The 70,471-nt window shown below is 51.0% G+C and overlaps 2 protein-coding genes across 2 annotated transcripts; both read right to left on the reverse strand.

Annotated features, from left to right (window-relative positions):
- Positions 1-18,821: 18,821 nt before the first annotated feature.
- Wnt10a (Wnt family member 10A) lies at positions 18,822-31,662 on the reverse strand. Its single transcript, XM_052192677.1, has 4 exons — positions 31,462-31,662; positions 30,192-30,454; positions 21,925-22,304; positions 18,822-19,861 (listed from the first exon to the last, which is right to left on the reverse strand). Exons 1-4 carry the CDS (start codon positions 31,572-31,574, stop codon positions 19,364-19,366), a joined length of 1,254 nt encoding a protein of 417 aa, XP_052048637.1. The 5' UTR covers positions 31,575-31,662; the 3' UTR covers positions 18,822-19,363.
- A 7,999-nt stretch (positions 31,663-39,661) lies between these two features.
- On the reverse strand, positions 39,662-52,702 carry Wnt6 (Wnt family member 6). Its single transcript, XM_052193432.1, has 4 exons — positions 52,384-52,702; positions 42,324-42,544; positions 41,769-42,103; positions 39,662-40,430 (listed from the first exon to the last, which is right to left on the reverse strand). The coding sequence occupies exons 1-4, from the start codon at positions 52,461-52,463 to the stop codon at positions 39,969-39,971; spliced, it is 1,098 nt and encodes a 365-aa protein (XP_052049392.1). The 5' UTR covers positions 52,464-52,702; the 3' UTR covers positions 39,662-39,968.
- Between the last annotated feature and the right edge of the window lie 17,769 nt (positions 52,703-70,471).

The raw sequence follows: 70,471 nt of genomic DNA on the forward strand, positions 1-70,471 counted from the left end.
AGAGAGATGGTCTCAAAAGAAAACAAGAAAATCCAAAAAACAAAACATATAAAAAGAAAAAAAATCGCTAAAAAGAAAATTAATTTTTAAAAAAGCTAAGATGGGGGTTAGGGCAATACGAGTCTCTAATTAATGGTTTTTACACCCTTCCCTGGCATTTCAGTTGTCTTGGGCAAAAGACTCTCCTCCAAGCAGTGCCGCTGACTGTCTGCATCCCAGCACCAGCCACTCCCTAGCAACCTTAAGGAGCTGCACACAGCCACAGCTGCTTGCTGCTGACAGGCAGTGCAGGTCTAGAAGGCACTATGCGGTTTGTGCCGCTTCAGAACAGCTTGCACCAGACGTTTCACCTTCAGACCTCGGGGGAGCTCTAAAGACTCTACAGCCACTTCCACTCAGGCCGGAAGAGGTCACCTGCCCTGTGGTGTAGGGAGGGCCGGGCTGGTGTAAGTGCGTCCTCTGCCTTTATTAGGGGCTGCTGTGACTGGTGCCAGCGGGGCTCGGGGTCTGAAGGAAGGACTGTCATGTTTAGCAGATGGCCTTGACCTGCTCCCTTATGGCTTGAATCTGAAATGTCCCCCAGAGCTCCATGTTTTTTTAATACCTTGTCACAGATGCCAGCACTGTTTTGTGAGGTTGTAGACTCTTTAGGAATTGGGGCTGGCTGGTAGATGTGGGTCACAGATAGGCGAGTCTTTGGGACTTACAGACCAGCTTGACTTCCAGTTATCGCTCCTGCTTTCTGCTTGGTAACCGTGTGAACAAGCCTACACCACAACCTGTCACAGAAGAGCCACTCTGCCATGCCTTCCTAGTTGTGACCCAGCTCCTCTGTTTCTACTAGGTGTTTAGTCACAAAGGGGAGGACAAACCTCTTTCTAGCTACATGAGCAGGCCTTAGGTAACTTTGTGAGTCACTAGGTAGACACCTCCCTGAGCAGACCCCTTCGCCAGGCTGTAACATCAGGCCCAATAAGCGGCTTCCCTCCAGTGGCCTTTCCTTGCCTACTTTTGACCTTCACAATTAATAGAATAAGTGGAGTTCGTAACACAAAGAGAGGGTGACAGACACGGCAGCAGAGCGGTGTCAGTGGGCACAGCAGTTGTGGGAGCTGTAGCTTCTCAAGTCGCCTTGAGAAAACAGCTAGAGTTCTAGACAGTGGTCAGGCCTGAAACAACAGGAAACAGGTGTTGAGAGCTGAGAGAAGCTTAAAGACAGAGTCGCAGGCCCTGGTCACTGGGGAGAAGCCAAGTTTTAAGGGTCAAGGGTCTCAGTACCCTGGTTCCAGAGATGCAATACTTGTTGCTGTAGAGCTGATGAGTGCAGCGTGTACGTAAAGTCGCCTCAAGAACAGAAGCCGCGGCCTCTCATCGCTGCTCAGTCAACAGTGTGCATCGCCTGCCAAGTGCCAGCGCTTAAAAGCCAGGACATTAAGCCCTCAAGATGTGCCCATAAATTTCTGGATTCTAATTCTGTAGCATAGGCCCCTAACTCTCAGGGCTTAATGGAGTCCCAACCCCTAGACCTTGAGTGCTTAAAGGCCAGGACTGCCAGCACTGAGCTAATGTTTCCTCACTGACTCACAATTGATCCTTGTATTTTTCTTTTCTCTTCCTCTTCTTCCTTCTCCACCTCCTCCCTTCTTAAAATAAGTTTCATGTAGCCCAGGCTGACCTCAAATTACTTTGTAGCCTTGAATCCTCCTGCCTCTATCTCTAAGCACTGGAATTACAGGCATAGGCCATCATAGATTTTTAACTATAACTTCTATATGCGTAGAATAAAAGAACCCTAGCCAACAGATTAGTATCATCAACAAGATACTAACAACTAATAATAAACCCAGGAAGAGTTATTTGAAACTACAGATTTCCCAACCAGGTGGTGGTGCACGCCATTAACCCAGCAGAGGCAGGCAGATCTCCAAGTTAGAGGCCAGCATGGTCTACAGAACAAGTTCCAGGACAGCCAGGGCTACACAAAGAAAACCTGCCTCATAAAACCAACCAACAAAACAGAACTATACGGATCACCCACTGGTAAATTAGTGGCATGAGCATGTGGGATAATTAACTACTGTCCAATTGGACTTGAGGCTCCCTCAACCGGGGAAAATACATGCTTGGTACCGTAAACCTAGTTAAGTCCAAGGCTAGGACGTCATAGTCCCCAGAAGGGAAACTACTATTGTTTTGTGGAAAGACACTTCAAACTACCTTCTAAATGTTAGATTATATTCGTTTATATCCATGTCTTAGGCAGGATTTATTGTTGCTATGAAACACCATGACCAAGGCATGGAGAGGAAAGGGTTTATTTGTCTTATATTTCCATATCACTGTTCATCACACGAAGAAAGTCAGAACAGGGCAGGAACACGGAGGTAGGAGCGGATGCAAAGGCCATGGAGGGGTACTGCTTAGCTTGCTCCTCGTGGGTTAGTGCTTTCTTATAAAACCCAGGACCACCAGCCAACCCATAATGGGCTGGGTCTTCATCAGTCACTAATTAAGAACATGCCTTACAGCTGGATCTCATGGAGGCATTTTCTCAGTTGAGGCTCCCTCCTCTCTGGTGACTCTAGCTTGTCAAATTGATGTAAAACTATCCAGCACACATAGGTTGGTACTACTTATTGCCTTGGTCATAGATGCTTCTTTCTATAGTGGGCAGTTAATGCAAGATTCATAAAGTGGTCAAGGCCCTGAGAAGAGATTGTTAAGTGCTAAGAAGACATCTATATTACCACCCCCAAAAACTTAGGGCTCGCTGCGAAAGAGGACTCTGGGAGAATGTTGTAGACCGGGGGAGTGCTGGGAGATGCTGTCTTCTGGACATGTCATGGTTCTGTCACTCATTAAGTCACAGCAGCTGTGGCCACCTGCACACAGTGGGACCCATCAACATTCTAGCACACACAGATGAGTAGCACATGAGCGCCCCCCTCCACTCCTGAGGAAATCCTTGTAGCTGATGGCTACTAGGGGTAGGGGGACATTTCTTTTGGGGTGTGGGTATGTGCTGATGAAGCAGCCTCCATCTTAGGCTTTACAGCCATCTGACAGTAAAGACGAAGTGGGCTTGTTCTTGTTTGATTAAACCTGTTTCTCAAGAACAGGCTATGAGTCGGGCGGTGGTGGCGCACACCTGTAATCCCAGCACTCTGGGAGGCAGAGGCAGGCGGATTTCTGAGTTCAAGGCCAGCCTGGTTTACAGAGTGAATTCCAGGACAGCCAGGGCTATACAGAGAAACCCTATCTCAAAAAAAAAAAAAAAAAAAAAAAAAAAAACTAAATCCAAAAAAGCAAAGCAAAACAAAACAAAACAAACAAAAAAAACAGGCTATGCCCCATCTGTAAGCTTAACTACACTGCCTGTTCCAGGAAACAGCACCCATGTCTTTGTTTTTAAAAGTTGTTATGACCATTTTCTTAGTTTCTACTGCTGTAAAGAGACACCACGACTGTGGCAACTCTTATAAGGAAACATTTAACTAGGGCTGGCTTACAGTTCCGAAGTTTAGGCCATTATCACTGTGGTGGGAAGAATGCTGGCATGTAGGCAGACGCTGCTGGAGAAGGAGCTGAGAATTTTACATCTGGATCTATGGACAGCAGGAGAGAGACAGACAGAGACAGAGACAGAGACAGAGAGACAAAGACAGACAGACAGACAGACAGGCACTGGGCCTGGCTTGAGCATATGAGACCTCAAAGACCACCCCCAGTGACACACTTCCTCCAACATAGCCACACCCACTTCAACAAAGCCACACCCCCTAATAGTGCCCATTGGCCTATGGGAGGCATTTTCATTCAAACCACTACAAGCATCCTGGCTATTATGACTGCCTGTTGTTATGACTACCTCATTATGCTCTGTTTCTGAAACCCCACCTGATTTTCCATCAAATTCCCCTTTTGGAAGCCCCTTACCCTGAGCTATAGAAATCTTCTCTTCCCCACATCCAATGCTGACCTCTCAAACCCTGCCTTAGGGAGAAGCAACTTATGTACACAAATTTAAAAAAAAAAAAAAAAAGCTTGCTTTACTTAAGTTCTTGCCTTAATTAATTTGGCCATGATGATTTAGGTTGGCGGTCATCTAATCTTTGGTAACCGTGACCCATACCATGCATATGTCTGTATGCCCATTAGGTTATTTTTTTAAAAGCCAGGAAAGTGAGGGGGGGGGTGGTGAAAGGAGATAAGAGAGGAAAACAGGGTGTGGGTTACAAAAATACATTACATTCATGACTGTTAGTATTTCTATTACTGTGATAAACTCCCAAGAGAAAGGCATCTTGGAGAGGAAAGGGTTTATCTCATCTTACAGTCTGTAGTTCATCATCAGGGAAAAGTCAAGGGAAGAACCTGAAGATAGGAACTGAGGCAGAGGCAGTGGAGTTGCTACTTGAATTTGTTCCTGTGGTTTGCTCAGCCTACTTTCTTACAGCATCTAGAACCATGAAGCCCAGAAGCTGGACCCTCCAGCATCAATCAACAATTGAGAAAATGCACCATAAGCCAAGCCCACGGGGACATTTTCTCACTTGAGGTTCCCTCTTCCAAAATGATTCTAGCTTGTGTCGTTAACATAAAACCCAGCCAGCACATGTATAAAGTTGTCAAAGAATTAAAAACAAAAACAAAAACTTAGACGATAAATTATTTCTGGAAATTTTCTGGAATTTCCTAAATTTAGGACCCTGGAATTTCCTAAATTTAGGACCGCAGTCTCCCTTGTTAAAAACAAACAAACAAAAAAAAAAAAAAAAACAACAGTGAAGTGGGAATTTATGGAATTGCTAGCTTGAATTATTATTTCAGGACAGTTGTTAATGTGGGGGGAAATTCTTCTCAAGCTTTTCTCTATGATCAATGACGTCAAGGATTTTCAGATTATTATGTGCAATATCTTTTATATTTCCCAATTCTGACGCTGGGCACCCTAGGTACAAAAGATCTCTGGCACATTCACATCAGGTTTATAATTCAGTGCAGTGTGGAAGCGAGGCTGACCCTCGGGGCCATTTCTCCCCTGGAAACACTAGTAACAATACCCATGCATTCAAGTTATGTTAATACATCCTCCTAGACTCAAGTTCTTCTTCGAAATGCCCGCCAGCCACTTCAGGGTCCCCAGATCCCCGATTCTGCGGTTGCAATATCAGACCATCTACATTTTACCAGTTGTATACAAATACGACCGTTTGAGTGTGGCTACGGCTCCTTCCATGGCCACTTAAGCCGCCTGGGTGAAGGGAGTCCGGAAGACCAGTCACCCGCACCCCGCACCGGCTCTCGGTGGGCAGGAGCCCAACCCCACGCCCGGGTCTCCGCGGGCCCAGCTCCCCTCCCGCAGAGGAGCCAGACTTCCGCCGACCTGCGGAGAGGTCCGGTCGGCTTAAAAGGCACCGGCTCCGGTGAGCTCGCCTCTCACTTCCGCTCTGGGAGCCGGAGATCTCGCGAGATCTCGCGACAGCGAGCGTTCTCGCCCCGCCGGGGTCAGCCCGGGTCAGGGCCGCCCCCCTTCCTCCGCCACCGCCTGCTGTTTGTGCTGGGTCCTGGGGTCGCTGCTTTTCCATGGACTGTTTTGCATTAGCACAAACAAGGCTACGTAAGCCGCTGGTTCTTTCTGAAGTACGGCTAGCCCTAAAGATTCGGGCCGGGAGGCGGTGACCTGAGAGGCCAGGTCACCCGAGCGCTTTGGGTGCGTCACCCTGGTCTCTCTCCGTGTAATCGGGTCCTCCACAGCCTCGGGAACTCATGAAAATCCATGTTTTTGCTGTGCAGCTGTGAACAGCTTGCTTAACCATTCTGAGATTCCTTCTTCAGCCGATACATGGATAATAGTAATTTATCATAGATATATTGGGTTAGAGGAACACTCCCTGTTTATTTCACAGTACGCTCTCAGTAAATGGGAACTACAGCTATTAATTCTTCTCTGTCCCCTTATGCGTCCTACTTCGTGTGGGAGGTGCTGAAGCCACACGTGAATGAACGGAGGAAGAAATCAAATAAATCTGGCCAGACACCAGCTGGCCACCACCTCCAGCCCACTCAGCTGTTTCCTCTCAGATCCGGTGTCACTCCAAAGGGCTCGAAGAGGGGCATGACTGTTTGTCGTCTTTTCCCCAAACATTATGTATTAGTGTCACTAAAATCGCATACAAAAAAAGGTGTGCAAATCTTAAAGGTGCCTGAAGTTTTCACAAAATGAACACACTATGTAGAGTAATACCAGTTCCTAGTGCCACGGCCCCATCTAGCCAGTCCTCGCCCCTGCAAGGGTGACCACTGTCCTGCCTTTTGATATGAATTTGTTCTGCCTGCTTTTGTAGGATTTAACTGGATCCTATAGTCTGTATTCTACTGTGACCTCCGAGATCTCCTTGTGTGTTCTGCCTTCAGGGGGAAGGGGCCCCAGGGAGTCACCCTTCCTGTGGGCAGGCCTGCTACCCACCTCAGTGTCTCCTGCCTCTCTGAGGCAGGCCTGAGTTCTAGGCTCCTCTTCTGCCTGACCCTCTCCATTGGAGGTGACAAAGCACTTGAAACATTTTCAACGCATCCGCTGGGGATGTACTTACTGAATGATAGGATGGCCATGCCCAGCTAGCTCCGTGGGCTCCCATCTGGGGTGCTAACCCTCCCCCAGCGAGCCCCCATTCTCCCGTTGCTTAGCTGGTATGTGTGGTGGGGTGCCGTTCCTGCCAGCAGTCTGGAGTTCACCTCACTCTCCCACCCCACTACACTTGGCTACTCAATCCAAGACCCTAAACAGAGACATCCAAAAGATTCCTGGGACCACACAGCTTAAAGCACACGGCTCAGGAATCCGGAAGTCCCACCAGGAGGAGGCAGTGTTGTCTGACAAAACTAAGTAGCTCTGTCAAGAAATCCCATTACATAGATGCTATTAAAACCCATGCAACACTGATAAAAACAGAGCTCCCAAAAATGGAAATATGTAAATCTCGCTCTTCACAAATGTGAAGTCCTTAGGAGTCCCACTCAATACAGACATGAATGTCTGTCTCAGTATGACCATTCGGGAGCTGAACAAAGACCTTTTGGCATAATATCTCCAGAGTAATTGTAAGTTACGTATGATGGCATAGGCCTGTAATTCCAGTTCCCAGAAAACACAGGCAGGAGAATTAGAGTTTGTGGCCATCCTGGAGTACACAGGACCTTGCCTTTAAAAAGAATTCTGGGGGAAATGGGCAGGATGACGAGGTGGCTTAGGTTGAGGGCACTGGCTGCTCTGGCAGAACACTCAGGTTCAACTCCCAGCACACACATCATCACTTGCAATGTCTATACCTCCAGTTCTAGGGGGTCTTGTGCCCCCTTCAGGCCTATACTGGGATCAGGCAACATGTGGTGCATAGACATAAATGCCGGCAAATATATACACATACACATGCACATGCACATACACACACACACATGCACATACAGATACACATGCACATACACATACACACACATATACATGCACATACACATACACATGCACATACACATATACATACACACACATACACATACACATGCACATGCACATATACACACACATACACATACACACACATACACATACACATGCACACACACATACACATGCACATACACATACACACACATACACTTGCACATACACATACACACACATACACATGCACACACATACACATGCACATACACATACACATGCACATACACACACATACACATGCACATGCACATACACACACATACACACACATACACATACACACATGCACATACACACATATACACACACATACATACACATATACACACACATACATATACACACACATACACAAACATACACATACACACATATACACACACATGCATACACATACACACATACACATACACAAACACACATACACACACATATACACACACATACACATACACACATATACATACACATACATACACATACACACACATACACACATATACACATTCACATACACACACACACATACACACACATACACATACACATATACACACACAGACATACACATACACACACATACACACATACATACACACACACATACACACACATACACAGACATACACATACACACATATACATACACACACAGATACACACACATACACATACATACACACATGTACACGTACATGCACACACACATGCACATGCACATACACATACTCATACACATGCACATACACATACACATACATATACAAGTCTTTTTAATTAAAAAAAAAAATTCCAGGAGTAGGACTGGTAAGATGATTCAGTGGGTAAAAGTGATTGCTACAAGTTTGATGACCTGAGTTTGAACCCAGAACCTACCCAAAGGTTGAAAGAATCAACCTCATAAGGTTGTTCTCTAACCTAAATACATATACATACACACAGAGAGAGAGAGAGAGAGAGAGAGAGAGAGAGAGAGAGAGAGAGAGAGAGACAGAGAGAGAGAGAGAGAGAGAGAGAGAGAGAGAGAGGGAGACTGGAGAGATCTGTAATGGGATCCGCTGCCCTCTTCCGTTGTGTCTGAAAACAGCTACAGAGTACTCATATGCATAAAATAAATAATTCTTAAAAATGTTATTAACAATTCAGGGAGATGGGTGCTTTTACTTGCATATAGCAGGGCACATAGGGAGGCCAGAAAAGTCATGTTGTCCCGGTCATAAGGGAAATGAGAAATAGAATGAGCCCAGCCCAGTCGCCTCATAGGCAGAGCCCAGAGCCTAGGGTCGGCCCAGATCCAAACAGAGGAGACAACACATAGGTGTGTGTGAGGCATGGTTCACTGGAGATGAGACAGGCAGGGACGGCGCAGGGAAGGACATACGATAAACTTCAGAGGAACTCTGCGTGCCAGGGAGAGCATGAGAGTGATCATGGAAGATGGTAGAGGACCCCAGTGGTGTGCCCAAAGGCCTGAGTGTGGATGCACGGGGTGGGGCATGGGAGGGGGCGTGGGGGGCATTCAGCTGCTCAGTATCAGCCCTCCACTCCATGCAAGAGAGTTCTCTTAGTGGAAATGTCCTTAGGGGAAATTGTTCCCCTGGCCCTTTGCAGAAGGTTACAGTCTAAACCAATGCTCCCCCTCAGGACCCTGGATCTTCACAAAGTGACTCACAGAGTTATCAGGCTTTATATATATATGTATATTATATATATATATTATACATATATATATATATATATGTATAATATATATATATTTCACCACAGAAGCAGCAACAGGCTGGGTCAGGGCTGTGGGAGCTGTCTGATGGGTGGCTGTGGTCATAGCCATAGCCGTGGACGTGGACGTGGATGTGGACGTGGCTGTTTGAGGACTCAGCTGCTGCAGCCTGCTACCCCATCTCCTCCTTAGACTGAACTTGGTGGAAGTTTCAGGTGACTGATTTTCTTTGGCTCCTACCTACTCTCAAGATTAATGTTTGTTTGTTTGTTTGTTTGGTTGGTTGGTTGGTTGGCTTTTTTGTTTGTTTGTAAGACATTCTTGGGGCTGGGGAGATGGCTCAGTGGTCAAGAGCAGTGGCTGCTCTTCCAGAGGCCCTGGGTTCAATGCTCAGCACCCACATAGTACCTCACGACTGTCTGTAACTCCAGTTCTAGGGAATCTGACACCTTCACACATGCAAGCAAAATACTAACGCATGTAAAAATAAAAAACAAATCAATTAATAAAAAAGAAGACATTCTCATCCACCCCAGGATGACCCAGGATGCCCTTGAGTTTCTGGTCCTCCTATCTCAGTCTCCCAGATCCTAGTATTATGGGCACCATTATACATAGTTTTACATGGTGCTAGGAATTAAACCCAGCCTTCAGGTCTACTGCGCAGACATTCGACCAACTGACTTACAACTCTAGGCCACAAACCTGAATCTTGAGGCTTCCCATCAACTCTGGGAGTTACTCAATATCATTCAGGGAATTCTTCTTCCTTGTAAGTGAATCAGACTCCATCTCTGTTGTCTGCAATTAAGAGCCTTAATTGGTACAAAGATCCAGTGAGAGCTTCAGTGGGAGGGCGTGGCATGTTACAAAAGGGGAACCAAGAAGGCTCTGATGGCGATGGATTAAAGAGGGGGGAGAGAAGGAGGCCATTGTAAGGCCTGAGAGGTTCGGCGAGCACAGACTCGGGAGCAGGATGTCCGTCGGTGTGAATATGGAAGAGAAAACAGGCAGGAGCGTCCATGCGTCCACGGTGACAGCAACTGTGAGGCTGGGTGGCGGGAAGATGATGTTACAAGAGAACAAACGTCATTTACTGAGAACGGACTTAAAGGGCACAGGCCCTCACTGACTCAGCAAATTAAGTGTCTGTTGTATACCAGGGACTGAGAGGTATCCAAAAGAAGAGCTGTGGGGAAAAGGGACTCCTTTCTTTGATGAACAAATTCATAGCTAAATAATGAATCTGCATTAACAAAGCTAGCTTTGGAGTGCTGCACACACACCAAAACACACCTAGCTGGTGGGCAGAATTTCAGAAAAGATCTTTGGAAGGACAGTTGGGCCATAGACAGAGACTAGCAGTCGTTTCCAAAGATGTTCGTTTATTCATTTATTCAATTATATTTATTGAGCCTCTACTAGGTACTCAATTCCATTCCTTGTATTAAAAACACAGAGCTGAGGCTGGAGAGATGATTCAGTGTTTAAGAGCACTGACTCCTCTTTAAGAAGTCCTGAGTTCAATTCCCAGCAACCACTTGGTGGCTCACAATCATCTGTAATGGTATCTGATGCCCTCTTCTTGTGTGTCTGAAGACAGTGGCAGTGTATCCACATAAGTAAAATTTAACTAAAATAACTTATTTCACTGAGAAAGAAAGAAAAAGAAAAAAGAAAGAAAGAAAAGAAACACAAAAAGTATACACACATACACACACACACACACACACACACACACACACGAGCTTTTGTGGAGTTATTGATATGGAGAGAAGAGGCACAGAGGAGAGCTCTGGTGAACTTGATGTGAAATGCAAGCCTCTGTGACGCCAGGGTTTTCAATGCAAAGTTCTGGAAGGGCAGATGTCACTTCCCAAATGGAAAGGATTCAGGAATTTCCCTAACGCTCCAAAAGGGAATGGGATGGGTTCCAGCCTTTGCCCTGTTTCTTTTTGAGTCAGTTCATTCAGAAGTCATGATGTAGGTAGAACCAGAGGATGTGCAGCATCCCTGCTGGAGGCAAAGGGGACTACGGAAGAGCAGAGGATGCCCAGTATGGAGGACGAGAGCTTCCACGTGAGTGGATGAAGTGGCGGTGGCAAGAAGAGAGAAAGAAATACAAAAGGAAAAAAGAGAAAGTGAAAACTGTAGTTTGTGGGGAAATTAAAGGTGAGGCCATTGTTTTCTCTTTTTTAAAAGATTTACTTATTATATCTAATACACTGTGGCTGTCTTCAGATACACCAGAAGAGGGTGTCAGATTTCATTACCGATGGTTGTGAGCCACCATGGGGTGGCTGGTATTTGAACTCAGGGCCTTCAGAAGAGCAGTCAATGCTCTTAACCACTCAGTCCCAAGGCCATTGTTTTCTATGCGGGTCAGTGATGACCAATAGATCGTATGGCTGGAGAGATGATAGACTGACCAGCACAAAGATAGTTGTTTATATGAGAAAACATATTTCTTAATACTGTCCACTGAGAGTTCTGGACGCAGTGGTACCCCAAGAACACTGAGTTTATTTAGAGTACACACATCAGTTTCTACATTTCATCTTCCATCTAGAGGGGAAAACGGGAAAACAGGGCTGCTTGTCAAAATGACTGGTGTTGGAGCTGGGGTGGAGAAAACGGCAAGTTATAAAATAAGGACGTGCCGGGCAGCGGTGGCGCACACCTGTAATCCCAGCACTCGGGAGGCAGAGGCAGGCGGATTTCTGAGTTCAAGGCCAGCCTGGTCTACAGAGTGAGTTCCAGGACAGCCAGGGCTACACAGAGAAACCCTGTCTCGGGAAAATAAATAAATACATAAATACATAAATTTGTAAATAAATAAATAAATAAATATAAAAAAAGGAAGTGCTCAGTAAATTGACAGAGACACAAACTAGTTTGGCAGCTGGAGCAAATCGAGGGAATTTTAAGCAATGGAATAATAAATAAATAATAGGGCGATGAGGGAAAGATTTAACATCTGAATTATTGTTGCCAAAAAGGCATGGCCCACATCTGATCATGAAGAAACAACAGACAAACCTGCATGGAGTGGTGTCCCACGATGCAACCGGTCTGCAATCTCCTAAATTGTCCCGGTGGTGAAAGTAATGCGTTGTAATTGTGTCAGATGGAAGGACACTGGAAAGACAGAATTCAGTGGGAGAATATTGCAAGGCTGGAGCCTTTTGTTACAAAGGGCAGCAGGTCCAAACGACTGAAGTCTGAGGAGGAATGGGAGTCGGGCAGCAGGGATGCAGCAAGGCGGATTTCCTGGTTGGAAGCATCACGCCATGTTAGAAGGGGAATGTCTATTTGAAGAACGCGTATCCTAAAGCACTAGGGATAATAGGGCTGCATTTGGGGCAACTTACTCAGTGGTTCAACAAAGGCACGCGTTTGTCCTCTGCACAACTATCCTAACATTTCTGTATCTGTTTCCAGAGGCAAAGGGAGGGCTGGCAGTGTAGCTCAGTGGTAGATCCTCGCCTAGGATTTGTGAAGTTCTGGATTCAGTCCCTAGTATCTGGAGTGCAAAGCCAGCAGAGAAGAGTAGACAGTCCCTGAGACAGAGCAAGAGGAGAACCAGGCAGAAGGACATCCATAGACTCCAAAGGGTCATGAGAGAGGGCAGCAGCCGCACAGTGGAGACCAAGGAGGCTGAAGCTCAAGGAGGAAGCAGGGCACTTTTAACCAGTTTTCTGGGTTGCTCCTTCTGGAAGCATCGTCATACAGGGAAATAATTATTCCATCACCCCACACACAGACAACACCAGGTACCCCCAGACTTAAGGGCTGTCTTATTTTCTATTCCTGTGAAGAGGAACTATGACTACGGCAACTTTTATAAAGGAGGCCATGTACTTGGGGCTGCCTTGCACTTCAGGAAGACCCGGTGCTGGAGATGTAGCTGAGAGTTCTATATCCGGATCTATAGGAAGGAGGGGGAGGGGCAGACAGAGGCAGAAACACAAGAGAGAGAGAGAGAGAGAGAGAGAGAGAGAGAGAGAGAGAGAGAGGTGCAAGGATAAACGTATAAATATAACTGAGTCCATTGAGTGTTGCATGTATGTTTTGTTTTGTTTTGTTTTTAGGGCTGGCCAGAAGTAATAGCACAGTGTGGAGCTAGAGAGCCTGCTCAGTGGTTAGGAGCAAGAACTACTCTTCCAAGATCTGGGTGTAGGTTCAACACTCTTGTTACTGCAGCTAACAACTGCCTCTAACTCCAGTTTCAGGAGATTAAAGCCCTCTTCTGGCCTCCGTGGGCCATTGCACATACACACATACAGTAGTTGTTACACACCTCTGGGTTTTTTTGTTTGTTTGTTTGTTTTGTTTTTTGTTTTTTAAAAAAAGGTTCTGTATGTAGCCATGGCTGGCCTAGAACAAGATATTTAGACTAGGCTAGCCTCAAACTCATAAATATCTAACTGCCTTCTCTTCGATGGTGTTTAAACCCTTTTCAAAAATATAGTGTGACGCTCACTTTTGAACTAAAATATTCGTGTATGGAATCATTACGGTGACCTGGTCAAGTAGGCTCATTTTAAACAGATGAAAACTGCTGATAAACAGTAAACAAATAGACCACCTATGATCCCTCAGCTGAAATCATTCAGCTCTTTAGTGTAAGAAAATTCAGCTCTGATTTCTTACATTAAAGGGAGACCCTGTCTCTTGCTATGTTTGGTTAATGTACCCTTCCCCAGTGTGGAGCAAATGGTAAATCAGTAAATCAGCCGCTAAATATTCAACCACTTCATTTAAAGGGATTCCATTGAGCAAATATGTCGTTATTTATGTAACCATGTTTCTAATTTAGGACTTTTACATTAAGCTTGGGAAGGCTGGGCGTGGGGAGTGATCGTGGGGCGTGGAATGACAGGTCGCACATCCTGAAGTCAGAGCTTGCGACCTTGTGAGGTTCAGAGAAGCTAGGTCACTAGGCTGGCTTTTAGGCACACGTGCAGGCAGAACAAGGGGTCAGCAAGATCGTGTCGGGCAGAAAGCAACGAACCTGCTTGGTAGGATTTTGGGATCGACGCGAGTCAGAGTGTGTGGGATTTCCAAGAGGAAAAGGAATGAGTGGAACCCGAGACCCAACACGCATCAAACCTGGACCCTCTGCTCAGAGGCGCACAGCACAGGCTCGAAAGCTGATGCTTCTCCAGTCAGTACCAACAGAGGGCGCCATGTCCTCAGTAGTTTGCGGTGGGCGGTTCCCAGCTGCCAACCAGATGTGAGTAGCTGGACTGCGGGAGGCGCGAAGCTTTACTGGAGCCCCTGCAGACTAGCCCGCAGGATAGAGAGAGAAAGAACGGCAGGGGACAGGGTGGTGGCAGAACGCTCCAATGGATTCTATGCAGACTCCCTGACTGTTTTCCTTGGACAGAAAGAGGGAACCCTTATGCCCAAAGAGGGCGCCGTTTTGTGACTTCCACAAAACATCAGTTAACTTGCTGGCGGCTGCCCTGTGGTTGGCTCATCAAAACCAAGCTGGGTCCATTGGTCAGGGCGTGGGGCCAGGAGAGACCCACGCGGCAGCCCTGCGGTGGAAAAGAGAATAGGCCGCAGGGGCCTTGAACTTTTTAAGTACACACGCCTTGGATCCCTGATGTTGCAACACACACAGGCACATGCAGCTACAGCCTGAAATTTCAGATGAGGACCCTGGGGTCAAGGACACCCCCAGGATCTCACCCTCTTGATGTGCCTGCTGTCCCCCGCCCCCAGGCCTCCCGGAGTCTCCAAGATAATCCTGCTGTGCAGAGCTGTAATTGGCAGCGGACTGGACCAGGCAGAGGCCGGGCGGGTGGCGCAGAGGCGGTCAAGGGGTCTTAATTGCAGGGCAATGACTAGAAGTCTGGGTTTCAGCGCTACTGGGAGTGGAGTGAGACAGGCCTCTTAGCTCTGCAGGCCGGACAAGGAATAGCCAAAGGGGTTTGGTTGATTATTGGAAACTCCTTCCTTGGAAGGCCAAAACGGGTTCAACAGCAGGAGGAGGACACCTCAGAAGAGCTGGAGTAGGGGAAAGGACAGATTCCAAACTCCCCACCCCAGCCTCAGAAACCCTGGTTCATCTTGTCCGAGATTCCTCCCTTGTTCTGACCATCCTCTGCTCCCCTTTCTGCCGCCCCCGTCACCCCCCTTCTCATGTCCCCAGGGCGCTCCCACCCTGGGGAAGAATGTACCCTTCTAGCTCACCCTTGCCATGGTAACGGCACACCCCCACCCCCGCGCACCACAGCAGCAGGGCCTGGCCCTGCGGGCGGCGTGTAAGGGGCGGGGGGGGGGGGGGTTGAGGGAGGACATCTCCTAGGCCTGCGGACACACCTCGGCTGCTCTGGTTGCCAAGGCAACCGGGGGCGTTGCGAAGTGCGCATTCTCGAAACAGCAAAGGGTTGTCTTCGGTACCCCTTACTCGTCTAATTCACTCTGGACAGGATCCAGAGAGGGATTCTGGGGTGTCCCAGGTTCTGTCCTCAAGCAGCTCAAGCCCTTTCAGAAAGAAAGGGCCCAAGGGCCCCAGAGAACCTAGCACCTGAACAGGGATCTATCTCCCTGTCGCCAGCCTGTCCCCCTCCCCCAGCAGAACTCAGGGCGAGCGCTGGCAGCAGGAAGCTGGGAAGGACCGGGAGGTACGCAGGCCCCACAGTGAAGCTGTGATTACAGGGACCTGTCCCTCCCGCCCCCGGCTCCCACTCTCATTAAGTCATTTTTTCCCCTGTTGGAAAGTCCCCGTGCCTTGAGCACAAGGGATGGGGCGACCGCAGGCAGCTGCCGGCAACCACATGAGAGGGGGGGATGGGGAGGGAGGAGGGGGGCTGCGACTGGAGCCTGGCCACTCTCCAGGGTGGAAGGCCCCCTGCGGGAGGCGAGCTGGGGGAGCATTAGCCCAGAGAAGGATGAAGGAGCTCAGAACAACATGGCCTTGACCTTGCTTCTCGCCCAGGTACCGCACAGCTGGCAAGTCTGTCGTTCAATGCCCTTCCGCTTTAAGCCCCCTGGCGACTGAAAAGTCAGAGCCTGGGTTTTCGTCCCACTCCAGCGGGCCATTTCTCCCTGACCTCTAATCCCAGCACTGTGTCTGTCCATCAGTACACCGGCCCCATTTGCAATTATTTAGTTCCCCGCCCCCCTTCTTTCCCGACATTAGACCTCAGTTCTGCCTTCGGGAAAAAAAATTAATAATCTAATGGCCCTCGAGTCGAAAGTGCACAGGAACCAGGGAGGTCTTTTCTTTCTTGGAAAGATCCCTGGTCACTATCTGTTCCCATTCCAAATATCACGGCGGGTGATTCCCAAGTTCTCCAGCCCACCTTCGCCCTGAGCTTGCATTAAGTTCAGAATCCCATTTCCACCAGTATGTTATTCCCGCTGCAGGCTCCAGCCAGTGCGCGCAAGCGCAGCACCCACCCTCCTCCTACCTGTCTTGCCTCTACCTCCTTTTAAGGCATCCCATAGGCCACTCTGCTATGATGGGGTCTAGCCTTGTGATCCAGGTCAGGGAGGCTGGGCGCTGGTGGCTTGGGGGAACAATAACTTTGTCCTTCTCTCAACTTTACTAGCATACATCAGACCACTGGTTCTGACCACGGGAGTCCCTTGAGGCTCGGTGTCCAGTCTCCTGCCCCCACTCTGCCCTAGGCAGCATGTTCTGCCGTGTGCAATTTCCCCCTTATTCCCAAACTCCATCCTACAGCTCACTTCCCCAAGCTCTGAAAGGCAGAGGAGGTCAAAGTTAATGCTGTGGTGAATGCTATGAGGGCTGGGAGTCTCCTTTTACCCTCCAGTTCCCCTAGCACACCTCTTCCTCCCTAGGATGGGAGGGGAGAAGGGGGAACCCAGCCCCTAGAGCTCTCTCCAGGATGAACAAGAGGAAAGGAATGAGGCAGGTGTGTCTGTCTGTTCCTGCCTACCCCTCCTCCCTCGGAGACTCTCACCCACCTGCCTGTGGGACTGTTTGGGGGAGGGGGAAGGGGAGAGAAACCCAAGTCTCTACTGAGGCGACAGAACTGAGCACTGGAGCAAGCCGGATGCCTTGGGCGTGCCTAGGGGCTGCGGCAATGCAGCAGTCAAAGGGCAGGGAGCCGAGAGCCAGGTAGTGGGTCCAGTCTTCGATCTGGAAAGCCAAACAGAGATGTCTAGTTTCAGAGTCATCCTCCTCAAGGGATAGGAGCTAGGACACGTTGGGTGTGGGTGGGGTATCTGTGCAAACTGGCCTTTGGAGCAAGACTTTGTCTTCACTTGGTTTATCAAGATGGATTCCATTAGGCGATAAACGGAGGCGTTCGTTAAGTGGGGTAAACTGAGCCACAGGCCTGGATGACATGGATAACCCTATGTAAACCAGATCCTACGGGTCTGCTCTAGAAAGTCATCAGGTTTAAACCTCAGTGACTACAGCATGGGCCCCATTTCTAGCTCAGCAGCGTCCTGGTGGAGAGGTAAGAATGCAGGATGGGGGGCAGGGGGGTCACCTGCTAACTGACACCCTCAGCTGAGGCTCCAGGGGAATAAGGGGCTCAGGATGGTGTGCTATGCACCCCTAGCTTTCCTGCCTAGACTGCAGAGCCCAGCTCCAGACATTGGTGAGTCTGCCACCACCCTATTCTGGGCCGCACCTCCTGGCCCCACCTGCTCCCTGGGGCACTGGCTGGGTTGAGCTGGGTCTTGCCCAGGATTAGTTCCCTTGGAGTGCCTCCTGTCTCTGCCATCGGCGGCTGCTGCTGGGTACAGCCACTCGTCCTGGCTTGTGGCAAAGGGCTCGGGGACAAAGTGGGCGGTTAGAATTCTGGCACTGAGGGCTCTGGATCCCTGGGTCCTTGTAGACATCGCTAATGCTGTCATCCAAAGTCAGGCCTCAGCTAAGTATTAGTCGTGGTCTCCACTGACATCCTTTCTCCATTTTGGGGGATGTGTGGGAACCAGAGCACAACTGTTGTCTGCTTAACATTCTCTACAGATTCCTGTTCAATAAAACCTGGTTTGGGGGCTGGAGAGATGGTTCAGTGGTCAAGAGTGCCGACCGCTCGTCTGAAGGTCCTGAGTTCAAATCTAAAGATATATATATATAAATAAATTTATTTATATATAGATAGATAAAGATTTATTTATTATATCTTTAGATATATAGATAAACAGAAGGCTGTAGCTGCCTTCAGACACACCAGAAGAGGGCATCAGATCTCTTTATGGATGGTTGTGAGCCACCATGTGGGTGCTGGGATTTGAACTCATAACCTTGGGAGAACAGTCGGTGCTCTTACCCACGGAGGCATCTCTCCAGCCCAGCCCTTGATTTTTACACTCCAAACACAGAAGCTGCTCTGACGATCCTTCAACAGGTGGCGGTCTCTCTCCCCTCAGAGCCTTGGGTTCCTTATAGCCTGTTGAGAAAGCCCTTCCCCACCTCCCAATAGCTCTCTCACCTTGCAGGCCACAGCTTGTCTATCACAATTCAGAAGTCTTCCTGGCTGACAGTGTTAGTGGAAAGGGCTCTATTTCCCACAAATCAGTGTATACAGGGGCCCTGATTAATTTTCCCCACAACCCATAACATTGCCTGGAATAACCTTGTTTGTGTGTTTACTGGTTTATTGTCCATGTCCATGTCCCTCAATCAGCCTGTAAACTTCGGAGGCTTCTTTCCCCCCCAGAAAGTGTCACAGAGAGCACAAAATAAATATCCGTTAAGTGAAAGACAGGAGCAGAAGCCTTTGGAGGAGGAGTAGGGCTGGAGGCCTTAGAAAGTCACTTCAGCCTGATGACGCCCATTTCTTCCCGGTGCCCATCACCTGCAGTGCACATGGCCTGCCACTCCTGGGGAAAGGGGAGAAGAGATGACCGGAGACAGGCCTGCCAGGCTGGGCTGCTTTGGTGACATGTCCTAGGTTGTGGGGTAGTCTCCGCTATCAGCCCCAGCTGCCTGAACTAGGAACAAAAAGAGGGGAACCCGAGGAAGTGAGCAGAGGGAGGTCAGTCAGCTCTGGACTGTCTGGTGATTGCAGACCCTGGGGCTGTAAGAGCCCACCACCTCTCTCAGGAGGCAAGGCTGCTGCTGCCTGGCCCAGATCGCTAGCGGCAGAAGCCAGGCACCGGGAGAAGACCCGCGATGGAGACCCAGAGGAGCTTGGACCCGCTCACTTGCAGACGCTGACCCACTCGGTGATGCGGCATTCCTCGCAGACCACGAAGCAGCACCAGTGGAACCGGCAGTGACAGCGCTCGCTGCGCGTCTGGCGCAGGATGTTGTGGCCGCGGCCACAGCACATGCTGCCGCAGCCGTCGGGACCCGTGCTGCTCTTATTGCACAGGCGGCCCACAGTGCCGGCCGAGTCCAGGCGCGGCTCGCGCTCACAGAAGTCGGGCGATTTCTCAAAGTAGACCAGGTCGGAGTGGCTGGCCCTGCGGCGCAGCCCTGGAGTGCCCGGTGCTGGCGAGGGTGCTCCCGCGGGGCCGGCCTCCAGCTGGCCACCGTTGCGGTTGTGCGGCCGGATGAGCGTGGCGCGGTGGAAGCGGTTGCGCAGCAGCGCCCCCACTGTGCGGAACTCGGGCGTCACCTGCCAGCAGGTCTTGAGCTGGCAGCTGCCTGACGTGCCGTGGCATTTGCACTTTCGCCGCATGTTCTCCATCACCGCCTGCAGAGGGAGGCACCGAGAGAGATGAGGAAGGCGTCCGGTGTCCCAGCCCTTCTCCAGGCCACAGAGGCTGGAAACCGGCACCCATTGTACAGAAGCAAACACTGAGGTCTGAAGCTGGGGCTCAGAACTTCTTCTGCAGCCCCCCACCCCCATCCCGTTCACCACTTCCTATCCCGCTAGGCCCTCGGGGGAATTCCCGCCTTCGAGCTCCTCCCCGCCCCCTCCTTGCCAGCCTTTCTAGCAACTACCTGCATGGGGGCCCTTGGGCCTGGTGGGGTTCTTGCTTCCTGAGTCCTGGGGATCCCAAATCTTCAGGGAAATTCCCTCTCTCCTTTCCCCAGAGCAAGGAGATACCTGCTCCTCTACGCCCCAACCACAAAGCCTTTGGCCTCCCTCCAGGCAGTGAGTGAGAGAGCCCCCCTCCCCAATCCACGCTACCTCCACTGTCCCCAGCCGTGCCCGCCCTACAGGTCTTTGCAGGGAGTTGAGAAGGGGAAAGGACAGGAAGTAAGGAGACAATCCCCTCCCATTATACCAACTAGAGCTTACTCTGCTTATACTGAGTGACAACAGGTGCCAAGGATTCCCTGAATGCAGACTAGAACCCAGACAGCCAACTGGACACCCCTATGGGAGCAGAGGAGGTCTCAGGTCTCTAAGGAAAGCCTGCTTACCACTTACCCAGTAGTCAGCTTATTCTATAATAATCTCCTCCATTGAGCCCCTTAGTGTCCCTCACCAGGCACCTTCCCATTGCAATTTGTCCATGTTCTCCAAACACACACACCCCAATTTGAATACTCTTAAGGAAAGCAAGGATCTGGGACCTTCAAAACTGGCTAAGAAGGTTGTAAGTGAGAGTTGCCACTGCACTGGGTCTTAGGGGGCTGCACAGCCTGCCTGTGTGGCCTGTGGTGTCAGTACCCTGTGGGAACCTCCCCCCAACTCCACTCCCCCCCACCCCACCTTCCCTCAACACACCAAAGCTTTCCTGGGCCAACAGCCCCAGAACATCTGCTTCCCACAGGCTGCAGCCATTAATTAACCAGTTTAACAAGGACAAGGCGGAGGCACTTTGGGTCTGGGCTGGGGTTGGTATCAGGAGCTTGGGAAAGAAGCCCCGTGCACAGAGCATGACTGGTGGGAGCTGGGCAGGACCCACCCTCACTGTAAGTCAGGATGGGAATTGCTGAATCAGCTGCGGAGAACAAAGATCAACTGAAGTGGGCTACCGAAGCCAAGGGGCGGAGCTAGAGGAAGCCCGGAACTGGGCTGAGCAGACGGGGAGGACCAGAGGAGGAATCAACCTACAGGAAAGTGCTGAGATACAGCTCCATTGGCTGGGGATGGAGCCTGCCTCTCTGCCGCCTTCCTTTCCCACCTTCAGCGAGGTTCTGAGTCATTCGGTGCCTTGGTTTCCACATCTGAGCACGTGGCTATTGGGAGTGCTGACATCATAGGTATGCCTAAGTAGGCTGAGAGCTCAGTACAAATGCCTAAACTGTAAGGTTTGATAAATTCAACCAGCTCTCTTTCCTTTCTTCTGCGTTTATGTGTCTGTGTGTATATGCATTATTAGTGGTGTTTTCTTTTACGCTTTAAGATAGTATGAATGGCCCAGTCTGTGAGAATCCCCTCCTGGGAGACTGGACAGGAAGCCTAAACCGGTGATCTCAGACTCCTAGAGCCATGCAACGGTAGAGCAGAGACACACGATGGCCGATCTTGTTCAAAGTTCTGACTTCCACAGGGAAGGAGACTGTATTAGCCCTGGGCCTGACTGCCTGTCTTCTCCTTTCTCTGTTGGCCACCAGAGAAAATAGAGAAGAAAGTTGTTCCGGAGTGGGGTATGTCTGCTCTCTAAGGCAAAGGCTGTTTCAACAGTGGTGGCACCCCACGGCGTCCTTGCAAGCTGAATAGGAGAGTACTGAGAGGTCAGCGGGCCAGAGTGATTCCTAGAAGGGGGAGCTACCCGGGTGGATGCTGAGCCCACCCCCACCCCACTCCACCCCCGCCGCCGCTTTGCAGCACAGCAAGGGGGGCGTGACCGTGACGCTCACCTGCCTGCCCACACGGTTGTTGTGGAGTCTCATGCGTGCGTGGATGTCTCTGTGAGGCTCTCGGGAGTCCAGAAAGTCCTTAGAGAAGCGTTCTCCGAAGCCCACATCCGGACTGCAGCCACCCCACTCCCAGGAGTCCTGCAGGCCTGGGCTGGCAGGGGGTATGGCACGGTGTTCCGGGACCCCGTGGCTCAAGCCCTTTCCGCGCTGCAGCGCATCCAGCTGCAAGCGGTGCAGCTTCCGACGGAAGGCCTCTTCGTCCCCACGCCTGGAGGCGTCGCAACCGCAAGCCTTCAGTTTACCCAGGGCGCACGCGTTGGACACTGCATGCACCACCCCGGCAGCAGCTATGGCGTAGGCGAAAGCACTCTCTCGAAAACCTGTGGCAAGCAGTTGGAGAGACGGCTCAGCAGTTAAGAGCTACGAGCAATGGCTGCTCTTCTGAAGTCCTGTGTTCAATTCCTGACACCCCCACCACCATGGCAGCTCATACCTGGGCAGTTGGCAGCTATCTGAACTCTAGTTCCCCCGGGGATCTGACACCCTCACACAGACAGACATGCGAGCAAAATACCAATGCACCAAAAAATAAAGAGAAAATTTCATTTAGGAAAAAGAAAAGCAGAGTTGAGATACCAGAAAAACTTGGTCGTTACAGTAGGCAGGGGATATGATATGGGAGTCCAACAGATGGCTTATTAGCACGCTGTGAGATTGAGTCCCTGGGGCAGGAAGGGGGTGGACAGAGGAAAAGGGAATTACACCCCCTTCCCTTTTTCATTAACACCTCCTTAGCAAGTTTGGAATTTGTAAGTCTAGATCTCTCCTCCAGGGCAGAAAGCACCAGGCAAACACATTCTTTTTCAGATCAGCCACTTAATCTATTACCTTTCCAGGGTGATATCTGCAATTTTAAAATAGCCTGGAGAAAGAGAGTGATGTTTAACCCAAAGAATAAATTACAAGTGATGGGATTCCAGACTACAGAAGATGCCAATAGGCACGGGATAAGACCAGATCATCTGCCCTTAATGTGTGCTACTCCAGAAAATGGCCTGTTGTATGCTCACTTTAAGCACAACCTGGAATCCTCCTCCCTGATCCTTTGTTTGTTTGTTTGTCTGTTTGTTTATTTATTTTTAATACTGGTCGAAAGGACATGGCTGAAAGCAGGAGCTAATACCTTCTCCTCCTACCACAGCCATCCTGTCTATGTCCTATCTTGGTCTGCTAGAAGCAGCTGAAGGGTGGTGCAGGTGAGCCCAGTGGTCTAACTGGCCTGTTTGCAGGGCTGCGACCTGAGTGGGAAGGCAGTCTGCTTTTCATTAGAGGCTCAGAGGGCAAAAGAACTCTCTCTCTGATTGAGACACTCAAGGGCCCTGGGATATGCTAGCCTGGCCCAGTGCCTGTTTATGTTGCTTTTCTTTTGGGTACACCAGCCTGAGTCTTCTCCTGAGAGGGCCCTGGACCTGTACCAGGATAGGCTTACTCAAAGAGGTGGTCCAGCTCTGAGACCTGCAGGCTACCTCTTGCTAATTCTCCACTGAGAAAGGACTAGCTCAAAGCAGGCTTTAGAATAGGTCTCTGGACCCTGGAGAGGACAGGCAATGAGAGAAGCCAGAAAGAACAGCCCCCAGTGCTCCCACACACAAAGGGAAGAATCAACTTGTGCCATGGACCCCTGTGGCAGGAGGGTGATGTCTTTGGAGGATATCAGAGATTCAGAAGAATTGGTAGGATCCTCCCACCCCAGCATCAAAAACTAGGAGGAACATGTTCTCAAAGGCCTTACAGGCTCTAGAGAGCCATCTCTCTGGGCCTGGATAGAACCAAACACCCAGTCCTTCCTGCCCTAAGCTTCACCCAGCTGCATCACAAAGCAAAATCTCCTCTTCTTGCCCAGACAAAGTATAATAATGATTCCATGGTCTCTCTAGCAGGTCAGAGCTGATTTCTGCAACTCTACTGCCTTGGCTCTTCTATTGGCCAGCTGCTAATAACTCTATGACCTTGGCAAAGAGAATTAATCTCTTTGTGCCTCGGTTTCCTTCTCTGCAAACAAGTGTTATCATCATCTAGCCAATTGTTGTTTCAGGAATTGAGTTATTAAATGCAAAGCACTTGAACCACTGTCTCACTGATAGTTAGCGCTACCCAAACACTGCTGTTATTGGGAAGTTGTTCTTGCTGTCTGATCACATTCAATTCTGCCCTGTTTTCTTTTTATATCATTGTGTTTTTTTTTTTTGTTTTGTTTTTTGTTTTTTGTTTCACCCTGATCAAAGACAAAGACTAGCAGTTCATGACCTGTGTCTGAAACAAATCATTTGGCTTAGTGGAGGCCTACGAAGAAGCAGACTTTCCCTCTTCATCTTCTCTTTCTAGCTCGTGACATCCGGGTAACAGGAGCCTCACTAGGACCAGACAGAGGGGATAAAGATTGATCTGTAGCCTTCAAAGAGGATGCTGGAACTTGGCACAGGCTTCAGGGGAGTAGAAACTGCTGTGAGCTGGTGGAGCCTAAGGCTAAAGGGTAGACCCAAAACTCCAGGACATGCACCCTGCATTTAGCCCTGCCTTTTATCTTTAGAGCTCGAAGCATGGCTCCCAGTGCTGGCAGCCATCAGCCTGTCTGCTTTAGGACACGTGGCAATACTCAGACCTCCAGAGACAGCCTTGACCTCAGGCTACACACACACACACACACACACACACACACTACAAACTGGGAAACCCCAAAGTCACCGGAGACCCCACTTAGCTCTTCTAGGCCCTGGGTCAGAGACTTTCTGCTAAGGGACATGGACTCCAGCAGACTCCTCCTGCTGAGAAAGAAACCCAGATATCCCAATTTCTAGCCCCTGTGACTCTGTACATCCTTGGCATCAAGGTTAGAGCAGTATTAGGGGCAACTACATCTTCAAGGTTTTGTCATGGTCAAGGCATGGAAGAATCTGGAAAAAAAATGGTACTCGCAACCTTGGAGAACTCTAGACCCCATGCAACTCAAGAAGCCTTCCCTACAACACTCCATGTTTCTGACAGCTGTCACAGATACATGGACAGTTGCCCAAGGCGTGCTTGGTCACTCTTGGCTATGAGCATCTGTGCTCAGAGAAGTCCTGCTCACTGGGTCTGCCCCAGATCCCATTCAGGGCCCCAGTTTCGGTCTTGGCCCCAACTGTCTGGGGCAGATGCAGGCACGGTGCCATCTGGCCAGCTGGAGGGGGAAAGGGTGGGGCCATGGCCAGCTGGGCTGCCCAGAGCAGGAGGGGGGGGGCTTGTTAAGATGCACAATTAGCCGCCCTGCCTTTGATCTGGGACAGAGACTGCCAGCATCTAAGTGGAGTCAGCTGCTACTACAGGCCACAGCCAGCCAACAGTCAGGAAGGGGGCGGGAGGGGGGAGTAAGCTTGGAAGACAGGGGAGTTTGAGGGGAGATGATTTAGGGGCCAGTGGGAACAAGGGCAGCTTAAGCTCTGCCCATTCAAGTCAAAGAAGGGAGGGTAAAGAACAGGGGGCTGGCTGCCATTCACTCCTTAGAATAATCTATGTGTGCTCCTAAGCTTGGGAGAGCAAGAGAGAGGGCAGGGGAGAGAGAGGGGAGAGAGGGGGGAGAGAGAGAAAGAGAGAGGGGGAGAGGGAGAAAGAGGACAGGAGAGGAGAGAGAGGGAGAGAGAGGGAGAAAGAGGACAGGAGAGGAGAGGAGAGAGAGGGAGAGAGAGGGAGGGGGAGAGGGAGAAAGAGGACAGGAGAGGGGAGAGAGAGAGAGAGAGAGAGAGAGAGAGAGAGAGAGAGGAGAGAGAACAGGGGAGAGAGAGGGGAGAGAGAGAAGGGGAGAGGTGGAGAGAGAGAGAGGACAGGAGAGAGGGGGAGAGAGGGGGGACAGGAGAGGGGGGAGAGGGAGAGGGGGAGAGGGAGAGAGGGGGGACAGAAGAGAAAGGGGGAGAGGGAGAGAGGGGGGACAGGAGAGGGAGAGGGAGGACAGGAGAGAGAGAAAGAGAGAGAGGACAGGAGAGGGAGAAACAGAGACAGACAGAAAGACAGAGAGAGAGAGACAGAAACAGAGACAGAAAGACAGAGAGACAGAGAGAGACAGACAGAGAACGTTGTGCGTATGTGGGAACACCTAGGCAAGACACGGAGTTTGTTCACACAAACACAGGTATGTGGTTCACTTCTTGGAGAGCTTGGGGCACACATGCACTGCTCCAGGTGGCATTCATATTGGTCTTATAGTTTGGAAGGCAGTATAGGAGAGGATTGGGTAGCTGGGCTGTGGTGGCACATGCCTGGTCTACAGAGTGAGTTCCAGGCAGCCAGGGCTACAGAGAGAAACCCTGTTGAGAGAGAGAGAGAGAGAGAGAGAGAGAGAGAGAGAGAGAGAGAGGATTGAGCAGGAGTTTTAAAGGCAGGTGAACTGCGTGGAGTCCTGGCTCTCCTGCTCATTTATAACCCGTGTGACTCATGACAAATTACCCCAACCTCTCTTCACTTCAACTATAAAGATAGTAATAGGACCTATGAAGTGGGGACCATTTGAGGACCCCGAAACATCTGTGCCTCAGTTTCCCAATCTGAATGCCACTTCATTCCCCAAACCCCAGATGCCTGCTCTTAAAACCCCTGTCTCAGGCTGGACAGATGGCTGAGCAGTTAACAGCACTGACTGCTCTTCCACAGGTCCTGAGTTCAAGTCCCAGCAACCACATGATGGCTCACAACCATCCGTAATGGGATCCGATGCTGTCTTCTGGTGTGTCTGAAGACTGCAACAGTGTACTCACATTCATGAAATAAATAAATAAGACTTAAAAAAAAAATACTGTCTCAAACCGGACTAAAACCAAGTCTCTAGAACAATGGGGAGAAAAAGCAGGACCGAACTGCTGCGTTTTCCTTGGCAGGCAGCTTTGCTTCCTTCTTGCCACCCATTCCAAATGTGGCTGGGCCTTAGGGCCAGCAGCACCTAACAGTGGCAGCCCCCTGGACAAGCTTTGTGAGTCTAGCATACTCTACCCGTCCCAGTCTTTTTGTTTGTTTGTTTGTTTTTGTTGTTGTTTGTTTTGTTTTTTTGAGACAGGGTTTCTCTGGGTAGCCCTGGCTGTCCTGGAACTCATTCTGTAGACTAGGCTGGCCTCGAACTCAGAAATCTGCCTGCCTCTGCCTCTGCCTCTGCCTCTGCCTCTGCCTCTGCCTCTGCCTCTGCCTCCCCCTCCCAAGTGCTGGGATTAAAGGCTACCACTGCCTAGCCCCATCCTGGTCTTGTCCCTCAGGTCTCTCAAGCCTGCCACACCAGGACTTAAGCCCATCCCCCCCCCCATATCCTTCCTCAAATCTCCTTGTCCAGCCTCCTGAGGGACAGGTGGAGGGAGTTCTCTGTTCAACCCCTATGTGGTCTGGGTTCATCGTATAAGATGCTGAGGGTATCAGTGCCCTCATTGTTGGTGACAGGGGATGGGCAAAGAGGGTGGCATCCTTTTAGGGCCCTCTCACAACTTTTTCCCTCTGACTCTGTCTAGCCTCCTGAAGACTCCTGCCTGTGCCTGTCCTCCACAGTTCCCTCTGGTCCACAGCACCTCTCTTTGGCCTGGTTATATTCCCAGGTTTGTCCCCTTCAGTACCCTCTACCCTTCTTTCTCCCTCAGACCCATCTGTCCAGTTCAACCTATCTTTGGGAAATTCCCTGGAGGATATGTGGCAGTCACATCAGTGCCTACAAAGCTAAGGAACCCCCCACTCACTCTCAGCAGCCCCTGCAATTCATAATGGCAGGATGGATTTTAAAAGAACCAGCCTGGATCAGAGGGGTCAGCCCCTGATAGTAGCACATCATCAGTGTGAGTGTGTGTGTGAGTGTGTGTGCGTGTGTGTGTGTGTGTGTGTGTGTGTGTGTAGCCAGGTCAGTAGGCTCCACAAATGATCTGGATGAGATAGAGGAAAGAATGGGATAGCCAGGGGGCCTGCCTCCACCAAGAGATGGCTGCTGGGGTTCAAATTTAGTTGGTCCTGGAGAAGAGGACCAAAATGAACTAGGAAATGAGCCAGAAGGAAGATGGACCTAGCTAGAGATGAAGGCAGGCTCTGGTAAGGCACACGGGGTTGGCAGTTGTCTTTCCAAAAGCCCAGAGCCTTCCCCACTAAGGAAGGAGAGGTAGAAATGAGGTGTTGCAACAGATGGGGGTGAAGCCACTGAGGAAGGGCGGGGTTCCTAGGCCTAGCGAAGGAACCCAGCCCCACTGGCTGGCTGAGTCCAGGAGCCTCGGCCCCGCCCCCCTCTCAGTACTGGGTGCCACCCCGCCCTGGCTAGCCCTGGCAAGTCTCCCCCTCCACCCCTAACCTCTCTCCCCACCGTCCCCCCCCCCCAGCTCACCTCCCCCTTATTAAACTGCAGGTGAACCCAGAGCACCTGGCCCCGCGCCAAACCCGCGTGGCCCCAATTGCTCCAAACTTGCCCCCCCTAACCTTCAAAGACCCCAGGTTCTTCACCAGGTAGCAGCGGCCTGATCGGGGACCCCATCAGGACGCCTGGATTCATGCGAGAGAGATCAGCAGGATTAGTGTATGTGTGTGTGGGGGGGGGGGGGCGACACTGAGGCCAAGGAAAGGACTGAAGAGTCAGCCTTGGCTTGTCTCTCTGGCTGGGGCAAGGGAAAGACCCTCAAAGTCTGCCGGAGCCCCTCCGTGTGCAGAAGAAGCTGAAGCAGTCGCCCAGGAAGAAATGCAGCCTGGGGGAACATAGGTGACCTAGCAACCCGAGGGTGGCAGAGGGTGATTTGGAGGCGGTGAGCACCGGCCTGGCCCAGCCGGAGCCTGGAAGATGGTGGGGCCTGTCTGCCACCGGGTGTCAGCGGAGCAGCGCGGGTGGTAGGGGGTGGGTGGTGGGGGTGGGTGATGTCCTGCGGAGTGAGTGGAGCAGGCCTGCGGGACAGGGGATCGCTTGCGGTGCCCCCCACACACAGCTGGCAAGAGGGGGTGCTATCACTGTGCGGGGCGGGAGGGACGCCAGCGCGGGGCAAGAAGGGAGGGGGGTGCTCTCAGAGAGCGGCACGGAGCAGTCTGCCGCGGCCCGCGGGGATTAGTTCGCGGCTGCATGCCGCCACACGCGTCGGGCTGGGCTCGGCTGGGTAGAAACAGCGCCCGAGGCGCGCGGGGGAGGCAGGAGGGAGCGCGCAGGGGCGGGGCAGCGGCCTGGGGTTGAGCAGGGGGAGACTGAGGTGGCCCCTGACTTGGGGGGGCCCAAGGGGTTCAAGTACGGGTCTTACCGAAAGGGGAAGAAAACCTGATTAGGATTTTTTTTGTTTTGTTTTGTTTTGTTTTGTTTTAGTTTTTCTGAAGTCTGGGTACACTAAAGCCTGCCTCCCCGCAGAAGCCGGAGAAGCTAAGGCTATGCCCCTCCTCCACTACCAACTAGAATCTCTCTGACCCTAAGGAGCCAGGGCTACCAGGTCCCCACGCTGTCCTGACAAGCAGCTGAGAGAAGAAACCGATACCCATCTTGGCCCCCCCCCCGCCCCCCAGCCCCAGACCTGACTCAATGGCTCCGCTAGGAGGTGAATCAGAGTTGAGGCAAACGACAAAATTGCCCGCCACCCACAGCTTGGCCATTCTAGGGTCAGTCTAGGGGGGCCTGGGTCATCAGGTTGGGGAGAGGACAAGGCTCCTCAGTGCATGGGGGAGGGGGGGACAGGGCCTGATGTGGCTGTTAGGCTTGCTGGGCAGGGGCCACTCTGCTCACCAGCAGGCACACGCCCAGTACTCTGATCCAGAAAGGGTTTGGGGCACAGTGAGAAGGACCCTGCCACAGCGGGCGGAGCCTCCGGAGTCCAGGCCGGGTCACCTGCCTTTCTTGCCCTCAGACTGGCAGGTGGAGGCTTCCCTACTTGTCTCGTGGGACAGGAAGGTCTCACCCACTTTCTCTGCACTCCTCCCCTCTCGGGGCTCTCCAACCTTAAGGCCACTTTCTAAGTAAAAGGTAAACTGAGGAAGATGAGAGGGATATTTCTGGGTATGAAGCATGAGGTACACAACAGAGGGGGATCCGCCAACCGTCTAGTTCTCAGGCACGGAACCTGTCACCCTCACTTAGAGGGGCTCTGACCCATGTTTCTGGTCCCATTCTGGATACTTTTTCTAAGACCAGAAAGTACCATGGCTGGCAGATACAGAGGACTTAGAGATAACACCCTGAGAGTTCATTCAGGAGGGATAGCAAGTTCTCCGGTACTGGTAGGACAAGCGTTTGGAATTGGGGTGGGGGCAGCTACCTCTGCTGAAGATGGGGCTCTCGTAGGGGACTTTGTTCCGAGTCTCCAGGCTGGAACAGTTCCAGCGCTGGTCCCGGAACTGATGCTGGCATTCATGGATGGCGATCTGGATGCCCTGGATGGCAGAGGCGGCCACGTCAGGGTGACGCACACACACCTCCATCTGCCGCCGGCTCAGGCCGGGCAATGTCAGGCACACGGTGTTGGCGTTGAGTACAGGCTCTGGGGGTAGGCGGAGGCCCAAGATGTCGTTGGGTGCTGACCTGCAGGCAGATGGGGTGGGGTGGATAAGCATTTTGTGGAGACTGTGAGGACCTGTTTAATAACACACAAGGTGTCCCGCAGGCCATAATCACCCCCCCAACCCAACCCCTGGTTCTTACAGTTGGGCCCAGGAATATATGCCTCTCCCCATCCATTCTGATACAACCCACCCAGCTGCACACCCACGGAGGTAAATGTGTGTACTCAGTACTTTAGAAGTTCACCCCCAGGCACAGACGCCTCAAAGGAGCCCCGGGAGCCTGCTCCAAAACTATGTCTCAGCAACTGGCGTTTCTTCAGACACACTCCTGTACACATAATGGTGGGAGCGGGGACCCAGCGCTCTTACCACTTACACCACGCTTCCTCAGACAGTTATGAACACACACGGAGTCACACTCACACCGTGCTTCCCATAATGTACATTGGCCCGTAGGCTCGCATAGGCGTACATGTATTTATTCAAACTGCTGCTTGCCCAGCCCACCTTACACCACACCACACACACACACACACACACACACACACACACACACACACACGCACGCACACACACACTCACATTGGCCTTTTAGAGGCAGTCTCTCACTTGACCCCACCTGAGATGCGGAAGCACCCCTCCCCCCCCCAGCCCCTCTCTTCTTGCTCCCATCTGGGGTGATCTGCAAGGTGGAATAAGGCGGTTTGAACTTATTCTTGGAATAGGGGTGCATTGCCCTAAGGGGGGCAAAGAAAACCTAACCAGCACTTATTCCCCCAATACCCACCTCCCGACTCAGTCACTATCACTCACCTGGACACTGCCCTATCTCCCTGGATTGCCCATATCCTGTCGCCAGTCCAACCTCTTCCTTGGAGGTAGCTCACTATCTTAGACGGGACACCAGCACTTTTCTGTGATTCTTTCTCCCCGCTCATTCCAGGGTCCCTTCCCCAGCAAGAGCACCGGAGCGGGCCTGGGGGGTCCTAGCTCTCCAAGAGGGCGGAGCATGAGGTGAGGGCTCACCTGGGCACAGCGGCAGCCAGCAGCAGTAGGAAGAAGAGGAGCGCCCAGAGCTCAGGCCGCGGCTGGGGCCCTGGTGGGAGCCGCAGCCAGGGGAGAGGGTGGGCGCTGCCCATGGCGCGCGGGCCGTGACAGGCCAGGAGTGGGGGGCTCACAGCCCAGTGGGACTGGCGAACCAGGGTCGCCGGCGCATGATCGGCAGGGGTGGGGCGGCTGCGACACACAGCTCCTACTCAGGTCACAGCTCCCGCAGCAGACGGCGCCCGCCTCCCCGCTCCATGGGGCAGCGCCCCCGGGCACCGCCCTCGGGGGGGTGGATGGGGAGCGGGCGAACCGGGCACCTCCTGGCACCGGGGTCCAGGGAATTTCCCAAAGGCCCCTTGCGACAACTCCTGGTGCCTCTAGAGGGTAAGGGGGGGCGCCTCTAGAGGGTAAGGAGGTGAGGCGGGCTGGGGACTGGAGGCCGAGGTTCTGGGGAGCACATCCCCCCCCCCCCCAGCGCCGCGCTGCGAGCCTGCGCTTCCGAGGGTGTGCGAGGCGGGCGCGGTGGGGGCGGTACTGTCTGGCCCAGCCCCACCGCCTGGAGAGTGAGTGACTGTCCTGGCTCAGGGAGTTCTGCACCCCACACACACACACACACCATGTAGTGTCTAAGGGTTCTACCCCAAGTGACGTCACGACAGGGGTGGCATGCTCCCGTCCCGAGGCCACTGAGTCCGCATAGGACTGGCACGCGGTGTGTGTTGGGGGGGAGGGGGAACGCGTGCAGAGGGTGAAGGAAGAAGAGAGGTGCTGGCGTCTTGGCTATTGGCACCACGTACTAGGGGATGTCGGGTACTGGTCTGTGTGTTAACCAGTTGTGTGTGCCTCATTGAAGCTGAGACACAGCTGCAGGGGAGTGTCCCAACCCACCCCAGCACACACCTGCGGGGCTGGAGGGGAGAGGCCAGCCCCTCCGTTTTGCCTTCTCAGCTTCAGGAGGGAACTTCCCCCAGCTTGCCTAGAGAGACAGGTGTGCGTGGAGGTCCCAGAAGGGGGGTTGGCAGCCTCCCTCTTCCCCCTTGCTTTGCAAGGTGGCCTTCCACAGGTGCTCTGAGAGTCAGTCAGCTTCTGTCCCTTCAGGAAATAAGTAATGAAGCCCCTCAGTAGGGTCAGGACGCTAGTAAATGAGTTTTGTGACCTAGGTGCCTTGGGGGTGGCTCTAGCTGGGAGCAGGGATTAGAGAACATTCTAGTACCAGAGTTTGAAGTCAGAACATTTTATTCACCGCCCTCCTTTTACTTACCAAGAAAAAACACAGAGGCCCAGAGAGGGTCATGACTTATGTAAGGTCTAACAGCAAATTAGCCAAAGAACTAAACTGGATTAGTTGTCCTGACCCTCACCACACCAGCTGTGTCCCCTACACTGAGAGGAGGCTGCTATTGCCCAGGGGACGCTTTGAGACTTGAGCTGACCCACCAGTCAGACAGCCCACATAAGATTGGTCCTCTAGGGTCTCTTCCTTTCTTCTCTCACACTCCTGGTTGGACACTAGTCCCCTGTGCAATGTAGAACATGTATCTGTGATCAGAGGCTCTGCTGCCTTCTGCTTCTAATCTGGGTCCTGACTGAGTCTGACTCCTGCTGTGCCTTCAGCATTATCCTCTGTGAAATGGGCACAGGTCTACTATTATACACACTCACAGACCTCATGTCCCTTGGCCCTTCTATCTGAAGACAGCCTCTTTTGGCTTAAGGACAGACCGGTCATAGCCTATGGGCTCAGAAACCAAAGGGGCCATTCCAGGAATTGACCATCCTTGGAGAATTGGAGGGGAGGTGCTTTTCTTGCCCCCAGACTGTCAGGTGGTGGTGGTGGCCTGAAGGGCTGCAGGCTGATGACACACTCTCCCTCCTTGCCCCATCTCTGCCGGCAGCCATAGAAGGCAGCTGTCAGGAATTAAGAGCTTGGGGCTGCTGGGGTGGGGTGGGACAGTGAGGGAGCAGTCTGGCCGGATAGCAGGAAAACAGCCGGGGGCAGGAAGCAGCCTGTGTCATCAGAGCCTTGTCTGACCCTGGCCACCCCCTGTCCTCCTAACTCTCCCCATCTTGGTGGTGTCCAGGAACAGGGACCGCTTGACACTGCAGTAGGGTCACACAAGGGAAGGAGGCACAGGCCCCGGCTATGCATCTGCAGGCTGGAGGACCAAGTTCTGATTGGCTCTTGGGGAAAGGGGGGGGCGCAGAATAGATTAGAATAGATTGTCCACCCAGGCAAAGAAGCCATACTTGAGGTTCAGACATCCCCAGCCACATCCAGAGCTCGCCTTAATGTTGTCCGTGTGGAAGGGTGTGTGTATCTGCTGGGGTAGGCTGTTGTGGGGATACTGACTCTAGGCCCCAAGGCACTGGATCTGGGGTCTGCATTCCCATCCATGCCCCAAATGTTTAGGGGACACTGCCTTTGCTGACTACCTGACCGGGCTTCTGTTTGTTTCTCCTTTTGGACTCCTTCTGGGGAAGGAGAGGAAGGGTCTCTGCTATAGGACCTATAGGACCCGCACTATTCATGAAACATACAACTGTAGGGAAGAAAGAAAGATTTCCCCCCCTTTGGGAACTCTAGAAGGCAAATATTGATGCCTAAAGCCTACACACCCATCCTGGGTCTGGCCAGAGCTCATGAGGCCTAGCAATGCCCAAATGTGTAAGTGGCAGATTTTGGTCTATATGTAGATGAAGTCTAAAGATGAGCATGCATCTGGGACCCCAACCTGAATGACCCGTATCATGGCCAAGCCTCTACCAGCACCAGCAGCCTACAGTCTCTACCCCAGACCTGCCCTGGGCCCTGGCCCTCAGCCCAGCCCCAGCCCCCGCAGCAGCCTGCCAGAGACCACAATTACAGGGGCCACTGGGGGTGGGGGAGGGAAGCTAGCAGGGTGAAAGGCAGCTGGAGAATGGTTCCAGCTGTGGCAGCTCTGGGGGAGGTCTCCTGGAGGGAGGGCTGGGGGAGGCACAGGGTGAGAACAGGTGGGACCCTCACAGCTCCAGCCTAGCCCAGTCCAGTCCTGCTCTGTCTTGATGCTCAGCTGGAGAAGAAGTTGGTCTTGGTGAAGAAAAGAGGGGCGATGCTCTAGATGGATAAGGGACCTGTCTCAGCAAGGTAAGGAGAAATAGCTCACTGCTTCCATGGCCCCAGATTCCTAAGGTGTGGCTATCAAAGGTAAAGAGAGATGAGTTGGGAGCACTTGATCTCAGACTCATCCTAGGCCTTCCACTCAGCCGCCTAACCCGTCTGCCTGTGTTCTGCCTTTTCCTGATGCACGCACTCGCGCACGCACACACACACATACACATACATGCATACACACACACACACACACACACACATCTGGGCTGCCTCTGAGCTCTTCCCCTTTGCCCAGATTCCACATGTCCCCCACCCCTCATCCAGCAGGGGACCTTGCCTGTGCCTGGGGCTGAGCATCTGGGGAAGCTAGAGAAGGGGAAACCAATGGGCCCTTATGAGCTCCGTCTCTCACTCTATTCTCTGGCAGCAGTGCAAGGGTACAGAGCCATCTCTGTGCTTAAAAAGGAATAGGCTCATGACCTATTCCAACCATGCCTCCTGGTCAGGATCATCACCCCTCAAGTTAGGGAGTTTGCAGACTTGGTAGTAGAAGGTAGATCGCTACTGTATGATTAGCAATTTAAAGACTGCTGGTAAGCCAGGCATGATGGCACACGCCTTTAATCACTGCTCTAGGGAAGCAAAGGCAGGTGGATCTCTGAGTTCGAGGCCAGCCTGGTCTACTAGAGCTAGTTCCAGGACAGCCAGGGCTACACAAAGACACCCTCTCTCTAACACCCCTCCTCTTAAGACTGTAGTCAGCAGTGTACTTTCACCAAATGAGTCAAACAAGTTAGCTGCTTAGCTGACGTGCTCAAGCCTTTTTTTTTTTTAAACTACATCTTACCTTCATTTTGAACTGCCTGGAGTGATGTCGCTTCTTATCATTTGCCCTGGTCTCTGCTTTTCTGGCTTCGTAGAGGATTCAACATCATCTCATCTCAGAATATCCTTCCAGGACCAGGCAGTCGTAGAGATGTATAGAATGGAGTGCCAGTCCTATGTCTAGACAGCCTAGAGGTCCCAGACAGCCTGAATCCTATCCGCTTGACCCAAGCTGTAGGTAGGTCTCTAAGTTTCCCTTTAGTCCTACCACTGGGGTGTTCCTGCTCTTGAATTCCCTAGACATCCTGCCGCTCTCTGTCAATAGAGAAGTTGGACCCTGAACGCCCTCTGGTGGTCTATTTGAGAAGCACAAGAGATTGAAAAAGCACCTGGGCTGGTCAGGCACAGCTGGTCACCTGGGCTGGGTGACTTGCACAACCTGCACTAGGCTTAGGATCTGCACTGAGAACAGGGAAGGGAGGGGAAGGAGGGGAGGAGAGGGGAGGCAGAGCAGCACCCCCAAGCTCTGGGGAAGACAGATTTGTGACTATAAACCCCACCCCCAGAGCTTTCTTCTCCTCCGTGGTGTACCCCTTAATGCCGTTTCTAATCTCTCTCTTGAAATGTTAGAGTCTACTTCAGTCAAGAGGTTCTGAGTTCAAATTTTTTTCCTTTCTTTTCTTTCTTTCTTTCTTTCTTTCTTTTTCTTTCTTTCTTTTTTTTTTTTTTTTTTTTTTTTTTTTTTTTTGGATTTTTGGATCTGTTTTTTTTTTTCCGAGACAGGGTTTCTCTGTGTAGCCCTGGCTGTCCTGGAACTCACTCTGTAGACCAGGCTGGCCTCGAACTCAGAGATCCTCCTGCCTCTGCCTCCCAGAGTGCTGGGATTACAGGCGTGAGCCACCACCGCCCGGCCTGAGTTCAAATTCTTCATGAGGCTACCTTGAGGCTTAGGCATTTGATGGGAGAGAGAGACAGGAAGGAAACCACAAAAATCCCCTTCCTTCTTCCCAGCCTGACATCCCATGCCTACCATGACTCTTGGGGACCCAGCGGTTAAAGGGGCACTGTCAGAGTAAATGAATATACTAGAAGCCACCATTTGTCTGTCCTGAGGTTCCCTTCCTCTATTCTATTTGATAAGCTCTGTATCCCCATTCTCTGTGGTCTTAGGAGTCTGCCAATCTGTCATGGTAGCTATCTTCCTGGGCGGGATTACTGGTTCAGGGACGAACAAATGGCGGGCTGAATGATGTTGGTCTTTCTTGGGACTACAATTGAGGAGGCTCTAAAAAGTACATTTATTTGTTTTTTGTTTTTTGGGGTTTTTTGATTTTTTTTTTTTTTTTTTTTTTTGAGACAAGGTTTCTCTGTGTAGCCCTGGCTGTCCTGGAGCTCACTCTTTAGACCAGGCTGGCCTCGAACTCAGAAATCCTCCTGTCTCTGCCTCCCAGAGTGCCGGGATTACAGGCGTGCGCCATATTTTTTTTTATGCGCATGTTTGCTTTGCTTGGGTGTATGTGTGAGCACCGAGTGTATGTCTGGGGCCTGCAGAACCAAAGGATGATACCCGATCCCCTGGGACTGGCGTCAAGGGTGGTTGTGAGCCGCCATATGGATAATGGGAATTGAACCTGGATCCTCTGGAAGAGCAACAGTGCCCTTAACCATTGAACAATTTCTCCAGCCCCATAATACTCCTCCCTTCTCATCCTTGAGCACATAGTCACAAAGCTGTCATATAGAGACAAAGGGACAGAAGAGGATGGCAGACAGTGACATGTAGGCCACAGACATGGGGGTGGGGACTAAGGAATGAGAAGAGGGACAGAGGGGGTGGGGAAGATGCAGAGACCTGTAATGATATCACTTAAGTCTGTGTCTTCAACCCAGCTGTGGCTGAACTCAGACTAAATTCTGTACTTGCCTTTAGCCTAGTCTGAAAGTTAAATATCTTCATTTGCAGTCCGAGCTGAGCTACCCACCACCTGTACAGCTCACTATCCCCTCCCACAGTAACCACCCTTCATGGAACGTAAAACTGGCAAAATGTATGTGTCAAATGTCATGCTAAGTGTTTCTCATGTCTCAAGAAAAAGAACTCCTCCAAACATTTCTCCAAAGGTGTGAAGTGGGTCAAGATGGCTGCAAATTCTTTGCCGCTCCTCCCACTGCTAGTCAGTCTATTTCCCCTCTGTAAATTCTGGCTGACTCTGTGATCTGTTCCAGCCAAGAGAGAGTGACAGTGACACTATGTAAGTTCCATGGCTGGACTCTCAGAAGCAAAAGCCTGCTCGGGGGTTTGACATACTCTCTTCTTGAAGGCTTTTTTCTTTCTTTCCTTCTTTCTTTCTTTCTTTCTTTCTTTCTTTCTTTCTTTCTTTCTTTCTTTCTTCTTTCAAGATTTATTTATTTATTATATGTAAGTACACTGTAGCTGTCTTCAGACACCCCAGAAGAGGGCATCAGATCTCATTACAGATGGTTGTGAAGCAGGGCGGTGGTGGTAAGGGAGGCAGAGGCAGGCGGATTTCTGAGTTCGAGGCCATCCTGGTCTACAGAGTGAGTTCCAGGACAGCCAGGGCTACACAGAGAAACCCTGTCTCGAAAAAACCAAATCCAAAAAAACAAAAACAAAAACAAAAAACAAAAACAAAAACAGATGGTTGTGAGCCACCGTGTGGTTGCTGAAATTTGAACTCAGGACCTTCGGAAGAGCAATCAGTGCTCTTTACCTGCTGAGCCATCTCTCTTGAAATCTTTTCTGCCTTTGGGCCACCATGCTGGGAGAAAGCCCAAGACAGCCACAGGGAGAAGAGATCTTGGACAGGTACTGAGTCTTTGGCAGGGGAACAAAACCTTAACAACTGGCTAGGCTATCACATCTTCTAGCAGAATGGCCCAGCCTCTCTGCACATACTATTTCCTACCAACAGAACCACTGAGATGAGTTCTGATGGACAGCTGTCCAAAAAATAGTACTGCGTAGTTACTTTGAGGTTGTTGCTACAGCTACAAGAGCAATATTTCTAACTGAAATAGATTGAAACCCCACCAGCGGAGAAACAGGCCACGCTGGCCTTTAGCACACCAGCTTCAAGCCCAGTTATCTGAACCAAAAGCTCCCATCGTCCCCTGCTTAGCTGGAGGGGAAGGGTCACTTCCCAAATGCAACATTTGCACTGGGAGAATATTCCACAGTTGGGAGAATATGCACCCTGTTCCCTTGGGCTGGAGATATGGGCATGAACTCAGCTCTAGAGAATCCAGAACTACACATGTGTTCTTTAACTTCTCACAATCATCTTCCTGGGGGGAACAAGGTAAAAACAAAAACAAAAACAAACAAAACAAAAACCATCTGTGTACACCCTGATTAAAAACACTATGTTGGGCAGTGTACACAGGGTGTGCGTGTGTGCTGCGTGTGTGTGTGTGTGTGTGTGTGTGTGTGTACATATAGGGGCCAAAAGACAAACTTTTGTTGTCTTTTGAAGTTGTTATACATTTACTTACTTATTTATTCATATAAATGTGTGTATATTTCTTATATGTGTATATATATCAAGAGTCTACTTTCTCCCTTTATTGTGTTGGGTTTGGGGTATCAAATTCAGACCACGAGGCTTGGGGCACTACACAGCTTTATCTATTGGGTCATCTGGAAGCCCCCTCCCCTTCTGAAATCACCAAATTGGCTAGGCTGGCTAGCCAGGCAGCCCCAGTGACCTTCCTGTGTCCCTCTCAGAAACAGGACTTATGGGTGGTTAGTTTTGATGGTAACAAAAGCAAGGGTTCCTCGCAAGTAGTTTCCTTGTATTTTACAGTTTGTGATGAGCTTTTAATCTCACGGCCCTTAATTTCTTCAGGAGTCACAGAATGAGACATAATGCCCTAAAAATTAACACAAAGGCCCGGATAACTAAGCACACCACTAGAAACTTCCAGGCTCTTTGTGTCCCTTTAAAATGGAACCACAAGTTCTCAAGAGTCAAGAAAGAACAAAAAGTGTGCTAAAGGAGAGATGCAAGGTTTCCACAGGCCCTCCCTCACCCTCTTCTCTGCCTTTCCGTAAGCCCTCCCTCACTCTCCTGCCTTGGTAATGGGTGTAATGATAGAGTCAGACTGAAATGCTAGCTCTATCAGGACCACCTTTCTTCCATATCCTGGCCCTCTAGGACTACCTCTTCTCAGATTGTGGATTTAAATGCCTTCATGGATACTAATAACCTCACCCATCCACCCCAGTAATTCTGAGGAGTACTATTTCCAGAGGCCAGAGTCTGGCTTTTTTATTTCCATCTGGGAGGCCAAGGGGAGGGAGAGCCTGTTTAGTCTCCTGCAGAAATTAGCAGAGGGCCTTTCTGAGGAATGCTGGAGGGGTATGGTCCCCTGGGGTTTCATGGGCTGCTGTAAACCCCCAAGTTCCTGGCTGGCCCCTGTAATTTCCCAAGGCCTGGATAGGTACTTTTCTTAGGGAGCAGCTGGACCCAGACAGCGCCCCCTGCTGGAATCTAGTAGTCCTGCAGATTGCCTAGAGGTGGCTGCCAGCAGTTCCGAGGCAGGCGGCGGGTCAGAGGCACAGGCTAAGTTCCTTGCGCACGCGACAGCGGTGGCACTGCACCACGCAGCACCAGTGGAAGCGACACAGGCAGTTCTCCTCGAGCTGTACGCTCTCCTGGCGATGTCCGCGACCGCAGCACAACAGGTCGCAACCACTGAGGTCCGGGGCACTGCTGTTGCAGGCGCGACCGCGCGTGCCGGGCGAACCCGTGCGCCGGTTGGGGGCGCAGAAGTCGGGTGAGTCGGCTGCGTAGAGGAGATCGGCTCGGCCGGGAGGCTTGAGCGTGCGGACCGCAGGCAACAGAGCTTTGCCGTCGTTGGTGCCCATGACGCGCGAGGCGCCGTGGAAGCGCTCCAGCAGCCGTGCGCCCACCTCGCGGAACGGAGGCAGCTTCTGCCAGCAGGTGCGCAGAGCGCAGGAACCCGAAAGCCCGTGGCACTTACACTCGGTGCGCGTGTGGCTCCGCACCGCCTGTGGGAGCAGAGGAGAGGGGAGATGGGCGGGGCGGAGAGCGGCGGGGAACCGACAGAAAGCAAAAGAAGCGGGGGTGGGGGTGGGGGAGATGTCGAGCAAGCAAGCAAAGAAGGAAGGAGAGAAGGAAGGAAGGCGAGTAGGAAGGGAGGGCAGAGAAGGAGGAAGGAAGAAGAGAGAAAGGAGGAAGGTAGGGTGGGAGGAAGAGAGGGAGGGAGGACAGGCAAGAACAAGTTTAGAAAGAGGAAATTAAGAAAAGACTCGCTCCGAAAGGAGGAAGAATGATAACGATGGAGGAGTAAGAGAGAGGAAAGTGGGAGCCGTAGAGAGAGCAGAGATTCCAGGGTCCGAAGCCAGGGAGCGGGAGGGAATAGAATGGACGCAGTGGTGAGATTCGTCATTCTCCCCGGAGTGCGGAGAAGTGGCAGCTGTCGCGGCCTAACCCTCCTGCCAACCCGGCCTCCTCATTCCAGCCCCTGGCGGCCCCAGGCTGAGCTGAGCAGACACAGCCAGCCGCCCGGGGCGTCTGTCTCTGTCACCCCTCCCCAATCCTCTCTACAGGTATGTGGGCCTGTCCGGACATTCCTCTCCCGGGCCCCCTCCTCCCTGTCTGCCCTGATGCCTCAGGCTGAACCCTAAGGGACACAGAACGTGAGGAGGGCTGTTCCTGAACTACTCTAGAACGGAGACATGGCATGGAGGAGGCTCCATTGGACTGCACTATGGAGCACCCAGTCCTATAATCTTCTTTGCTTGCAGGACTGAGGCTGGACATGGGCCGTCCTCGCTATTACGGACTTCCCACGAGACTCCTGGTCCTTCAAGTCCTTTCCAAGTCAGTTCTCCTAGAGCCCGCTCTAACCTCTACTTTCTGTAGCACGGCTAACCACCACACTCCAGACCTTCCCACTGCATCTAGTCTTAATTGCATCCCTAGCCCCGTACATCTCCGTACACTGCTCCTGCTCTGACATCCACCTCTCTACCAGCCCCAAGAGCTACCCGCCTTGTCATGTATCAAAGGGATGCCCGCCCCACCTTGGGTCTCTATTGGTCCTCAGTACCATTCTTTAAGAGTCTTTTGCCCACTCTGCTCACTGTTCCTCTCAGCTCCAGGTCAAGCCCCCAGTCCCCCAGTGGACATGTCACATGCCACATGTGTCGGTGTGCCCATCCCAGTTCCAGCCTTCCCAAGTTGCTCCTGTCTGCACCCCCCACACACACACACACATCGAGACACTCTTACATTCACACCTTTACTTGTGCCCACACTACCACAAGTGTGCTGCCCCACTCACACTCTCTTGCACATCCACTTCCTCTTCTGCCCATACGCACCAGTCTGCCTGCCTCGTTGTTGTGCTGTTGCACCAATGCACGGATATCTCCACGGCCCCGCTTGTGCTGCGCATCCATAAAGACTCTCGACTTCTCGTCGCCGAAGTCCACATCGTCTCCACAGCCTCCCCACTCCCAGGCTGCGCTGGCATCTGGAGAGCCCGTTGGCCCTGGAGGTCCAGGAGTGCCCAGAAGGCCGGAGGGTCTAGGTGGTGCCCGCCCACGGGGTGCCTGGCAACCACACTGGAGGAGCTCTCCCATGGAACAGGCCTGAGTCACCGCGTGGCTGGCACCGGCGGCGGTAATTGCAAACACGAAAGCTGTCTCTCGAATGTCTGCGCAGGGAGAAGGGAGCCAGTGAGTGCCCCAGTACCATAGGTGGGAACTGGGGTCTGTCCTGGACCACCTGGGAGACAGACTCCAGGCAGATGTTCGAAGGGCAAAGTGGGTAGGGTGCCTAGGTGTAAATCCGGAGATGGAGTTCAAACAGCCTCCCCCAAACTGCTCCCCTAACAAGGAGGAAGCCCCTCCCTCTGGACCCTCTCCCACACTAACCCTGCTGCAAGACGCGCCCAAAGGCCTTGCTGTGACTGGAGCAGTTCCAGCGTCGGAAACGGAACTGGAACTGACATTCTCGAACTCCCAGTCTTGCGCCTCGGGCAAGCTCTGCCACTACTTCCGGTTCCGCCTGGCACAGTTCAGCCTGCCTTCCAGCCAGCCGCCTGGCCTTCCTGCAGATGCTGGCAGGGTCCATGACCAGGGGGCTGCCCACGGCCCTGGGAAGCAGAACTTCAGGTCAGAAGTGTACCTCCCAAAACACAAAAGACCTAGGGTCGGGGTGGGGTGGAGAAGAGGCAGCCGGCTCCACAAAGCCCAGAGCTGGATGCTGCAGGAGTCTCTCCCTACTGAGACTGATGGCAGCTACAGGAGTCTCTGCTCCCAATGGAGACTGGTTCTCCCTCCGGTTCTCTCTCCATTTCATGTGTCCCCTCTTTACTAAGGTCTAGACTGAAAATTGCATAACTACAAGAATCCAGTCTTATCCTTCTGTGCACATCTTTTTTTTTTTTTTAATATTTATTTATCATATGTAAGTACACTGTAGCTGTCCTTAGACACACCAGAAGAGGGAGTCAGATCTCATTGCGGATGGTTGTGAGCCACCATGTGGTTGCTGGGATTTGAACTCAGGACCTTTGGAAGAGCAGTCAGTGCTCTTAACCGCTGAGCACACATCCTTCCAGCCTTCTGTGCACATCTTAATTGATAATTCCCTCATCGGAACTTCACTCAAGGTGAAGGCAGCTGGCACGAGAGAGAGGCCAAGGTTAAAATTCAACAAGCCCAGCCAGAAAGGGAGACAAGGAAGAAATTAGCAGAAGAAAAATCAAGAAAGCTGTAAATATTTTTTTTTAAAAAAAAAAGCACATTTCATAAAGCACATTTCAAAATTCTGAGGAAGAAGAAGGCAGTATCAAGGAAGGATTTGGCCTTGTTGGGCTTCAGCCTGGACAGCCACAAGTCCAAAGCAGCAGCCATCTAAAGGACAGAACAGCCATGAGGTTTTAGAACGTCTAGGGAACACAGCCCCTCAAAGAAGCCACACCCCCTCTTAGTTCAACCATTTCTGTAAGCTGAGAACTATAGCCTAGATGGCTGAGGTGGGCTCTTCTTGCCCGCTGCCCCTGTGTCCCTGAACTAGAGAGCTGGAAGAAGGAACTGGGAGCCCAGCTCCTCAGCAGTGTTGGCAAATAGGTGGTGCTGACCCTTCTCTTGCTCCCAGCGAGAGCGAGAGCGATGGCACCAAGCCAAGCCCTGTGTGCTGGGGTGACATAACCGAATGGGGGATGGAAGGGGCGGGTGATGTTTGGTTTGGTGAGTAAAGACCTGAGGGGAAGTTCTTGCATCCTGTCAGCAGCCTCATTCCACAGGAGGAGAGAGAGAGCTGCCCCTCGGTTTCCATGGGTTGTCAGCCAGGAATTCACACCTGGGGGAACCACCTGAATCAGAGGCCCCTAGGTGAGCGAAGCTGAGAACTCAGGCTTGAAGGGATGTGTGGGCCCAGGTAGGGAGGTTAATTCTAGACCAGAGACCATTCAGATCCCTTCTGCTGAGAGCAGAGAAAGACAGACAGACCAGGGGAGGCACGCGGGGCGGCAGTGGGGTAGAATCTCTAGAGGGAAAGAAATGTTGGCGAAGGAGTGTGAAAGGTCAGGGTGGCCTACTTTTCAGTTTAGCTTCCTTGCATATCCGCCCCACTGTCCCCATTACTCCACAAGTACAGGCTGCCCAGGCATGTCCTGAGATGCAATGGGTCTTAAATAGCAGCAAGAGGAATTTAGGTCTTAAGGTAAAACTCTCAACAGGTAAAACTCTCAAAGGTAAAACACCATCTGAAGATGGTGTGTTCCAGGAGGTATTTGCAGAAAGATATGGAAGCCTCATTTTTTTTAACAGATCTCTCTCTCTCTCTCTCTCTCTCTCTCTCTCTCTCTCTCTCTCTCTCTCTCTCCACACACACACACACACACAGGATGGGGGATTAAGTTGCTGTTATCCCCCACTTAAATACTTCAGGGCTCAAGCACCCCTATTCAGCAGAGCTGTACAGATGTTCCCTTGTATTGAGCCTGGGATCCGCCCAACACTAGCCCTAGTTCTCTCTCAGCCCCAGAGATGGAACTGATGGGATGATGAACAGTGCGCGGAGGCTAGGACAGCCCAAACTGCCCAATGGTCCAGTGGCCTTGGAACTGATCGGTCTCTCTCTGTCTATCCCACTCCCAACTGAGAGAAACACTGGCTCTTTTCCCTTCTCCATGGGGTCCCCACTCTACTAGAGTCTAGGCTGAAAACTGCACTGCAGAAAAAATTCAGACTTATCCTTCTGCATACATCTTCATTAATAAATCTGTCTACTTAGCCACCTCACTTAAAAAGGATTTGGACTTGAGTGGCTTCCAGCATGGTTGTTCAGGGTAGGTAGATAATGTTGAGCTCATTGTTGGAGTAGTTCTCCCCTCCTCTTCCTCCTCCACTTCCTCCTCCTCCTCTTCTTCCTCCTCCTCTTCCTTCTCCTCTTGTTCTTCCTCCTCCACTTCCTCCTCCTCCTCGTCCTCCTCCTTCTTCATCTTCCCTGGAAACTTTCTGGATACCTAATTCATATCCATGCAATGTTTATTCTGAAAATTTGCATGTCATGAATTCTACATTATAGATGAAGACAGATATGTAATAACAATGATTACTTAGCATGTTTCTGAATGAATGAGTCACAAGGCCTCCCCTTGAGTCCAGGTCCCATTGACCTGGTGTCTTTTCCTGACTCCTAGTGTCATATCCTCAAACCTTTGTCCTCCTCCCCTGAGATGAGGAGCCAGTCAGGCCTCTCTGCAGTCACTCAGCTCCCCTTCTACCACCTACAAGCTTGGACTCCTCCTGACTGTGTGGGTTTCTGAAAATTCCCCTTCCCCATCTCCTGCTAAATTCTTCAGCCCCACCCCCATCCCATCCCCGCCCTCTGCACACTCCCTACTTTCCCAAGGTTGACTGGACTTATCTTCCCAAGGTCACTCTGCCCCACCCCACCCCCACCCCTAGCAAAGCAGGAAAGGGTTTGGGGCTTGCAAGGGAGAACTGCAAAACCCTTTTGACCTTGGCTGCTTCCTAGGGGTTAGAGATAGGAAAGGAATCGTGGCGATGTGCAGGGCAGGGCCCCCAGGAGGTGGGGCTGGCCCTTTGCAGGGTTAAGGGGCTGGCTGACTTCCTGGGAAATAGTCCTGTTTACCAGCTGGTCAGGAGGAGGGATGGGCAGAGATAACACTAGAATCCCAAGGGACCAGCTGGGTGTCTCCCCCCTCCCCCCAACTCCTGTCTTAAATACATAGAAAGTAAAACTCCAGAAAAGACAAGACAGGGGCTTTGAGCAAACCACCCAGCCCTACCTCTGACCCTGGTTTTTGTCAGTTCTGGGTGGGCTGAGCCATTCCAAGCCAGTCAGTTTCCCCTCTGGGCTTCAGAAAAAAAGAGGTGAGTTGATGTAAGATGTGTTCCCCTCCAAGTGGTACGATCTGAGTTCACTTCTAGAATAACTGCCCTGCCCTCCTCTCCCCTGCCTTCCTCTCCCATGCCCTCCTCTCCCATGCCCTCTCTTTCATTTTGCTTCCTGCCCTTTTGTTTCCTTATATAGTGAGCTCTGCTTTGGGGGAGTCTGGATTAGTGTTGACCTGGGGTCAGTCTAGAGAAGACAAACACTTTTAGGGCAATTCATATCATTTGTATTTTTAAAGCCTGGAATATGTGATGGTCAGGAATAGATGTACTATGTGGGATATAATCATATTGCACCTCTGGGCACAGAAAACATGACTAGCCCTACCTAAAAGAACTCAGTTACAGACAGAAAAAGACAAGCCTACCAGGCCATTCTAACTACTCTGGCTTGCACTGAGAATTTTCTCTCAAGGACTATGGTTGATGGGTCAATGGCCCATTAAGACAGCATCAGAGGTCAGACAGTTCCTACTGGCAATATGTATAGACCTGAGCCCCAGAGACTCCAAGATTCTGGCTCAGGTTATTCTTCTACCTTTGGATTCGGAGAGCAGAAGAAAATGGCAGAGACTAGCTCATTCACCAGAGCCACCTCACAGTCGGTCACACATGCGGGAAGCTGATGGCCACTTGCTGGAGACAGTCCTCATTGCAAAGCGAGTTGGGTGCTTTTAAAATCTAAATAGAGCCCAGCACAGGTGCATACAGCTTTCATGCCAACCCTTGGATGGCAGAAGCAGGTTGCGGTCCATATAGCACATTTTAGGCCAGCCGGGTCTATAATGTATGACTGCGTCCCAACAACAAACATCCACCGATAGGAGCTGAGGCGGTGGCTGGCACACATTTGTAATTGCAGCTCCTCGAGAAGCTGAAGTGAGGTAGGAGTATTGCAAACTCAAAGACGGCCTGAGAAACTTAGTAAGACCCTATCTCCAAATACAAAAGTTCAGTTATAGGATGCTTGGCCTGAGGCTGTGGGCTCAATCACCAGTACAGTTCAAATCGAATGATAATGCCCAAAGCAGGACTTGAGGGAAATGACTGCCTGTGTCATGGGAAGACCCCACGTGGCCTCTCACAGTGTGGTCCACACAGCACATCCCTGCTCTCAGGCCTGTGAGTCCATCACAGGCCACACCTCTACATTTCTAGACCCAAGGCCACTTCCTCTGCAACTGTAAGTCATCAAGACACTCTTAGCCAGCATCTCTCTGCTTGTCCTCACTTGTCCTCAGGAGCACCAGCCCTGGCCCCAGCAACGCCCTTCAGTTGTCACCTATTTGAGAGTGACCTGCCTCCGTGATAACTTGTCTTAGCTCCTCTATTTGGTAGAAGTCTCATTAAAGACAGGGATCTCACAAATGGGCATCATGTCATCATCAGTGGTGCACACTCAGGGTTTTAGGGATGCAGGCTTGGGATGGATCTGGGGTCTATCATTTGATTGTGTGATATGGAGTGAGCCCCTGGCATGCGAAACACACTTAATATTTGTTGGATGGATGATAAACGTTAAACTCCAGTTCCTCAACAGGAAGAGGAAATCATAATACCCTCCTTCCATGTACAATGGCCTGTACAGAAAGTGGATCCTAGCAAGTGCTTGTATTCTCAGGCCTGCTCATGCAGGACAAATAGTAAGGATGTAGGTGGTATGTGTGGAGTCCCAAGAATGTTCTTTCTCCAACACGCTTATCTTTCCTATCCAGTCTGGATCTAGGCCTCCTTCTCAGCCTACCGAGGGACCAGCGCCCTCTCTAGGACCCTCACCTTGTCCAACTGCCTCTCTGAGGTCAAAGGGACCACACACCACTTGAGTGCTTCTTCACCTCCTGGGAAAGCCTCCCGGGCAAGCATGCCTGCCTCACTATCCCTGCCCCAACTCCTTACCCTCCAAAGATACTTCAATTGACCCCACCTCCTGGGAGCCAGCAGAGGGAGCTCTGAGCCCTGGGGCTGTGGGTGGGGGTGTGTGGGGGTGGGGGAGGTGGATGGTGGGAAGGGGGCAGAAAAATGTTGCCTGACGGCTGCTAAGGCTGCCGGGCCTGTGCCCGCCCGCCTGTCCTGTCCTGCTCTGTCTAACTCCTAACTCGGTAATTACTGCTCCCCTCCCCCAGTCCCTACCCCTGTCCCAAACCACCACATCAAAGCCAGTGATGCCCCAGCTCCATTAACCCCTGCCTCACCACTGCCCACCTGTGGCCCCCATTCCCGTTCCCCACACAGAAAAAAAATTGGTTCCTTGGGTCTTCCCTCTCACTCTGTCTCTATTGCTCCCCCCACCCCCAAGAGGCAAGGTTTTCTCTTCCCAGACAGACTTCACTGGGCAAAAGGGCTTCCCACTGGCCAAAGCTCTGGGGACAATGCCGTCCTCTGAACACCTGGTGGGCAGTTGTCATGCCTTCTACTCTTGCATGTAGAATGGAGAGCACCATCCGAGCGTGGGATGGAGAGCAACAGGACCTGTGCAGGCCCTGGCCCTCATCTGGAGTCCCTACCCTCACTGCACACTGAAAAGGAAGCAGGACCCACAGCCTGCAGACTCCCAACATGCAGACTTAGCACTGGGCAAGTCCCCTCCTGTCCCTGGACCGTCTACACTCACCAGTGACCATAACAGACTAGGTTATGTCTCAGTCCTTTCTAGATCAAATTCTAGATTAAACCGAGGGCTCAGAGCTGGTAGAACCAGCCAAAGATGCCTCCCCCTGGCCACAGCTCACAGCAGACCAGGAAAGAAATACTGGGCTAGGGGGCGCTCTAACCAGTCTGCAGAGAACCTGGCATCTGGTTCCCCAGGCCTCCTGCGGGCTGGCCAGGGCTGGCTGCTGCCCTGCCCCATTCCCTCACAGCTGCACTTCCCCATCAAAGTACACATTCTGGAATCCCCCTTGCAGGGCCCTGGTGATGGGGCCTCCCTCTGACCTCCAGCCACCAATTCCTGGCTTCAGATGAGAATGGGGCAGGAGGGAGCCTCACCCCCCAGGAAATGTCACAGTGCCAGGACTCTGGTGGGCCCAGGGCATGCTCTGGCCGGGATCAAGCCAGCCTCCTTTTGCCCCTGCCCTTTACTGCTCACAGCCTCATTGTCTCTCCCGAAGGGAAGCTGCCAAGGCTGAGGCCTGGGAAGGGATTGGATAGCTACCCCACCCCCAAGCCATCCTACTCTGGAGTTCGAAGAGAGCCAGCATCAGCATTGACCAGGAAGGGTCAGGGGCCCCAGATCAAGACAGGATGGTCTAATGACCAGGACCAGCAAGGACACACAAAGGTACTGCTGAGGGCTGCTAGAAAACCTGAGTGTCAGAAGGAGGTCCAGTCCTTTCCCTGTCTCCCTGTGGAGTCAGCAGTGAGGCTGCCCTTAACCTTTAGCTCTGACTTCTTTTCCACGAGGTGGGAAATAAAGTAGAATGGCTAGGGGCAGATTGGGCGGCTTCTTCCTAGTGAACAGGGGCACAGGGGCTTGGGGGGCAGGCGGCAGATAAGTTTCTTTCACAGAAAATATAAAATGGCGAGAGGAAAGAGGAAGAGAGAAGAAGGAAGATGATTCATTCGGCTTTTCTAGGAGAGTGTGCTATTTTCTACATCTACTGACTGAAGGTATAAATAAAGATGGACCAAACATTGTGGGGAGGGGAGCAGGGAGCAGAGGAGGAGGGGGGTCTGGTGACTGGGAGCCAGAGTCTCTCTCCTGCCTTCATTCTCTGGGCAGGGTTCTTACATAGGTTGGACAGCCTGGAAACAGGGGCTGAACAAGGTGACCTCAAGAGGGCCTGGCCAGTGTCCTGGAAATCTGGGATTCTGTGATTCACAAAGATATGGTTACACTGGAGAAATACACAGAGGCTGGCGGCAGAGTTTAGAAGGCGTGCATTTGCTACATAGCAAGACCCTGTCTCAAAACTAAACAAGACAAATTAAAAATAGAAATCTTGCATCGCACTGGGAGGAGGTGGAGCGAAAAAGAAAGGTGAAAAAAAAAAAAAAAACCTCTTTGGAAACTAGCAGCCTGGTCCCCAAGTCCGGGTCACTTTCCTCCAGGACCCTCTTATAGTAACCTGGACAGTCAAGTCACTCAGAGACCCTGGAGTCCTCTTAACCCCTATCCTGACCACGATTAGACTGTGGAAGTGGCTGCCACAGAGCACACACTGCCGTTCTGGCCACCCATGGAGTTTCTAGCCTGGCCATCACCCTCTGAGAAGGAAGGGGAAGAGGGAGGGCGGCAAATCAGGGCCTAGACACCAGTCCTGAAGAACCCAGCTCTGATGCGGAGGAGGTAGGGTAGAAAATATCCTCAAGCTAACCATCCAACAAGATCTACCGAGCAGCCCGAGCTGGGAAGCCTAAGTTAGGGCAGAAGTACAAGTGGAGAGGCAAAGCAAGTGGGCCTGGGCTCAGACCAAAGGAATTAAGTGTCAGAAATAGACAGAGAGGGGCCGAGGCAGGTGGGAGGAGCAGGTTCTCTCCAGACACATCTGAGAGAAGCATTCGCTGGCCACCTTATCACCCTGGTCTCTCACTCTTCACTGCAGCTGTGGCCATGAAGGCCCCTGTGTTCTCCCACACCTGCCCTCACCTCCTCCCCCACTCCCAGATTCGAAGCCTCAGGGTCAGTCTCCACAGGGCCCAGGCCCCTCTCCCCATTGGCTTGGCTCCCACCCAGCAGCCCTTCCTGAACAAAGGGTTCCTCACAGACCAAGCCCAGAAAGCAACACTGCGTCCAGCACCTATACTGTCTCGGGGCTTCTGAGGCACTTCAGACAAAGGCTTTCCCTTCCAGGAACAGAGTAAAACCATTCCAGAGAAGACCATAGTCAGTAAAATGCAGTGACTGCAGAGTTGCCCAAAGCTCAGAGCATGATGGGAGCTAGAGGGCAGTAGTGGGAGGTGAGAATGCCGGCTTCGTGGAGGAAGTGGTATTTTAATTGTAAGAACAATTTAGACCAATGGGGAAGGAAGAACGGGACGGGAAGAACAGTGCTGTCCTGCATATTGAAAATGGGCACAATTACGAAAGGTGTAAGCAGGAGGTGGGCAAGCATTACTTGACTTTTTGTTTTGAACTTAAAGTAACCCCACTTTTCATCCCGAGGAGGAGAAGACCTAGGAGATGAGAAGCTGAATCAGGAAGAGGGCACCTAATGTCAGACCATTTTATAGATCTCCCCACACAGCCCTCCTGGCAAGCCTGCCAGATAGGAAAATTGTTCTTTAAAAACTGAGAGTTTGTAGGGCAAGGTGGGAAAATGATTCACCCAAGACCACAGATTTTAAGCTGGGATTAGATACGTCTGTCAAAACTGCTAAATACTGCATTGCAGCTAAACCAAGAACTGAGGCCTCATGTCTCCTAACCCGAACCTGGGTCTTGTATTAGCTCTCTCACTGACACCCACGAGGATGTCTTTCCCGCGCCGCAGAAGGATAGCGGCCAGCAGCTTCCTGTGTGGGCATACTACTCCATCTCCGTTGAAGAGAGGGATGGGCCTGCCCCACCCCTGGGTCCAAAGCCGCGGAGGCGGGTGAGAAGGCTGGAGGGTAGAAATCCAGCCAATGACGGGGCGACATGCAAATGTAGAAGTCCTTGCTTTCTTAGGGTTGGCTAATCTATCAACACTCTTGCCCAAATCCCTCCTCCTCTCTGAACACTGAACTATTCCGGGCGGGTGTTTGTGGCTCTAAAAACTAAGAGGAAAAAAGTCTTGAGGATTTGGATCTGAGTTGTCCCGGCGCCCCCCCCCCCGCGCTTTCCCTCCCCTCCCCTACCACTCAAGGCTCAAAGCTTTGGAAACCCTCGAAGTCTAGGTGTCTGCTCTGGCTAAATCCAATTTCAGAGTTCGGATCTGAGCATTTGCCCCATCCCTCCTCGGCTGGCCAGGCTCCTACCGGCTTCACCAGGTCGCTCTCAGAGTTCCTACATCTCCCCCGTTACACATTTAAAATAAAATCCTTACGTCCCACTTCTGGAAGGGAGGGCCTCCGAGATCTCTCCCCCTGTCTTTCTTACTCGCTAGGGGGAAAGCAGTGAAGTCAGAGTCCTGACTCAGTTTCCCCATTTGCATTCCCCTTTCCTGTACTACTGCAGATGCTGAAGGAGCCAGCAACGAAGAGGTGCTTTCCACCTTATTCCTGTCTCTTCCCCAAATCTAGCTCCAGGACCTTTCTCGCTCTTTCCCCGACCCCCAACTCTTTCCCCGTCCTCACCTAAACTCTCACTATGAATCTCATGATGTCCTATAGCTTTTCCCTGCCCATCTGCCAACAACTCCTTGGTGATGCGAATTGGACACATTTCTTTGGGGGAGGACTACACGGGAAGAAAACACAAAAGAGTATCCAGGGGTACCTAACGTCAAAGTGGCACTTCAGAAGTGCTCGGGCAGAGACCCTAAAGGACGGTCTGCGAGGGTCCCGGAGCAACCACCCGGTAGCTGGGATCCTGGAGCGGGTAGAGCCGTGGGCAGCAGGATCGCCGTGCTGAGTCCCAAGACTGGCTCTGGGTCCCCACCCTCTGGTGTTTGGAGCTGCGCGGGAGTCAGTCCCACTCAGCACTCACCACCACAGTCCACCGACGTGCGCGGGGCACAAGAGTAGCAGCAGCAGCAGTCCCAGGCGGGAGGGCACCGGCGGCAGCATCCTGAGGGCTCTACCACAGTCTGGCGCGGGCAGGGGGGGTGGGGAGTGAAGTTGCGGGGTGAGCCGGGGCGCGCGGGCACCGGGCTTCAGGGCAAACGCGGCGACCGAGGCGGCGGCCGGGAGACTAGGGCTCCGGCGGCAGCGGCAGCGGGGGGGCCCATCCCGGGCGAGGAGGGGCGCGGCGGAGGCGGAGAGCGGACCCAGCAGCCAGCGCCTGTGTCTCCTGCGGAGTTCGCTGGAGAGAAGAAATCAGAGCCGGGGGCGGGGGTGGGAGGGGAGCGGGGCCGGAGCGTGGGCGGGGGAGGGGGACAGGGGGGCCACGGGGGTGGCAGTTGCGACAGTCAGGCGGCGGGACTCTTGGGAGGGAGCCGTGCGCCCCGGGGCGGCGGGCGCAGAGCGCAGCGGAGGGCGGGAGCCGGGTGCTGGGGCGGGGCCCGCGCGCTCCAGGGTGCGGGTCCCGCCCGCCTGCCCCTCTCCTAGCCTCTGCGGGGTTGTCCCCTGCCGTCCTTAGACCTGGGGCATGGAGGGGCGGGATGAATAGTAGAGAAGGGGGGTGGGAGGAGGGAGGAAGAGGAACTGGGGAAGGGGGACTGGCTGGGAGACGTTTGACAGGTTTGTTGACTGTAAAGAGAGAAAACTTCCCAGGAATGAGGGAGTTTGGGGGGGAGGGAACAGTACGTAGGGATATACAGATGGGGGCCAGGGAGGAAGTCGGCCGGGGGGAGCGCAGGATGCTCTGTAGAAGGCTGTCCAACTCGATCGCCAGCCCAACGAACTTAGCAGGAGTTACTTTCTTGCGGATAGCCAACTCCCGCGTCTTTTGCCCCTTCTTCAGCCTCTGTCCCAGCAAGGGAACGAGCTCGAGGCCTGGGCCTGGGTTCTCGCTCCCTAGCCTTGCGGCCGCGGCCAGCCGGTGTTGAGGGCGGACAGTGTGGGGGAGATAAGACAGCAAGTGGAACCTCTCCAGGGCCTGCGCTCCAGCATTCGCTACTCATAACGTGGCGGAGGGCCGAGGTTGCTGACTTCCAAGAGAAGAGGGGTCAGCGCTGGCTGTGGCCGGGTCTCACTTGTCCGCGGGTCCCTGGAGCCTCAAGTTCCTCCCCCAACTTGGCCAGGGCAGAAAGGGTGGGAGAGCCAGCTGCAGGTGAGATGGCGTTTATCTGATTCTCTAATGCCACAAAAATGTCTTTGATGCCCCTGACCCCCTCCCCACGGGGGGAGATCAAAGGCCTCGTGGGGAGGAGGGACAGCTCCATTCATCAAGCCAAGCGGCTGGCAGCGGGCGGCAGCCTCTGCGGCTCTGGCCTGGGGCAGAGGCCCCCCGACGTGCCCCAGGAGTGCAGAGGGACAGGTGGTGCGGACATTCCGAAGCAGGAGCCAATTTCCCTGCCACCCGCTATCTAGAGGGCCCATCAACCTTCAACAGGGGACCTTAAGCCCACGTGGCCGAAATTTCACACCAGAGGGGAAAGTTCCTTGTCGTTTGGGGTGGGGAGGAATTTAGAAGTGGAAACGGAGACGGTGCCAAGATAGACAAACACCGCTGGTGAGCAAAGAGAAACGGTCCAGAGAGTCCAGAGAGTGAAGCAAACGGGCAAAGATGAGACTAGGGGCCAGAAAGAAGGCACGAGAAGGCCACAGATGCGACCTCAGGAGGTGTGTGTGTGGGATGAGATCTGGGGAAAGAAAAGATGGAGAAACCGGAGTCTAGACATAAAAAAAAAAAAAAAAAAAAAAAAAAAAATAAGGCCGTGGGTTTTCTGGGAGACTGATTGTGGGTTCTGGCTGTCAAAGGTGTACCAGTGTAGTCCTTGTCCTGGATAAGGAGATTTTCAGAGTGTGGGGCACTCTGGGGAAGGAAAGGAGACAGAGCTCAGCCAACCTACGCTTCTCCTATTCTAGTGCACTGCACTGCTCCAGCACCTAGCAACATTGTACACAACCGTTTGTATCAGTTCCAAGCACTGTGGACACCACCACACCCGTGGACATAGCTCATTCAAAGATATACCAGGCCGAGTGAATACTGAGGCTAGGGTTGGTGCCAACCTGGCAGCTATGAGCTGCAGGTGGGCCAGTGACCAGCTCCCTGGATCCAGTACCTCAGTTCCTAGCCCCTTACCCAGCCTGCTACTGTTATTGCAGATTATGAAATGCTCTCCCTGTCCTGCATTCTTCTCTGAGGCAAGAATTTTAATGTATTTGTCTTTGTCATCAGGGGACCTGGGCTCTGGAATAGTCCTGAGAAGGGAGCGCCCCAAATCTACTCTTTGCTGATTCCAGACCCCAGGCTTTCTCGGTTCTCCTGCCTCCCCCCCCCCTCACGCCCCCGTGTCCTATCCCTGCCCCTCTCTTCCCCCCCCCCCAAGACACTGTCTCTCTGTGGGGTGGATAAAAATGATGTTATTGAAACAACAGAATTGGGAGCAGTGGCAGGGAGCAGGGATCAGCTCAGGAAACTGGGGCGGTTGCCAAGAAGCCTGCTCCCCCGCAGGCGGCCTTTCTGCCCCCACCCCCCACCTTTCCTCTAAACACACACAGTTGGTCCCACCCCTCCTGCAATGTGCTCCAGCCAGATCTTTCAGAATCTTTAGCCATCCCTGGACTCTCCTAACCTTCATCCATCCTTCCCCCAAAGTCCCACTCCAAAATCACTTGATAAATACTGCTTGCAGAAGCATCAGAACAGGAAAGAAAGGCCAGGGTAGACCTGGGGCCCCTGTTCCAGGACTTTGGTTCCAAGCTATTGGCATTTGTCATCTGGGGAAACCAGGGATCCAGGGCTACCCTGCCTTACCTCTGCCCACAGATGCTCCCTGTAGGTGCTCCCCATTTGGGTGTTGTCTGAACAGAGACAGATTGGACACCTTTGTCTTTTTTGTCCCCTCAAACCTTCAGAGACCCAAGTTTGGAGGGTCTAGAAATTTCTAATCACTACTGTTACTTTAGCAGATTTTTTTCAGAGAGCAGAGCTGTATATCCCCACAGCTACAGATATGTATGCACACATGCACACTCAGACATACCATCAGATGCACACAGACAAATGGACAACCCCACCAAAAGCACACCCTTCACTCCACAACTCCCTGCTTCCGCAATGCTAGTTAATTTTCATGAGCAGGTACAGATAGGGAAAGATAGTGGCCTTGCTGGGGATGAAATTCATGCCAACCACCATGACGACTTCACCCACGTACACACAAATTCTCTCTCTCTCTCTCTCTCTCTCTCTCTCTCTCTCTCTCTCTCTCACACACACACACACACACACACACACACACACACACACAAGGCCTCTGCATATGTTCATACAGAGAAACAGAAAAGAATAAGCAGTGAGTTGAGACTGCAGTGGGCACTGGGAGCCTCCGCCCCTCCCTCTATCGCTCTACCCTAGCCCTGTGAACCTGTAAATTCCACTGCTAGGCTCTGGTGTAAAGACCCTGCAGGGGAGACTTGGGTGTCTGGCTGTGGGGTTGAAGAGGAAGGAGGGGCAGAGGTGGGGACTGGGGGGGGGGGAGAGGCAGCTGGAGACAGATAACATCAGAACCGCTGCAGGCAAGAGCAGAGTGCTCTGTCTCCACTGGCCTCTCCTCTCTCTCTCTCTCTCTCTCTCTCTCTCTCTCTCTCTCTCTCTCCTTTCTTGTGTCTTCATGTACAGAGTTTGGTCTCTAAATCATTCTGTTGTGTGTCCCCCACCCCTTCTTTCCTCAGGGGATGACTGAAGCTGCAGGAGCCCAAGAATTTAGGCCTGTGAACCTTCCCCTCCCAATAACCTCTATCCTCTCCTCTTCCCCTCTCCTTCCCTGCATCTCTAGCAATGGGATGTAACTCTCCTTTTCAGGAAGATGAGAGACCTTGAGAATTCCTACAAGCCCCCGGTCTCTGGGACCTAGAAGAACAGAGAGAGGAAAGGCCAGCCCTCTAGAGAAATGAAGGGAAGAAAAGAAAAAGGAAATAAAAAGGAGAAGAGAGACAATCATTTCCTCTTCTAGGTATCCTGAACAGCTTTATTCAGCTCCACGGCCTGCCTAATATCCCAAGAGTGTATCCACCCATCACCTTGTCAGGCCTGCCTCACAGGCCCAGCTCCATGGAGATCCTCTCCGAGCCTTTGTCTCTCACCTCAGAGCTCACCTGCCTTGTCCTGTCCTGCTGTCTCTATCCTCTCAGGCCTCCAATAATACCAAGGAGAGAAATAGCCTGCCTGAAAGAATCTAGAAATAGGGGGCAGGGGCTGGGGACCGCCCCAGGGGCTGCTTACCACCAAGGCTCGATTGGGAGGATGCCAGGGAACATAGGCCTCCTCTTAGGTCAGCTTCAGTGGACCAGAAGGACCGGCTAGCCCCAGGAACCCCTACAGAAAGCCATCTTGTTCTGGGCTGCCTCCTGCACACATGGTTTTTCCCTTTTGTTTTGTTTTGTTTTGTTTTGTTTTGTTTTGTTTTGTTTTGTTTTTTTCTTCTGGTTGTTTTGCCCTTGTTTTTATGATACTAGACTTGATGCTTGAACTCGGGGCCTCAACTGTTCCAGGAAAGAACATTATCTCTGAGCATCTTCCCACAGTCCAACTCCTGGGTTTTTGACTGGGAGGGGCGTTGTGGTAGGGGGTAGAGGGGGTGGGGTGGGAGGCAGCCTAGTCAGAACTCCAGACTCCAGGTCCTCTGTGGCTTCTGTCCTTGTTGTATCACTGGGACTGGGCTGTACTGACTCTCTCACCCTGGCAACAGGCAGTACCTACTATGTGCTGGGCATCCAACTAGATAGTGGGGAGAAAATGGTGTCACCTACTTTCATGGATCCTGCTAATTACAGCATCTTTAAGAAGGAAACTACAGCCTTGATAGCACCTGGGGACCTAGAAAGGTTCTAGAAGTAAGCCACTCAGAATGGAGAGGTCTCTCTGAAGAATGCTCCAACTAATATCTAAGAAGGTAACTGGGAGGCACAAGGGCATTTTAAGCAGGGAGCAGCCATTGTAAAGTCCTAGCTTCTGCTAGGAGCACAGAAGGGGAGGGGGGAGGGGAGAGGGAAGGGGAGGAGGAGGGGAGGAGGGAGTCACTGAACAAGTGGCAAAACCAAGTTGGGAGGCAGTTAGGCTCAGGGGTTTGGGGTGATCAGATCAAGAAAAGCTTTCTGGGTATGGAAGTGACTTTTTTTTTTCACTTACTGGTTTAAAGGTAGTGCTTGGGGCATGGTGGGTGCATGCATTTTATCCCAGCACTCAGGAGGCAGAGGCAGGTGGATCTCTGTGAGTTTGAGGCCAGTCTGGTCTAAAAGATGGAGTTTCAGGACAGCCAAAGCAGTTATAAAGAAAAACCCTGTCTTGAAAAACCCAAATCAGCAGGACGGTGGTGGCACATGCCTTTAATCCCAGCACTTGGGAGGCAGAGGCAGGCAGATTTCTGAGTTCAAGGCCAGCCTGGTCTACAGAGTGAGTTCCAGGACAGCCAGGGCTACACAGAGAAACCCTGTCTCAAAAAACCAAAAAATTAAAAAAAAGAAAAAACAAAACCAAACCAAACCAACCAAGCAAACAAAGTAGAAGCTGGAGAGGTGAGGCAGTGGTTAAGAGCTCTTCCAGAGGGCATGGATTCAATTTCCAGCACTTATATGGCAGCTCATAACTGTCTGTAACTCCAAGATCTTCCCAGGGGACTTCCTAGGTCCCCAGGTGCTATCGAGGTGCTATCACATTTACACAAACATATACGCAGGCAAAGCATTGCCAAAGAACACAAGATGTTAAGTTGTGCTACGGTGTTTAGGAGTGTGTTTAGATGACAGGAAAATTACAAATAAGCTACAGATAAACCCTCCATCAACTGAATATATCCTGCTTGGAAAATGTATTCAATATATCTAACCCACTGAGCACAGTAGCTTTGCCTGCCCCTCCCCCCATGAGCATGCTCCTAAGCCTTATATTATCCACGTGTTTTGTAATAAAGCACAGACTATTTCATATCATGTATACTATACTGAAATGAAGAGTGGGTACAGCACACACAGGTGGGTATCTTATAGACGTGAAGGGTTAAAAAAAAAAAACACCTGCAAAACACAACATGCTAAACATAACAGGCATCAGAATGTACAGGAGGGATCATCTCATGTTAACCCCTGGCAGGGCTGTCCAGGAGCTCAAGAGAGTATCCTACTGTATATGACTAGCGCACGAGATGATATCCAAAGGAAAGTGTTTAGTGGATACAGAGAACTTTCATGCCCTTGTGAAGGCAAACTTCGCAAGCTGTGTGAGCCAAGAGCAGTTCGTAGGTAGCTACTTATACCATAAAAGTATGGGGTAGTTGCTCTGGGGTTGGGAGAAGGAGTCAGTTGGGTCTCTAGGAGCCTGTGGAGATAGCAAAAGACCATTTTTTCATGGAAGTTCATTTCATTGGTGTGCAAGCAGTGGTACATTTATTTTATTATCTTTTCTTTTCTTTATTTTATTTTATTTTATTTTATTTTATTTTATTTTATTTTATTTTATTTTATTTTATTTTATTTCTCGAGACAGGGTTTCTCTGTGTAGCCCTGCCTGTCCTGGAACTCACTCTGTAGACCAGGCTGGCCTCAAACTCAGAAATCTTCCTGCCTCTGCCTCCCAAGTGCTGGGATTACAGGCATGCGCCACCACCGCCCGGCTTATCCTCTTTTCTGTATTGGTCATTTTCACTGTGCATGTGCATGTGTGCATGCGTGCGTGCATGCGCGCGCGCGTGCGTGTGTGTGTGTGTGTGTGTGTGTGTGTGTGTGTCACACACGTGCGCACAAGAGCTCTCGTGCTTACCCCATGAGCGTGTGTTAACAGACACACAGTCAGATTTATTTCTATAGATAGGAAAGCCACAAAGGTAGAAATGCATTCTCTTACTTTCCTTGCAGTGATGAAATTTGAACTCAGGGCCTTGTGCTGCACCACATTCCTAGCCTAGAAATATCCTTCAGTTCTCCATGTGTTCAATCTTTTAAGTTCTATTCAGTCCTTGGACCAAGTCCTTGGAGCCTCATGAGACTGGCTCAGTAAGAAAGAGAACTCATCTTTAAGGAGATCTGTCTGCTTTCTATAGAGCTGTGGTTCTCAACTTTCATGTTGTGACCCCCAACCATAAAATTATTATTTTTGTTGCTACTTCAGAACTAATTTTGCTGCTGTTATGAATTAGGTCCTAAATATCTGAGTTTTCTGGTAGTCTTGGGAAATCCCTGTGAAAGAGTCATTCAACCCCCCAAAGGGTCTCAGCCCACAGGTGGAGGACTGTTGCTGTAGAGAAACATCTAATGAAGTTACAAGGTTGAAGATCATATGTGTCTTCTGGTTTTCCCGGAAGCCCAGAGGTGACCTCCCTCTCCTCCAACATCCATTCTGCACTGGTTGGCCACGCAAAACAGCGTTCCCAGCGGTGGGGTGAAAGGAACAAAAGAGGAGGGATCAACATAGGAAACCACTGTGGAGACTTCACTTGGGCAATGGGGCGTGGTCAGCCCCGGGCTTTGAAAAGATGTGTTATGACACTCACTGTAGAGACAGAATCAGAGGAGAGCCCAAGCAAGGGCAAGAAGACTGGTCTCTGTGGCTGGATGTCAAGACAATGCAGCTTTCGCCTGGGTGTGGCATAAAGGGGAAAGGAGACGAGGACCTGTGACCAGTGTCAAGGACCTAGAGTGACTGGGAGTGTCAAGAGACTCAGTGAGAGAGCAGGAGGAGGCCTTGAGGAGGCCTCAAGGTTTTAATGCCTAACAGAACAGATACTGGTGTGATTCACCCTGAAAGGAACGTTCAAGGGCGCTCCACACTGGGTAAGGTCATCTGGGGGAGTCTGGGCTATGAATTCAAGATGCTTCGAAAACATTCATGAGGATCTGTCAGGCAAGCAGTTAGATATGCAGGTCTGGAGCAGAGGTGTGTAGGGTACAATTAGGGTACATGTATGGGCTGAGTCATTGTGGCATAGGGTACAATTACCCTGGATTTCCCAGAGGATGGTACAGAGCTGAGAGGAGCCTTGAGGAAGGATGATCAGTAATCAGTAATGGCCAAATGAGAGAGGATGCAGAGGAGACAGAGGAGGGGCTACAGACAGGAGACAAAGAGTGTGACAATTTCACAGAAGCCAAGATCAGGTCGGCCTCGGGAGGCAGAAAACAGACAGACCTCTGCGGGGTCAATAATAGGAATGTGGTCTAGAAAGCAGCAAGCTAAACCCCAGGCCAACTGTGCTGATGCCCAGACACCATCCTACGACTTTCCTCCCATGAAACGCTCATTGGCACTGGTTCGTTTGCCAAATACGACCTGTGCTTATCTTGGCATCCCCCTGCCCCATTCCAGTTTGGCTCTTGCTTGTCTTCCAGCCTTAGCTTGCATTTTGTCTCCTGGAAAAGTTCTGGCCTACAAGTAGCTCTTGGTTCCCCCCCCCCCCTTGCTCACCCATTCCCCTTTCATACTCTCTGTACCTCACTTCTAGGCCAGCCTTGTTGAACCCCAACTTTCCTCAAGATCTAAGATGCCTGTAATGACTCCTTCATTTCCCAGGAACTCACAGGACTTTAGTTCTGCTTTGTAGAAAACACAGCATCTAGACTGGGCTTCATCGATGTGTTTTCCCCTTGCTTCTGAGTGTGTTAAAGAATACAAGCTGAGGATGACACTTTGTAACTTGCTTGACTGTTGTTGAATTGCCAGAGAGGGGACCTATTCTTCCGGGAAGGATAACCCAAGGCAATTAGATAGAGAGTGGTATATCCTCACCCAACCAGGTCTTCTGAGTTTAGATAAGAAACTGGAGAGTCCAACAGATTCCTAGGAGGGCCCTCTCTGGGCACATAGACACCTCTGTTACTTCAGAAGTCCGCTCACAAAGTCCTAGAACAGCGCCACAGCGCCATCTCTTGGCAAATGGCACACTGTTCCTTAAAGCTTGTCTACAGGACAGACAATGGGAACCTAGAATGAACTCCAGTTCATTCAAGGGTAGCAATACAGCTTAGGGACCACAAGACAAAGCCTGGAAAAGATGTGGAGAAAGTCCTTGTGTATTGGGGGTGAAGCTGTAAATCTGTGATTTCTGGAGATTGTGCCACTGGAGGAGATCAAACACCTGATAGGACTTCCAAATGGATACTAGAAAGAAGTCATTCAAAAGGGGGGAACTGTATATGGGTGAAACTGTAACTATGAGTACACTGTAGATGTCTAGATATCTGGAAGTAGCTATGTTTATATACAAGCATGGCTTGATCGCCTGATAGACTATTACATCAGCATGAGTGCGGTCTGTAGAGCAAGTTTCAGGAGGCTTCGCAGAGAAACTCTGTATCAGAAAATCAGTGTGTGTGTGTGTGTGTGTGTGAGAGAGAGAGAGAGAGAGAGAGAGGGAGAGAGAGAGAGACTGAGAATATTATACAGGTATTGTCTTAGTCAGGGTTTCTATTCCTGTACAAAACATCATGATCAAGAAGCAAGTTGGGGAAGAAAAGGTTTATTCAGCTTACACTTCCACATTGCTGTTCATCACCAAAGGAAGGACTGGAACTCAAGCAGGTCAGGAAGCAGGAGCTGATGTAGAGGCCACAGAGTGATGTTACTTACTGGCTTGCTTCCCCTGGCTTGCTCAGCTTGCTTTCTTATAGAACCCAAGACTACCAGCCCAGGGATGGCACCACCCACAAGGGGTCCTCTCCCCTTGATCATTAATTGAGACAATGCCCCACAGCTGAGTCTCATGGAGGCACTTCCCCAACTGAAGCTCCTTTCTCTGTGATAACTCCAGCCCGTGTCAAGTTGATGCACAAAACCAGCCAGTACAGGTGTTAAAATGAGAAGTACACTTATCGTATCAGAACCAGGAATATTCACTATAAAATGTCAAGTGGTAAAAATGAGCTCCAAAAGTCTCATGTAGTCCAACCTAAGAAGCCAAGGATGGTCTTGAGCCTTCTAGTCCACCGTGCCTTTATCTCCACCGGGCTGAGATTATATATATCACCACCACAGGCTTAAGCAATGCTGGGATTGAACCCAGGGTCTTCTAGGCAAGAACTCTACCAACCGAGACACATCCCCAATCTTGCTAATTTTTGTTATCAAGACATCAGCTATTTAATGGAAAAAATAAGCAGGGAATTGATTAGGGACACATTGCAAGCTCAGAAGGTTAAGTTGCCTTTGGGTACAGTTATGGTCAGAGACTTGCAGAGTCTCTCCAAGTGTCTCTCTCCCTTAGCACAGGCCTGGCCCAGAGCATGTGATTCATCAACGTCTGCGGAGGTGCGGGGTGAACGTGACACAGGGCCTGACATACTGCCACCTTCCTCCTCTCCATTCTTCCCTGTCCTTCAGCCTGAGGCCTCCAGACATTTGTTCTGACTGTACGAGGCCCAGCCATGCAGGAAGACTGCCACGGAGCCCACAAACCAAGCTTCCACTTCCCTCTCTCAACGCCTCCATTCCAAATGAACCTCAGATGGCCAGAGGCGGTTCCCACTGAGCTAGGTAAGGCTCACCTTTTGGGTGTATATCAGAATCACCGAGTGGAAAGACAATGACCCTGTGGCTCTTGCGTCTTAGGCATGTAAAATGGATTTGTTAACAGGATGGGTTCTCTAGATATAAAGTCGAGAAGACTTTGGGGCATGAGACATTTGCTACGCTATTCTTTTTGTTGTTGTTGCTTGTTTTTCGAGACAGGGTTTCTCTGTGTAGCCCTGGCTGTCCTGGAACTCACTCTGTAGACCAGGCTGGCCTCTAATCCGCCTGCCTCTGCCTCCCAAGTGCTGGGATTAAAGGCGTGCGTTGCCGCCCGCCGCTGCCGCCCGCCGCCGCCACCACCACCACGGGAAGGAAAAGGACACACAGAGCTTCAGCAAGTCCCCAGCCCAGGAGCCCTGAGGGAGTTTGCACTGCAGGTGGCCCTTGCCACGTTGAACCCGTCATGCCTTTGCAGGCTTTGTCATTGGCTATATGAGTGGCCCCAGCCAGAGATATTTTCTGCCACTGAGGCATTGACTGTAGGGGAGCCGATGCTTAGAGACCTATGTCTGCTGACCGCACTCCTGGTACCGAGACCTTGAAGAGGAAGCGCGTTTTACTTGCCTCTGCCTTTACATGGATCGTGCGTTTGGCAGAAGAGGAAATTAGAGCCATGGTCACCATCAGGAGTGAGCTGTCCCACAGAGACATTATTACTAGTGGCCTTCCCATGACCAAAGTTAACCTACAAGATGCTTGGCAGGCTCAAGGATGCAGAATGTCCCTCTTCTTGGTTGTTTATCTCTAGGATTTCTGGCCCTCCCTCCTGAAGCTCCTTGGACGCCACATCCCACACTTGACCCTGCCTTTGTCAGAGGCTTGGTTGCTGCACTCACGTGGCCACTGGCTGCTTCCCTGGCACGCCAAGTATCTTCATTGCTCAGACCCTGCCCCACATTTAGCTGACCTACCACTTGGGGTCATTTTACTTGAAATTTCAGAAGGCAAGCAAAATCTTATTAGTTGAATTTGCAGAAAGCCGGGGTATGATCAAATTCAGAACAATTGCTTATCAGCTATGAAAACGCAGGCAGGGAGCTAGCTAGATCCATCTGTGCCTCCCTTCCATGAGGATTTTAATGTTCAGGGACAACTCCCCAGAGCTGTGTAAGGGTTAGATAGAATCCAGAATGAACAGAGAGAGACCGATACCAAAAGATACCAGGGACAGGTATGGTGACGCATGCCTTTAATCCCAGATTCGAGAGACAGACACAGAGGGATCTTTGTGTGTTTGAGGCCAACATGGTCTACATAGTGAGTTCCAGGACAGCCGGAGCTAGGTAGAGAGTTCCTGTCTCAATAACAACAAAAATACTAGATATCTTCCCCCAAATCATTTGTATTTTATTTTATTTTTTCAAGCATGGTCTCATATAACCCGGGCTGGACTCAAAGTTGCTACATAGCCGAGGCTAGCCTTAAACTCTTGACCCTCCTCCTTCTGTCTCCCAAGTGCCAGGATTACAGGTTGCTAACAACGAAACCTGGGTCCTCCGGAAGAACAGCAAGTACTCCTAACTGCTGAGACATCTTTCTAAGCACCCCCCCCCCTTTTTTTAAGCGAAGAATTTAGGATGAGAATCAAATATTTCTGCACTAGATGAGGATAATTCCTAAAGAACCAGAGGTGTCTATGGCTCTGTTGCCATAGACTTTAAGTTAAAATGAGACAATTTAAGGAATAAATGCTAAATCAGAGTAGTTTACATAGAACACAGGTAAGGCAAAGTACACGATGAGTCAAGTGTATACAATATCTGGGGGAGCATGACCTATGCCCAGATGTTAAAGTCATACATGAAAAGGGAGACACGCAGGGGGATCAACAGGGTCCAGTGTCCCTGAGTACCTCAAAGGACAACCCAGCCTGGGCTCCCACTCTATGACAAATCTTCTGTGTGACTGGTGCTCCTTGGGAGGCTGGAGGACCCATTTGGCAACTTGTGGGTCTTTGGCATTTTTTCCAACAAGGGTGAGCTCCAGGAAGGACAAAGTTCTGGGAGCTGAGCGCTATTTCCATCTGACCCTTTCCCCATATGACAATGACTAGTGTTTGAGCCCTACCCCAGTCTAGATCCCACAATCCTTGTGTGGTGAATCCTAGAGGCCAGCAGAGGGCATCAGATCCCAAAGAACAGATCGCACCCGCCCGAGATCCCTTCGGAGCCACAGAGTCAGCTTGGGTTCCGTGAGATCTCTGGCGGGCTGGACCACAGCTGCTCTGGTCAAAGTGCTGAGACAGGGTGAACCAGCGAAGTCCGAGACTATTCCTCGGAAAGTTGTGCTTTTCTCTCTCTAGATTAGTGGGTTTTTTTCTTTGAGTTTGTTTATATAGTGGATTGCATTGATGGATTTCCGATTAGTAATTGAAGCATACCCTCAGCTCTGAGAAGTAGCATTCCATTCTAGCACCACCTTCCTGTGGGGACACCACATTGGAGAGAAGACTGCACTTCTCTTTCTGTTACAAAGCACTTTTCAAAATGTTCTTTGGGGAAAAGAAACACAGCATCATTAGAACCTTCTGAGTTCCACAGAAGACTCAACAGCGTCGCCTTTGCCTCCAAGTTTGAAGTGAATTTGTGATTTCAAGATGTTCTAACAAAATTAGTTGATAGGAAAGTGGAGTTATCCGTGGAATGCGGCTGGAATGATTCTAATGCATCCCATCTTCTGAGAATTAATTCAGGGTCTCCTCACTTTCCCTGAGATTGTGTCTAAGTCCTCAAGTCCTTACATAAGGCTGAAATTTGGGATAAAGATGGGTGTCTTGCTCTCAGTCATCATCCGAGTGTGCCAGCATCCATAGCCTCACTATCACCCATCCGGTCCTCAGCTGGTAAGCCACGTGAGGTCACGTCATTTCTGTGTCTAAAGATGGATGCTCATTTCTGTTGGTCGTTTTCTTTCCACATCCACCCTCCTCTCGAGCATGGTAGATATTCGTGTTGCCCCTTTGCTATGCTAAACAGCAGGAAATTCTGGGAGATTATCAAAGATGTGGTGTCTTTTCGGCACTGCAGGTGATTGGTATTAGATTCGTTATGCTGCTTCCCTAGCCTGTTGAGCCTGGGACATTCTGGGTAGCTCCTAAAAACCTATGTCCCCAGATCACCATGTAGAACCTCCTACACAGTTCCTTCATGGAAATGAGGTACAGACCACCTCTTTCTCTCAGATCCCACCAAGAGCCTTGGGGAGCTTTCCTTTCAGGGACTTCCCCCTTGTCCTATTGTCTCTTATTTTCTAATCTCTCTCTCTCTCTCTCTCTCTCTCTCTCTCTCTCTCTCTGTGTGTGTGTGTGTGTGTGTGCGTGTGCGTGTGCGTGTGCGTGTGCGTGTGCGTGTGCGTGCGCGTGCGTGTTCGTGTGCGTGTGCGTGTGCATGTGGAGGCCAGAGGACAATCTTGGGTGTTGTATCTCAAGACTCATCCATCTTGTTTTTTGAGGCAGGGTTTCTTATTGACCAGGGGTTCAGCTAGCTTGGCTGGCCAGATAGCCCGGGATCCTTCTGCCTCTACCTCCCAGAGCTGGGTATCGAGCACTAACCACATCCAGGTCCTCATGCTTAATGGAAAGTACTCTAACAACCGGTCAGCCCCACAGCCCTCTTGCCATCTTTAACTCGAGATAACTAGATAACTCAATTTCTATTCTCTTGATGATTTTCCTTGTAGTACAGCAGTATGACTGTGTGTCAAAACCTAGTTAATCCAAACTCTTTTCCCAGATAACATTAAGTTGTTTTTTTTTTAAGATTTATTTATTTTATTTATATGAGTACACTGTAGGTGTCCTCAGACACACCAGAAGAGGGCATCAGACTCCATTACGGATGGTTGTAAGCCACCATGTGGTTGCTGGGAATTGAACTCTGGAACAGTAGTCAGTGCTCTTAACTGCTGAACCGTCTCTCCAGTCCAACATTAAGATTTTTAAAGTTACTTTAACTCCCATGCTCCTAAGTCATGTGTTGCTATTGGAAATATTTAAATCTTTAACCTCAGCACATCATAATTTTATTTATTTTTATTTTTTCTAGTTATTTAGTAGTAGTAGTAGTAGTAGTAGTAGTAGTGTTATTATTATTATTTGTAGTGAGTGAACCTAGGGCCTTGTAGATGAACACTCTACCATTGACATGAGTCCTTAACCATTTATTATATATTTATTCATCCGTGGTCCTTCGGATTAAAGCTACATCCTCATAGATGCTGGGAAACAACGCTCTACCCCGGAGCTTTATCTCCAGACTTCTTTTCACTTCCTGTTTTGAAAGGCTTCTCACTAGTCACCCAGGCTGACCTTGAATTTATGATCCTCCTGCTTCAAGCCTCCCAAGGATTATGGGTCAGTGTCACTGAGCCTAGCTCCTCTCTATATTTATAAAAATGTTAATCTACTCCTTTAGACTACCCTCTGTTTTACCGTTTTTTAGAGTCACAATCTACTATGTAAGATACGGCTTCCTGGAGCCTACACTCCAGAGTTTCCCGGACTAGAGTGACGAATTGCCTGCTTTTACCTGTCATAAGAGGCATTATGTCAGCTGGGTGGCAGCAGAGGCTGCGGCAGCAGCGCACGCCTGTAATCCCAGCACTCTGGGAGGCAGAGGCAGGCGGATTTCTGAGTTCCAGGCCAGCCTGGTCTACAGAGTGAGCTCCAGGACAGCCAGGGCTACACAGAGAAACCCTGTCTCGGGGGAAAAACAAAACAAAACAAACCCAAATCCAAACAAACAAACAAACAAACAAAAGAGGCATTGTGTCAGTTGCTCTTGATTAGCTATAACCAGAGTACCTGAAGGAACAACTTAGTAAAGGTTTATCTTGGTTCGTGGTCTCAGTGGGATCAGTCCATGGCTGTGTGGCTTCGTGTGCTTGGTCAGAAAAGCAGTAGTAGGAGGGTGAATGAGGCTGATCACTTCATGACAGATAGGAAACAGAGAGAAAAAAATAGGACTAGAGACCATGTATACCCTTCAAAGCCACACTCTTAAGGGTTCTGTTTATTCCAGCTAGTCCTCATCCCTTAAAGTTTCTAGAACTTTCCAAAATCAACTCACCAGCAAGAAACCAAACATTCCACACAAGAGCCTATAGGAGAACTCAGTATTAAGTTATATCATTTTAAAATATTATTTATTTACTTTTATTGTACGTTCATTGATGTTTTGCCTGCGTGTCTGTCTGTGCTGTCTGTGAGGATGTCAGATTCCCTGGAACTTGAGCTACAGACAGTTGTGAGGTGTGTAGGTGTTGGGAACTGATCCCAGGTCCTTTGGAAGAGCAGGCAGTGCTCTGAACCCCCAAGCCATCTCCCCAGCCCCCCTTCTATCTGTTTGATAAATTTTCTTTTTGTATAAAATTACAAGTTGGCAGCAGGGTGTGGTGGCACCTACCTTTAATTCTAGCACTTAGGAGGCAGAGGCAGGCAGATCTGTGAGTTAGGCTAGTCTGGTCTACAGAGAGAACTCCAGGACAACTAGGGCTACATAGAGAAATCCTGTCTCACCCCATCCTCCCCCATAAAAAATTACAAGTTGGCACTTTAAGTACTGATGATATTCTTCTTTCTGGTTTGTTTGTTTTTTTAATTTTGCTATGCTATTCTTTTTGTTGTTGTTGTTTTTGTTTTTGTTTGTTTTTCGAGGCAGGGTTTCTCTATGTAGCCCTGGCTGTCCTGGAACTCACTCTGTAGACCAGGCTGGCCTCTAATCCGCCTGCCTCTGCCTCCCAAGTGCTGGGATTAAAGGCGTGTGCCACCACCACCACTACTGCCACCGCCACCACCAACCCCCCACCCCACCCTGGGTGCTATTCACTTATTTATTAAAGAAATACAACACACACACACACACAGAGACAGAGAGACAGAGAGGCAGAGAGGCAGAAGTCAGAGAACAATTTAAGAGAGTCTGTTCTCTTCTGTGTGGTGTTGGGTACCAAAGGAGGTCTTCTTTGAGAGCAGCAAACTCAGGTGGTTTGGTCTGGGTGTGATTGACAGAAGGCCCTTTGGTGCTGATTTGGATTAATTCTGCAGGGCAACCTCCAAGATCCCCACATTTCATCCTCTCAGTACCAGGTCCAGGTGAAAAGAGTTCTGTTGACTTCAGCAAAAGTGTAACCTGCTCCCTTGGGGCTAATTCTGTTCATTTCTCCATCACTGTGGCCAGAGGCGCTTGGTGTGCAGTTAGGTAAATGTGCAGCAGGTTCTTCTGGGACCCACTCTAACTGAGCTCTCAGAAAGCCATGAGAGCTTCAGGGGTGAGGGTGTGGTTTCTTCAATAACTAAAGTTGCTAGGTAAGTAACAGTTTAAAGATCAGGGACAGCAGAAGGCTCAGTCAGTATCATGCTGTCGTGCAGGCATGAAGGCTTGAGAGCAGATCCCCAGCACCCAAGTTTACTTTCTGTGACACCAGCGCTGGAGGTAGGGGTGGGGAAAAGGCAGATCCTGACCCTCACAAGCCAGCCAGTTTAGCCAAATTGGTAAGCTCCATGTTTGGTGAGATAGCCCATCCCCCAAAGTAAGGTGGATTGTCAGAGAGACGGCTCAGTGCTTATCATACGCCTGTTGCTCTTCCAGAGGCCCAGAGTTCAATCACTGTCCAGCACCCATGCTGGGGAGCTCACACACCCCTGCAATTCCAGCTTTAGGGGATCTGATGCCCTGTTCTGGCCTCCACAGACACCTGCAGTCACACTTTTTTTGTTTGTTTGTTTGTTTTGTTTTGTTTTGTTTGGATTTTGGGGTTTTTCCAGACAGGGTTTCTCTGTGTAGCCCTGGCTGTCCTGGAACTCACTCTGTAGACCAGACTGGCCTTGAACTCAGAAATCCACCTGCCTCTGCCTCTGCCTCCCAGAGTGCTGGGATTACAGGTGTGCGCCGCCACCACCCGGCACCTGCATTCACTCTTAAATACCCACCCACAGTTGCACAGATACACGTAATTAAAACAAACAAAAATAAATATTTAAAAGGCTAGAAATTTGGGAGGTAAAGGATTAAAAACAATGGAGAACAATTGGGAAAGACATTGGCATCAACTTTGCCTACACATGTGTCGCTCACATGCACACGTGTATGCACATGCCTGCACACACATGTGAGCATGCAAGCGTGTGTGTGTGTGTGTGTGTGTGTGTGTGTGTGTGTATGTGTGTGTGTGTGTATGTGTGTGTGTGTGTGTGCGCGCGTGCATGAGCACACACACCCCACATGTAGAGAAAGCACTGTAAATCATTGAAGGCAGACATGAAGGTTTTCCCATAGAGATGCAGAGATTCGGGAAAACACCAGCACCTACCCAACACCGTTCTCAGTATCCCTCCAGAAAACAGTCCAGAGGGGGTCGGCGAGGCCACCGGGATTGTATCAACATAGTCAGTGCTGGTCCTGTCTAGGACCTTGGAACAGAACTTTCAAGCTCTGTGTCTGATGAAACAACAGAGGTCACTTTCTCAGTG

Source organism: Apodemus sylvaticus, chromosome 9 (assembly GCF_947179515.1).
Source record: "Apodemus sylvaticus chromosome 9, mApoSyl1.1, whole genome shotgun sequence".
NCBI classification, from domain to species: Eukaryota; Metazoa; Chordata; class Mammalia; order Rodentia; family Muridae; genus Apodemus; species Apodemus sylvaticus.

What these genes read in the sequence shown, in the direction of transcription:
- Wnt6 (XM_052193432.1), bottom strand. Translation starts at nt 52,463, where the DNA reads ATGCTGCCGCCGGTGCCCTCCCGCCTGGGACTGCTGCTGCTGCTACTC. An exon ending in CACGTCGGTGGACTGTGGTG is followed by an intron (nt 42,545 to 52,383) that starts GTGAGTGCTGAG and finishes TCTGCTTCCCAG; the next exon opens with GGCCGTGGGCAGCCCCCTGG. An exon ending in ACAACGAGGCAGGCAGACTG is followed by an intron (nt 40,431 to 41,768) that starts GTGCGTATGGGC and finishes CTGCTCCCACAG; the next exon opens with GCGGTGCGGAGCCACACGCG.
- Wnt10a (XM_052192677.1), bottom strand. Translation starts at nt 31,574, where the DNA reads ATGGGCAGCGCCCACCCTCTCCCCTGGCTGCGGCTCCCACCAGGGCCC. An exon ending in GAGCCCCATCTTCAGCAGAG is followed by an intron (nt 22,305 to 30,191) that starts GTAGCTGCCCCC and finishes TGCTTGCCACAG; the next exon opens with GTTTTCGAGAGAGTGCTTTC. An exon ending in ACAACCGTGTGGGCAGGCAG is followed by an intron (nt 19,862 to 21,924) that starts GTGAGCGTCACG and finishes CTCCCTCTGCAG; the next exon opens with GCGGTGATGGAGAACATGCG.